The sequence below is a fragment of the Podarcis muralis genome, chromosome 11, assembly GCF_964188315.1.
Source record: "Podarcis muralis chromosome 11, rPodMur119.hap1.1, whole genome shotgun sequence".
NCBI lineage: Eukaryota > Metazoa > Chordata > Lepidosauria > Squamata > Lacertidae > Podarcis > Podarcis muralis.
The window spans coordinates 5,316,336-5,388,424 of NC_135665.1; positions in this window are offsets into that span (position 1 = coordinate 5,316,336).

Below are 72,089 nucleotides of genomic sequence, written 5' to 3' on the forward strand. Positions count from 1 at the left end.
TGTGTGTGATTCAGAAGTTGAATTAAAGATTGAATTGTTACTAGTGCAGTTCAAAATTCCACTCCCTCTTTGTAATTTTTATAATAAAAAGCGTTGAAATGACATCCTTATAGAGAAGTTTTTAATGTTGGAAGTTTTATTCTGTTTTTAATGTTCTGTTGAAAGCCACCCAGAGTGGCTGGGGAAACCCAGCCAGATGGGCGGGGTAGAAATAGAAATAAATAATAACAACAATAACAATTATTATTATTATTCCTTTTAACATGTCTTCACATGAAAGGTTTGGCTTGTTTCCTCCTTTGAATACAGGGTGTTTCTATGTGAGAAACATTGGGCACATCAACACTACAGAGTTAAACACAGCGAGCTCCTGTGGTAGATTGTACAGTAGGAAACTGAAAACATTTTATTGACTGTAGATCAGGGGTCAGCAAACTTTTTCAGCAGAGGGCCAGTCCACTGTCCCTCAGACCTTGTGGGGGGTCGGACTATATTTTGAAGGGAAATGTAAAGATAAAGAGGGTACCTTTTATCATATGTGGTAGACTTGCCCCAAGGTGAAAGACTTCTGGGAAAAGATTTATAATGAATTGAAAAAAATGTTGAAATATACATTTATTAAGAAACCAGAGGCCTTTCTTCTTGGAATAACAGGTTTGGAATTGCCCAAGAAAGATGTTAAATTATTTTTGTATGCCACAACTGCTGCTCAAATCTTATTAGCTAAGAATTGGAAAACACAAGAAGTCCCAACAGTGGAGGAATGGCAGATGAAGATGATGGATTTTTTGGAGCTAGCCGACCTGACCGGAAGAGTCCGCCACCAGGAGGAGGAGGATTACCAGGAAGAATGGACGAAATTTAAAGACTATTTAGTTAAATATGTTAAGTTAAATTAATTAGAGATGCTTGCAAATAACAGATAAGCGTAGGATTTAAATAGGTAATGTGATGAATTAATATGTTTAATGCTGAATTGGAAAGAAAGAAAGATGTTAAGTGATTAAGTCAATTTTATAAGATTATTGGTTTTGGAAAACCATTAAAATGATATACACTGAAATTCAACCCATGAGATACAAGGAAGTCACTTAACAATGCTACTAAGTTTCGTTTTAATACGGTTGAGATTTATGTTTGTTTGTTTGTTTGTTTAATTTTTTTTGGAAAATCAATAAAAATGGGGGGGGGTACCCCAGCCACCATTCCTGTACCTGTCATACTGCAAAGTGCACCTGGCCTGAGAAGACGCAAAGCCTGCTGCCTGCCAGTCAGCTGTGCACGTGGCAGGAAGTGCAGCAGAGGCCCACGATTGGCTGGAAATGGCTCCCCTTTCCTCCCCGAACCCCAAACAGCTGGAGGTGGCTCCGGAGCAAAGATGGTGCCACAGCAAGCTTATCATCAATTTATCTTTGGTGAATTCTCTCCCCCTCCCCGAAAAGCTCCAAAACTCCTCCCCAATCCCTCCAAAAAGTGCTCAACAGGTTTGGTCTTTGGGTGCCAACCCTATCATATGGAGAGAGACAATCTTTGTGATAATTAGGTCCTGAACTAATTAAGGCTTTTAAGGCCAAAACCAGTACTTTGAATTGAACCCAGAAACTGCTTGATAGGCCAGATTTCTTTACCACATATTATTATGTGATATCATGTCCTTTAGCACACTGACCTTTCCAGAGGAAATAAATGGGGCTGGGTCACCAAGTTATGACACTGCTCCTGCCACAGAAGGGTTCCAATGGCATCCAGAAAGAAGTAACTGTCGTGGGGGCCATTGTAGTGCAGCGATTAATCTGTGAGGTTTAGCTGTGACTCTCTCAAAGACAAATCCAGACTGACACATAAAGCTAATTATGAGGCCTTGGACAAGTGTGACCTACCCCAAAGGGCTGCTCTGAAGATTATGAGATAAGAATGCAAAGCACTTTGTATAGTGAAAGGTGCATTGGAAAAGTTAAGTCATAAATGGAGAGAAATTATCAAATGAAAATCTGATTTCTCCAAAGCCTTTTTAAAACTGTATATGATTAAAGATTCATAACAGAAAGTAAATTACAGTGTGTCTCCTCACAGCTGTATTTATATCTTGGGCCCAACTGATTTCTGATCTGTTGCTCTCTGTTAACATTTGTAATTTTCACATTGTTAAAGGGTGTTGAAAGTAAATCTGCCCACATTCTCCACCAGAAAAAGGCTCATCTTTGTCTTTGGCATTTTGGCATCTTGCTCACTTGCCATGTCTAACCTGAGGCAATCACTCCAGGTTGTCACAACAGATGGAATCAGGTAGGGAGGCATTTTGAGAGTGGGAGGAGAGTTTTGTATTATGATAACACCATTATGGGGAGAGAGAAACAAATTAGAAAGAAAACATCAAAATAAACAATGCTTCCAAATATGATTTTTACATTCAGTAGTACAGCATAATCTCTTTTAAATATCACTATCTGGATTCTACAGTGCTCGAATCAAATTATTTTCAGGTGACTTTTGCTATCCCTCTTTCTGGCACTCTAATTAAGCCTTTCATACAGTCAGTAGATATATTTTTATATCTAGAAGAAAAACATCATTACAACATCTCTAGTTCCCACTAACTCACCTGCATTTCACCATAATTAAAATGATGCTCCATCAAGGTTTCCAATGAGAAAAAAATTCCAATCCTTTACACCAATTAAAGGCTCTAAACTCCTAACTAGAACATATCTTTGGCAAAGAGACATTGGGTGCAATATCAGTGAAGAATTGTTCCTCTCTCATTTCATTGGAACCTGTGTTGCATAAGGAGTCAGGGCTTATTCAGTGTAAATTTGCCACATTGAAATATACTATATCTGCCTATGTATTTCCATGATTATATAGGCAGATGGCAGAAAGGTCTTTTGGGTGGTGACATTCTTAGGAATACTTTCAGAGGTATAATTAGCACTTTTTGTGTCCTGGGAAAACCTCTATTGCCCCAAATTGGAGGTGGGGCTTTTATGGCACACAGGGCAAGAGTTTGTATGGCCCTTTTCTGGTCATAAGCACTGTGCTGCAACAAAACCAGGCTAATAACTGATTTTTTATGGCTTACGTCTGTGACCCAAATAACAACATCAGGCATGTGCCTAAATGCATGATGGCCACATCACAAAAATGTAAACTTTCAGCATGATGTGAGCACAGCCATCTGCCAATCCACCTGCATGTGATTATTTGGGGTGCTAAGGAGTGTGCTAAATAGAGCTTGTTTTGCTGGTGCTTAAGCAGTCATGTGGCTACTTCAATCTATGCCTATTTGTATAGATGCGTTTTAGTGCTGCCGCTCCAAAGTTTCCAAATCACTGGTCATACCATGAAAAATATGGGATTAAGTGGGGGGGAGAGAATGCAGAAAGGTCAACTAGTAAATACTCAAGCCACATTTCATCAACTCAGCCTTGCTGTTTGAGGCCCAGGATATACAGTGTGCTTGCATTCCTGTGGAAAGTGCCCCTCCACCCTTCCCAGCCATAACATTAGGACAATCAAGTGGTGAGTGTCCCCCACCCCACCCCATTCATACTTTGTGGCGCAGTTGCCAGCTTACCTTGGAGATGGGGGGGCTTAATGTCATGGCACATGACACCACACATGTGGCGTTATGACATGTGGCATGATGTTGTGTGTGACGTCATGGCGTCATGTTGTCAGGGTGCTGTCAGCGGCGCCCGGCTGGTTGCCCAGGAAAGTATAAAGACAAGGACATGTTTCTTGCAATCCTTTTTTATTTCAATCTTTACAGAGAGCAGCTATAGAACCCAGCCTCTTGGATAACGGCGTTGTCCCGAGTGAACTCAATCCCCCTTCTCTCCCACTTCCTCATTTGTCGTCGTTATCATCTCCTCTACGGAGGCCGCTAAGTGCCCTCTTTCTTCGAGCTCTTTGCTCTCCTACTTTTAAGGCTCGCCGGGTTCTGGGAGATGGTGGGTCTGGGGTGCTTTCCAGTGACAATGTGTCCGCCAGCTGCTGCTCCGGCTCTGCCTGGTCCTCCTCTCCCAATATTTCCCAATATTCTCCTCATCTGCCTCTGAGCTGTGACCTCCCACAAACCACTGTTGTAAATCTATACTGTCTTCCTCTTCCTCCTCCCTGGAAGGTTCAGGATGGGGAGGCGGTCTCCACGACTCTTCCTCTGCCCAGCCCCTGACACGTGCATGTGCATGCAGTAGCGTTGCGTGTTGGGAGGAGCTAGGGGCTGTGAATGAACGGAGTTCATCTTGCCTGGGCAGGCCTTGACACGAGAACTGAGCATCTCGCTCTATGTGGGCTGATCAGCCTGGTCTTCAGGGGGTCACAGAAGGGCGGCCGTGGGACCAATCCTTACCCGACTGACTCCCCTCCGAAGCCCCAGCACAGAGTACTGAGAGCAGCAATGGGGAGGGAGGGAACAGGCCAGGGAACAACTGACAACTGTGAGCAGAGCCAGAGAGCACACCTCCTTCCCAGCTGAATTGTCTCATACCCCGCCCTCACATGGCTGTCTCGCCAAAGTTCACCATGCTGAACTGGGCTCCTTCAGCCTTGCAGGCTTGTACCAGGCCCAGCAGCACCCTGGCCTCAGGGCTCCGTGCCCTTGAGTGGCCCTTGGGGCTGTCATTAAACATGTACACTGCCCACAGCAGGCACTGCCAAAACACTGGCTCATTGCGCTCTGCGGAACTGGCGGTGCTGGTGCCAGATGTCTCAAAGCCCATTGGCCCAGAACGTGCCTTGGTGCCACTGAACTGCTCTGAGTCTCTCCCACTCATGCCTTTAATTTTTTTAAATTTTATTTTGCATTTTCTATTTTACATATAATGGCGCGGGTGGTGCTGTGGTCTAAACCACAGAGCCTCTTGGGCTTGCTGATCAGAAGGTCGGTGGTTCGAATCCCTGCAATGCCCACAGAGCTCTGATAGGGAGCGAGGCATCTGCGAGCAAGTGTCTGATGGCATGGCAGTGTTCTGTGTGGGCGGGCAGCGGCCTTACCAAATCCAATATATGCCCGTCAATGAAGGGGGTGGTCAGCCCTCTAAATGTATTGGTGGGGGGCGGAAGGCCCCCCTGTTCTGTGGCTGGAGGAGGGAAAGACAATCCACTATCTCTTGGTTCAGTTCCATACAATTTGTGATACTTGGCATTATTACTAGGGATAGGGGATTGGAAAAGCTAGATGCCATGGTGAACTTAATACAGACTGTGCCCGAACCAGCTAACATGGCTGGGTTTCCCTGTTCAAATGTGATGCCAAGTTCACATTATCCTTCTCATAGCTGAAGACCTGATGGAAAGGTCCTTCTCTGCATCCTGATATTTGTGGGTTCTAGATTACTCAGGGATGTTGGGAAAGATGGAGAGCACAAGGAGAAGGGGACGACAGAGGACGACATGGTTGGACGGTGTTCTTGAGGCTACCAGCATAAGTTTGACCAAGCTGCAGGTGGTGGAGGAGGACAGGGGTGCCTGGTGTGCTCTGGTCCATGGGGTCACGAAGAATCGGACACGACTAAACGACAACAAGGTTACTCAGGATACATGAGGGAGCCTTTTCTCTATCTGCCTCATCATGGAGAAGTTTGATCCAGTTTGCATTTAAAGGTGAATCTACCTAATTTGAACTTTCTGAAACAAATATGTGAACCCAGGGATCCTTCAAAACTCAGTTTTTTGAATTTTGTAATGCAGTTCTCCAGCCACGTATACAACGATGCATATATTGGTGAAAATAACACACAAATGTGCATATTAGGTAAATAGTAGGGAAAATATGTCTTACAAAAATTGTGTTAGTCAAAAGTGAATACAAAAATGTGTATATTAAAAATGCACACAAAAATGCTTATGAATTTTCATGTGAACTTTTTTTTAAAAAAATTGCAAACTGATGTGGAATTGTGGGGAACTGAACTTAAAACTGGAAAAATGAGAAATGGTAAAAAACAAAAACTGAAAAATTCACCGATTTCCCCTATGGGAGATGCATTTGGTCCCCCCTCTCTTTTTGCTTCCATCACCATTTGAATATAATTTTGTCCCGGTATACTTTCCATTAATTAAGGTGTTTTAAGCTGTGGCTAAGGGATGCGGGTGGCACTGTGGTCTAAACCACAGAGCCTAGGGCTTGCCAATCAGAAGGTCGGTGGTTCGAATCCCCGCGACGGGGTGAGCTCCCGTCGTTTGGTCTCAGCTCCTGCCAACCTAGCAGTTCGAAAGTACATCAAAGTGCAAGTAGATAAATAGGTACCACTCTAGCAGGAAGGTAAATGGCGTTTCCGTGTGCTGCTCTGGTTCACCAGAAGCAGCTTAGTCATGCTGGCCACATGACCTGGAAGCTGTCTGCGGCAAACGCCGGCTCCCTCAGCCAATAAAGCGAGATGGGCGCCGCAACCCCAGAGTCTTCCGCGATTGGACTTAACAGTCAGAGGTCGCTTTACTTTACCTTTAAGCTGTGGTTGTCATGATGCGCCTGGGTTTGGGGTGGGGGTGGCTTTTGTTTTAATTGTTGAATAGTTGATCGGTTTACTCTGTTTTGAACTCTGTTAGCTGCCATGAACACTATTTTGGTAAGTGAAAGGGCAGGATCTAAATTTTTCAATTAAATAAGTATTTAGGTTAATTTCATAGTTCAGTCGTCTGCTCCTGATCTGCAGCAATCACTCAAATATTGGTGGCAAGATGGATAGATCCATCCAAAGTAACAAACATTCTGTATTGCTTAATATCCAAAGAATGGGTGAGTTCCATTCTAGAAATTCCCAGACATAGGTTAGCACACACCACATTATGAATGAAATACGTATTTACAGCCTGCCAGTGGGAAATAAACACCAGCTATAAATCTTTTTATTTCTTTGACTGTATTAATTATTTCAGCTAGCTCTAACAAAAATATTAGTTACTCTGCAGACATAACCCTCTGGTATGGTGTATCTATAATATGTTATGATGGGCAGTTTAATGGATTTTTATTTTCATTCACTAAGGCTGCCTGCACACAATCCATTAGCAGCGTGGCTCTGCTTTGCCACTCATGAGTTATGCAGTCATTCCTTACTCATGGAAAAAGTATGCCACCCTTTCCAGCCATCACAAGTTTATATTTATGAAAGGGTGCAATGCAGAATATATTAATGTGTATATAGTATTTATTTGCTTGTCTGTCGGCTTGCATGTGCATCTGCATATATACATGTAAAACTGTACTGCTTGTGTATGTATATATTCATGTGTATATCTTAAAGCCTATATAAATAAAATAGAGGTGTTGCTTGGTAAAAGGATGACGAATTGTGAAGAAACAAGTCATTTTAATTGGCCACATCAAGAAAGCTGTTTTTGTCAACAGATATTCAGTAATATATGAACAAAAGAAAACCACTTTGGTGTTTGTTTTTAAAACAACAACAACCAGGAAAACAAAATAAAAATTTGAATTTTGCACAAGCAAAACCAAAAAAGATCATTTAGATAAAAACCAGAACATGATTATGCATGGCAGATGCTAATTTTGAATGCTATGAACATTCACAAAATCTGGGGAAGAAGGGCTAAGAAAAGACACCGCTAGGAAAGTGAAAAGCCCTTAGCCATTTTGTAATGGTCCCAAATGGTATATGTGTGGAATGGTGGTGGTGGAATCCATTCCTAGTATCTACTTGGAAAACAATAATCTCTCACTAAAAAAAAAATCAGATTAAGAACATAATGAGAAAACACAAAATGCCTGAACCTAAGCTTGTGAGAGGGCTGCTTACCTGAAATTCCTCCTCTCCTCTCCCCAGCAGACATCTCTCAGAGCTCAAAAGATTAGCTTTGCTTTTCCTCTACAATGGGTAGCGTGTGAACATGGAGGTAGGAACTTGGGTTCATATTCTTGCTGAGCTATGCAGCTCATTGCCTAGGCCAGTGTTTCCCAACCTTGGGCCTCCAGCTGTTTTTGGACTACAACTCCCATCATCCCTAGCTAGCAAGACCAGTGGTCAGGGATGATGGGAATTGTAGTTCAAAAACAGCTGGAGGCCCAAGGTTGGGAAACACTGGCCTAGGCCATGCCACCGTCTCTTGGCCTAACCTAACTCAGAGGATTGCTGTGAGATGAACAAGCTGCTCCTTGGAGGAAGAATGAAATATAAACCTAGCAAATGCACCCTCAGCATGACTAGAGCCATTCAATAAGTAGGTTGGTGGAGAAGGGGTGGCAGCTTAAATTATAGTTTTGTTTTTGAGATGGTGACGTCATCATGGTGTTTGCCTCCAGCCTGCTCCACATGGATGTGGCAAAATAATCTGGAGATGAGACAATAATTTCTTACATGCCCTAGAAAACATTCAAAAATTGGGTTGCACAATAAACTGGTATGTTACACTCGTGCAAGCAAGGCTGCTCAACATGCTAAAGTTGTGTGAAAAGGTTGACTTGTGATGGTTTTGTCACAACCAATAAGCCATTTGCTCACTCGTATGATGTAGCTACCCTCAGTTAGCTTTTACCCTACCCAATAATACCATGATTTTGAAACAGAAGGTGTGCTTTTTATGAGAAGAGCTGCAATGATAGACATGGGTATTGCCAAGGGGGAGCAGGGAGGGTAAAACAATAAGAATACTTAACTACCTGACCAATCATGTCAGTTCTTCCCCCCATACAAAGTCCTGCACCCCCAAACAAAATCCTGGCTACGCCCGTGATGGTAGGCAACATTCCCTCAAATAAAGCTTGACCAGTCTTTACTAATCTTCTTCCTCAATGTACAATCAAAGGAGAATGTTTAGTGCAGGAGTGTGGAACCTTTTTAAATGCAACTAACTAATAGGCAACCTTCTAGAGCCCACATGCTGGAGGGATGGGAGGCCCCAGAAACAACACATGTGGGTCTTACCTTACTACAGAGGACTACATTCCAGTGATGCAAAGGTCAGAGCTTTCCACCCAGGCCAATAAGATGATGATGATGGTGATGATGATGATGATGATGATGATGATGATAATAATAATAATAATAATAATAATAATACTATATTATTTATACCCCACCCATCTGGCTGGGTTTCCCAGCCACCACTCTGGGCAGCTTCCAACAGAATATTAAAGTACAATAGTCTATTAAACATTAAAAGCTTCCCCAAACAGGGCTGCCTTCAAATGTCTTCTAAAAGAGGCATTATTCCAGCTGAAGGACACATTCCAGCTGTAAGTGGGGTGGGAGGTGGGGTGGAGAGGTGTGCAGAAGGGCTGATGAGGAGTGTGGTCTGAGAAGAGTTCCCAGGGCCTGAGGTTCTGCACTCCTGGTTTAGTGCATTTGAGGAAATACTCTTTTGCCAGTGCGAAGCAATGAGACGGCCCAATGGGTTTGACCCATGGCTCAGATAAACGAAGGGTGCGCTCTCCGACAGACCACAGAATCCTCTGCAAGGCACAGGAGTTCCTCGGAAGACAAGTTGACTGTGGAAGGGTTCCCTCAGGGCAGGAAGTTTGAAAGCCCCTGCATTAATGGATTGCTATTTTCTTGTGAACATAATCACCATTTGAAGGCTGAAGGGTCAATTTAGTAAAAAGGCTCTTTGCTAGAATGTATGGCTGAAGGGCAGGAGAGGCATGTAGATAGTTGGGGTGAAAGCAGTCACATTGCGCCTGTGATTCCCTCCCCCATCCCACCCCCCGCCAAGACCGTGAATTGTGAAGAGTGCACGTCATGCTCCTTCACATTAATTAAGAGGTGCATTGTGTTCATGACTGCCAGTATCTTGTTTGGGGGTTGATGAGGAAGGAGCCAATCACTATGGGGAAGTTATATAGCAAAGCAATAGCAAAGGAAGGCCTGTAAAAGGCTTCCTGGATTACCGGTATTTAGTAATCATACATATAAAAAGCTGCCCATTTAGCTCATAAAAAGCTGCCCATTTAGTCCAGTACTGTCTAGTCTGACTAGCAGTAACTCGCCAGTCTCTGTCAGAGGTCTGTCATACCACCTGTTATGTAACCATTTTTAAAGCAGATATGCCAGAGGTATTGGGATACTACATATGAGGCAGATGGTGCGGTGCTGTTACATATATTAGTGAACTGGAAGAAGCAAAGATCACCAGTGTTGAAGCAATGATTCTTCAACATCAACTTCATTGGACTGGTCATGTTGTGCGGATGCTTGATGATCGTCTTCCAAAGCAACTACTCTATTCCGAGCTTAAAAATGGAAAGCATAATGCTAGTGGTCAACAAAAGAGGTTTAAAGACTGTCTCAAGGCAAATATTTAAAAATGTAGTATAAACACTGACAATTGGGAATCACTGGCCTGCGAGCGCTCCAGTTGGAGAACAGCCTTGACCAAAGGTGTCATGGACTTTGAAGACACACAAACTCAGAACGCAAGGGGAGAAACGTGCTAGGATGAAGGCACGCTTGGCAAATCCACACCATGATCAACTCCCACCCGGAAACCAATGTCCCCACTGTGGAAGGATGTGTGGATCCAGAATTGGCCTCCACAGTCACTTACGGACTCATTGTTAAAACCGTGTTAACGGAAGACAATCTTACTCGGCTACGAGTGATCGCCAAAGAAGAAAGAAGAAGAAGAAGAAGAAGAAGAAGCTGTTACATATGTTAGAAAGGGAGACACACAGGGGGGTGCCAGATTATCTGGTGGTTTATACAGGCCTGATTTGGCCTACAGAATAGTAGTTGCTAACCATCACAACAGGTGGTATATAATTATTTTTAACTTTGGAATTATTTGGACCTCAAGGGAAAATCAGGGCTGAAATTTCATATACTGTATTAACATGGGATGGTCAGGTGAAAAGGACTCTGGAGAAGATCCTGTGTCTGTAGCACAGTAGGGAAGGTGAATGAATAGGTGTGTTGCTGTCTGCCTCCTACCAAACATCATATTTATATGCTGCCTTTCCATAATTAAAAACATGCTCAAGATGGCTTACAATGGGGAAAACCTTACATTATTACAAATATAACAATAAACAATGAATAAAACAACCTCAAAAAGCACACAACCAAATTAACAATTTGCACAATAAATCATAATGAGATCGAAAAATAAAGATACAAAAATTTATATCAATAGGAGCAACAGTGCTCCTCCCCCCCCCAATAATGCCCCAACCCCAAGAGTCTGTTCAGCAGCCTCAGCTTTTGCAGCTGCAAGGCAAGGAGCGTGTCTTCTGGGACTCACAGCCAAGATGGTCTCTACCCTCTTTTGGCATGGGAAATAAGATCTGCTTGGGTGAGAATAGACGGAGTGGATGAGAAAAACACAATGCCTTCACAGTGGTGGAAAGCTACAGAATTGTGAGAGGAGAGATTCCAGGCAGGGAAGTTAGCAAAGAACTACAGGGGGCTGGGACAAGGCTGCCCACAGACAGCCCCAAAGAAAATGATAGGGAGTTTGTGTTAGATGAGGAAATGGATGGGACAGCTAAGGCACGGATTTAAGGACAGGGGTTGCCTGATCTGAACGGCAAAGGCTGCATAGTATCCCATTCTTTTTCTTTTCCACTCTCACCGCTGACTGTAATCACCAATTCCAGTTTATTTGGATGCTGTATTTACAGGGTATCCCCATCCAGTTATTGAATCACTGACCAAGAAAGGCTCTGCTACAAGATGGATTCCTTCCAATGTCGGTGCTATTATATTAATGGGTTTAATTTAAACAGGACCAGCCTTACTAGCCAAATTACTGCCGTTTAAATCAATTGACTTTGGGGGAAATACCACCTGACCGCAGCGATTAGTCTTTAATTTATTACTATATTGGATTCTGAGTGAATCAAGTTGCAAGCATCTGTCCCCCCCCTCCTCCCCCTACAAAAGTCCTTTTTAGCTCAGGATATAACAAACAGTAATAATAAACTTCAGTTGACTGGGGAAGGAGGGGAGGATGTCTTTCATTAAAAACAGGAAACATCATCTTAATTTAAAATCAATCTTTCATGAGCAAAGATGAGGTATCTCACAAAAAATATACTCTATAGTAACCAGCCTTTGTCTTTGATGTCACCTCATTATATTGAGATTCAAATGATCTAACAGATGTATCAGTTTAAAAAAAAAAAGACTTTCCGCTTTTTTTAATTATATGTAAAGAAAGATGTGATGTATTTTATTTTATTTTTAAAAAAGGAACTGAAAAACACATTTCAACTTGATTCAAATAGAAAAGCAAAAGGCAAGAAAATGCTTTAGATGTGCTCGTTTGATTTTTTTTTCCAATCCCAGCTGAATAAAATGGAATGGGAGATCAAGAACACTCAATTAATTTCAACACTGGGTGTCACAAGAGGGAAATGTGGTTGAGAGTGGGGGGTTGGGAAAAAGCATTATAGATGCACAGCATTTAACAAATGCATAGATTCAAAGGAGGAGGAATGATGTGGAGGGGGGTGGAGAGAGAGAGAGATAAAAAAGCATGTCTGTATTTTATTGCACTCGGTAAGCTTTTCGCTTGTATTTATAGCCGCAATTATATCTCAATGAGGTTTGTCTACAGCGTTGGCTTCACGCTAATTTTCCCCCTCACTGCATTCTTGGAATAGGTTCGGACTGTTTATGAACCAGACATATTGACCTCATTTACAGCTAGCAGTTTAAATCCATAATTTTTCCACCCACAATCCCTCTTTGACATTCCGGCGGTGCGGCCGGCTCAGTGAGACTGAACTAAAAGTCTCACACTTCATTGAACACCATTATGCGGCTTTATGCTTATAAGCCTGTTTCCCTCGGCTGCCTTTCAGCTTTGCTGGAGATCCGTTTGGCCACAGGCCGGCAGTGATTAACTGGAAGAATCCAATAAATCAGCCTGTCAGCCAGCAGGCTCTCCTCACTATGTCTACAAATCGACATTTGGATTTGCACTCATTCCCCCCCTCCCTCCTTCTCTTTCTCCTTCTGCCTCTTTGCATCTCACCCCACCCCATTATGCTCTGGGGCTAACAGACTCCTCTGGTTTCGCACAAGGTGAACTTGAACAAAGCCTGTTGTGACTAGGAGCACCCACTGGTGATGCAATTTCCTTGGGGTTTGTGAGATTCGCCTGCCTTCTTCCTTGGGGTGAATATGTGTACCATTTTTCTACCACCCTGGAGCAGTGTGGGAAACAAGGACAATGTAGGGGAAATAGATAGATGATAGATAGATAGATAGATAGATAGATAGATAGATAGATAGATAGATAGATAGACAGATGATAGATAGATAGATAGATAGATAGATAGATAGATGATAGATAGATAGATAGATGATAGATAGATGATAGATAGATAGATGATAGATAGATTAGATAGATAGATAGATAGATGATAGATAGATAGATAGATAGATAGATAGATAGATAGATAGATAGATGATAGATAGATGATGATAGATGATAGATAGATAGATAGATGATAGATAGATGATAGATAGATAGATGATAGATAGATTAGATAGATAGATAGATAGATGATAGATAGATAGATAGATAGATGATAGATAGATAGATGATGATAGATGATAGATAGATAGATAGATAGATAGATAGATGATAGATAGATAGATATTGATATTGCTGGCAAATCTCTGACTTCAATTAGATACTGACAGAGTGCCATGTCTTGAAATTCAGGGCACCCTAGAACTATAAAAGGGCCTTCGCCATGATGTGCCCCAGACTATGGAATTCCCTCCCTGTGGAGCCCTGATGTCTTTTTTCTGGGCAAGTGAAACCTCTTTAAAAACGCTTTTGAGGGCAGAGGCCGAACCTGAGAGCAAATGGAGTATTTTAAGGGCCATTGCTGATTGGAATTCATTTGATTTAATTAATTAACTTGTGGTGATGATGGTGATGTGTTTTCCCCTTTTTTAGTGGTGGTTTATATTGTCATTTTCCTTGTGTGCAAACAGTACCTCAGTCTTTGATCTGAAAGCCCGAAGGGCAGTTTCACATATAAAGGAATAAATATTTTTCCCTTGGGAGAGTTCACCAGAGTGATGATCTTTCACAATATGCATTAATTAATGAATTGGCTAACTAACTAGGCTGTCTTAAACTGATACAGAAACAGGAACAGGTGCTTCAGGAGAGGAGGTTAAATACTGGCTAGGTATTAAACAGTTCAGTTTTATTTTAAACGCCGCCCCCCCCCCCCATGTTTCAGTGAATGGTTTCTAGCTCAAAGTCTTCCACCTAGGGCAGGTTATAGGTTTAAATAAATAAATGGCACCTGTGATGCCTGTTGGTAAAATTAAATAAAGGAGGAGCAAGAGATGTTTGGCCCATATCTGTTACCCCTTGGCAACAACCCTGTGCAGCAGAGTGGAAGGGAACAGTATGGGAGTTTTGTACCTTCTCCTGCTAAATTAACACTGCCAAAATGAGATCAGCACAAGTCAGAGAAAATACTGAAATGTGAGCTGTAATTCCCAAGGCACTGTCTGATCTGATCTGAACTGATTTTTATATATGAAAAAGCCCTATAATTAGATTAGCTTGCGTCTATCTCCTTTCAACCATTAGTTTTAGTTTTCTGCTAAGTATTCCTGCCATTAAATTAGTCTACTTGAAATGGCCTGCAAAGGGACAGATCACAGTCAGAGACTAATTTGAGCCTCAGTCTCTTTTTCAAGGTTGGGGACTGAGACTCGGAAAAAGAAGACACCCCCGTAGGCATGAAACCTTACAGAGTAAAATGAGTTACCACAACCAAGCCTGCACATGTTGGATTTCAAGGGATCTGGAACAGAAGTTGTTCCAGGAAAGTTTGGGAGCCACTGCCTCTCATTTTATAAACTAAGTGCCCATGAAACCAACACTCAGTTCAGCCACAAAGAAAGAACTCATCAGCTTTGATCATTCTGCTTGCACAATATCTCCGCTGATGCATTTCGATTTTAAACAATCTACTTTATTTTGTTTTATTAATTAATATCCCCAGTTGCCCTCCTCCTCCTTCCTGCCCCTGCATTCTTTAGCAGAACCACCATCTCCTTTTGTCTGGGAGTATGTCTGCTTGGTGAGTGCAAGCATTTGTTTGGTGTCCAAACATCAAACCAATTGTGCATGCGTTAGGAGTAACAGCCAGCCAATGGAACGAGGCCCTTGCCTTTGAACGCTCCCAGTGGCAGCAGTCACAAAAGACAGGCACAGTGCTGGAGGCACAGTGACAGGATGGAGGGAAAGGGGACAAGCCAGTCAGAGGAGATTACTGGCCTCTCCCTTTTGGTAGCCACGCAGCCAAGACGACAACAGAGTGCCCTAGCCAGCAGCCGTGTGTACAATCATGTCAGCTGTCAACAGCCTCTGCTTTATGAAAAGAAACAGATACACAGTTTTGGAATGATTACTTGTCCTTAGTTAATTGAGTGCAGAATAGCTATTGGACATGGCGAGCAGATGGAAGAGGCATCTTTCCCCAAAATTAGGTAGGCTCTACAAATTCCCTTCAAAGTATGACCAAATTGTAATGGGTTTGATTGCCGGAGCCTAGCTTTCTAGAGCTGGTTCCCTCCCTCCCTCCCATATTACACTGAATTAGCACATTAGGTTTGGGTCCTCAGAGATGCAGAACACTACCTATTTTGTTGTAGCTGCCGTATTTGAACAAGTGTGAGTATAGTGCTGGTGGAGACTCTTGAGAGTCCCATGGACTGCAAGAAGATCAAGCCTCTCCATTCTTAAGGAAATCAGCCCTGAGTGCTCACTGGAAGGACAGATCCTGAAGCTGAGGCTCCAATGCTTTGGCCACCTCCTGAGAAGAGAAGACTCCCTGGAAAAGACCCTGATGTTGGGAAAGATGGAGGGCACAAGGAGAAGGGGAAGACGGAGGATGAGATGGTGGGACAGTGTTCTCGAAGCTACCAGCATGAGTTTGACCAAACTGTGGGAGGCAGTGGAAGACAGGAGTGCCTGGCGTACTCTGGTCCATGGGGTCACGAAGAGTTGGACATGACTAAACGACTAAACAACAACAGCAGAGTATGTAGTAGAGGTGAACAGAATTTTTGAGAGAAACCTCTCTTTCTTATACGCACCCATCATTCAAATTCATCACATTTCATCCAAGCGTTACAAATCTAAATATAAAATCACCTTTGAGTCTGTAAACTTTACAATCCTGTGTTAGTGCTTCTCTGCCAACTGAGTCCTCTGCCCACCCATGTTGACTGCAAGCCTCAAAACACCATTTTCATTACCCCAAATTAGACTCATCTTAACATGCTCCTAATTACTGACCGACAACATATCTCCATGTGTGTTTACTCAGAAGTAAGTCCTAGAAGCATTCAAAGGATTTCAGCCCACATTATTATTAACTTATAATATCGCTCCTGAGTGAAATGGGTCTGTGGTAAATGAACAGTATGAGACTTCACCTCTGGCCGATGTTTCTTAAAATATTCTGTGGATCTTCTTATCTAGCAGGTGGGAAACCTGCTATTGCTACTCTTCAGGGCTTCTTGATGCTTAAACTGTACGTTAACTGCCTTCAAGTCTTTTCCTGACAATGTGTTCAAGAGCTGATTGACTAAACATGTAATTTCTGGATATTCCATGGGCTACTGGGAAGAAACCATAGGTTATCTTGTAATGCTGATACTTCTCAAATAATCCGATCTGAGCTCCTGGGAGGTCTTGCTAGAGTCATGGAGGGAACTTTCTTCTTAATTACTGGAGTGACTCACTTTCCATTGAAAGCAAAGAGGTTCCTGTTGGTGACATTAGAAAGCAGTAATGTGCCTTTGCTGTAACAGCTTAATTATAAGTCAGGGAATAATCACGCAATATGCTATTATGCTGCAGGTTCCTCACACTCCTCCCTGGGGAATAATGCTGCTCTTCACACTAGGTGGGGGCGGGGCAGCAGGCTCTGATCATTTCTGCTATGGAACTGGAGTTCAGGGGTCCCCTTTAGGGATCACAGGCAAAAGTTTTGGTCTGCATTATAAAGTAAACTGACCTAATTCGTTAGTCATAGAATTAGATGTGCATCAGAGCACATCAGTGGTGTAGCATGGGTTGCTGGCTCCTGGGGCAGGGCAAGTGTTGTGCCACTTGGTTGACTGGGCAGCTGGGGTGGAGGCCCTGCTCTTTCCTCTCTTCCCACCTTGTCCCACCCCGAGGCGCCTCATAGCCATTGAATGGTGCTGACACCTGGACAGCTGGAGCCCCTTGCAGGAGAGTGAGGAACCAATCAGGGAGGGAAGCACGAGTTACCGGGTCCCTCACCATTCCAACACTACAGTTCTATGATTCTATCATTTTCTTGGGAAATACAGGAACAATCCTTCATTTTAAAAAGCCTAGCATTTTTAAAACACTTTGTACAATATGGATGTCTTGGAAACCCAATCTGATTTCTAAAGAAAGAAAATTTTCGAGCTTCTGCACATTTCACTTTTTCTTCTGTTATTCTGCATGCTGCCACATAGTGCTCACTAATGGTACCCTGTCATCCTGGGGGAAAGTGGCACGTGGGATGCCGCAGGGTTCTGTCCTGGGCTTGTTGTAGTAGCCCTGCTGTATTCTGCCTTGGTCAGACCAGGGGCGGATTTAGAGAGTGCAACTAGTTCACCCCCACAACTATACAGTTCTATGAGTCTATGATTATTTGGCTACTCTTTCAGAATAATGTACTAAAAAAACTCATCTTTTTCTTTGACTGCAATAAATCAGATATCTGTGAAAGATCTAGTAGGGATTCTCAATATTTTTGTGTGTGTCATGTGTACAAGTGTCAACCTGATTTCTGTGCGGAGGGTGGGGGATGGGCTGATAGGTGTGTTTTTTCTGGTGTTTGTTTCATGCCACTTCCTTCTGACCTCGTGCCAACTGTCAGTTTGTTAGCTAATTAGTTTGAGTTATGGCAGATAGAAAAAGGAGTTGAGGGATGAGTCTCGGCATTCGTGCACTTTCATAGACCTTTCAGGAAGGAAGTTCTAGAGGTAAGTTGGTGTCAGTAGTTTCCTAAGCGTGCAGTGACATTTCTTTGATTAAAAAAAAATTAAATATAGTATCCTGGAATTACAATATAGGCAAGAAGTTTGTAATCTCAGCAATAGCCTCCTGTGAGGGCTTCTGTGATTAAAAGGAAACTTGCCCTTTTTTCTTTCTCCAACCCGCCCCCCCCAAAAAAAATCCCCTCATGACAATGTTCGCTGACATTCTGTAAGAGTGTCTGTGGTTAAAAGACAGGCTTTAACTTCTTCTTTCTACCCACCCCCTGAACTAATCCCTTCGTGACAATATCTAAGGAGAAAATGGCAGATAGCAATGTGAGTATCAGGATGAGCCATAGTTCAGACAGACAAACACCGCTCCTCTCGTCTAACTTCTTCTAATCTCCTATAGTCCCACAAGTTTAAAATCCTGGAATACTAAGCAGTATATTTTTTTTATAAAAAAAACTTGTGAAAGGACTGTGGACATTTGCTGGCTGGAGGAACATGAGGGTAAGAATGGAGTGTGACTACAGCCACATAACTTTTCTCTGTTTAGGAAAAACATCATTGGTGTGTAATTACAGCACTCATGCTATAATAACAGTGACATGCGACCAAAGATGCAAATAAAAGTAAAGGTACCCCTGCCCGTACGGGCCAGTCGTGTCCGACTCTAGCGTTGTGCGCTCATCTCACTTAAGAGGCCGGGAGCCAGCGCTGTCCGGAGACACTTCCGGGTCACGTGGCCAGCGTGACGAGCCAGCGTGGCGAGCCAGCACCAGCGCAGCACACGGAAACGCCGTTTACCTTCCCGCCGGAGTGGTACCTATTTATCTACTTGCACTTAAGGGTGCTTTCGAACTGCTAGGTGGGCAGGAGCAGGGACCGAGCAACGGGAGCTCACCCCACCGCGGGGATTCGAACCGCCGACCATACGATCGGCAAGTCCTAGGCACTGAGGTTTTACCCACAGCGCCACCCGTGTCCCCAAAAAAGATGCAAATAATCAGCTCCAAATTCACTCTTATAAATGTTGGCTCACAAAACAACAATACCACTAAAATGGCAAGTGCAGAAAGGCCCCTAATCTCATTAGGTGGCTTTTTAATGGAAACTGCTAGCTTAGCCCTTGTTCCTTGGTTGCAAGGTGGGACTAATAACACTGACCTTCCTCACAAGTTTTGAATATACTATAGCATTTTATAAATACTAATGGTGATAGTATGCTAGATCTGTAAGAGGGATGGGAAACTTGTTGCTCTTCAGATCTTGTTGGGCTACAATGTCCATTGTCCCTGATCACTGGCTACACTGGCTGGGTCTGAGTGGAGTGGGAGTTCCACAACAGCTGGACAGGAGTGGTTCACCTGGTGCCTTCTAGCGCCAACATCAGTGCCACTAACAAGGAGGGGAGGGGAGGGGAGGCAGTAGCAGGGTTGGGGTTGTATGGGAGTAGTTGGTCAATGTGACTCCAACCTGGCCAACTCATCCCTTCCAGTAAATGGCAGTGATGTAGCTTCACCCCATGGGGCAAGGTGTTCTTACAGCTGGAGGACCATGGGTTCTCCTATCCCCAGTCTAGAAAAAACATCCAGAAATGTAGTTTGGTGCTCCACCTAGTGATAGTGACAAATATCAATGGCAGTACCTCACAATGGAGCTCTTCTGTACCGGCTTCTGCCTCGTTACTGAAGGAAGGAAAAGAAGAAAGTGTCATGATACCCCTTGTCCCAGCTAGAATTTATAGTCCAAGTCTCATGGTGAGCATCTAAGGGTGCTATGTCTAATAGAGGTCAATGTTCCAAACATTTTCCGGTGCTTTTTAATAAATGGGTGGATTTGTTCTCTTTGCAGTTTCAGCCTGTAGAGAGCTTGATCTGAATCAAAGACCACCTGAAGAAATCCAGAAGGTGATATTGGCTGTCCTCTGGAGCTCACCTTGAATGAGACATTCTGCATGAGTGGCTTTGGCCACATGTATAAGAATCTTAATGATCTGTGCCATCCTATATATGTATTTACTGCAGAATGTACACAAATTGAGGGGAAATAATTAGTAATCTCTGCACTACAGTGATGATGAGACACCTGCAGGGTAATCATCCAAATCAAATATTTGTCTCTGCTTCTTCAGATGATATATCTCTTCCTGCAACTGTGGAATGGCAGCCGAGTGGAGCGTGTGTTGAAAGGTAAGAGCAGCAGATGGAATGAGGAGGGATTCCTCCCTGACTGTACAGAGCTCTTGTAAAGTCACTTCCAGCTATATGTATACCCTTTGCCACCAAACATTACCTTTTTCAGGGCATGGTGGCACAAAAGGCCTCTGAGGCGAAGCACATGAAGAAAGCCCGAAAGAACTGGGTTTGTTTAGTCTGTGGAAAAGAACATAAAGCAATGTATATGCATGCATATTGAGCATTCTCAAAAATTTGAAAGGACATTTCAAACAAGATGGAGGACTCCCTGTATTCCCCTCTGTTCTTTGATGTCTCACCACTCAGCAAAATCCACCGTGTGATGACATTATGGGGCCTTCTCTGAACTGGCACCCCATTTCTGGAAGTCACTTCCCTCAGAGGTGTGGTGTGCCATCGCTGTTTAACATTTTGCACCATCTGAAGACATAACTATTTCCCTGGGCAGCTGATACAACAAGGCCAGCAATAAATTGATAATTGTCTGTTGTACTGTAAAGGTTTTTTTGTTTCAATTATGGTTGTCAATTTTTACTTGAATCTTTCAGTGTATGAATATTGTATTGTAAACTGCCCTGGGTTCCTAAATGATGAGCAATGGCTTAAAAATTGTATAAATAAATAAACTCATCAACATTTTAATTCAGAATAGGACATGATCCACCACCATCCAAAATAATCTCATTAGTTTTGGGTGCTATGCACGTTGCAGAGGGCATTTGCCTGCAGACGGCATCCGCTGTTCTGCGTCAGGCAACAAACTGTCTTGAACCAGCCCTGAAACTACCTCCGCATAAAGGTAAAGGTAAAGTTACCCCTGCCCGTACGGGCCAGTCGTGTCCGACTCTAGGGTTGTGCGCCCATCTCACTTAAGAGGCCGGGGGCCAGTGCTGTCCGGAGACACTTCCAGGTCACGTGGCCAGCATGACGAAGCTGCTCTGGCGAGCCAGCACCAGTGCAGCACACAGAAATGCCGTTTACCTTCCCGCTATAAAGCGGTACCTATTTATCTACTTGCACTTAGGGGTGCTTTGAACTGCTAGGTGGGCAGGAGCTGGGACCGAAAGACGGGAGCTCACCCCGCCGCGGGGATTCGAACCGCCGACCGTGCGATTGGCAAGCCCTAGGTGCTGAGGTTTTACCCACAGTGCCACCCGCGTCCCTTACCTCCACATAGTCAGAACCAAATAAATGTGTAAAAGTAGCAGTTTAAAGCCACAGTAATCTTATTAGTCAAATGCAGTCCAAGAAACCTCACTTGTTCACCTCCACAACTATTGAACTCTCCACTGCAGCTGAACAACAAGGACAGATCTACAATAGGCTTTTAAAAATACCATTGATTTGAGTGATGTCAAACCAAGCACATTCTTAACAATGCAATCCTTCATCCATGCATTCTCAGAGCCAAGTCACATTGAACCCAATGGGTCTTAGTCTCAGATAACTGGGTGAAAGATACAGTGTAAGGGCAGTATTCAACCAAATTCTTGTGCTAATGCAAGGATGAGCACTAGTGCAATGACATTCACCCCCCCCTGCACAGTGCCCTCCCCAGAACTGCTTCAGAGGGTTGTGGTGGAATTGTTCACATTAGTGCTACAGTGACTATAACCCTAAGTCTCCCTAAGTCAAAGGGACTTTGGGCTGCATCAGGCCCATTACTCATAAAAAGTGATTCCTATCAGAATTTGTTGTGGTATTATAAAATACCTTCATTTAGAGTTTGCTCAGTTGTTTCCTAATTGGCGGTTCTGCTAAAAACATGAACAATTCTAGTATATTATATGCATTATTATATGTATAATATTATATAAATACACACATATGCATTCCACTTTTCCTAAAATAACCACTCTAAACAATAATACATATAAATGTATAAAAATATGTATGCATTAATAAATAAAATTATGCTGCAGAAATATAGTATAGCATGGGCCTTGGCTCTTTTATGCATATTATACATGCAATATACATATTTTGTGCAGAATTTCCTTGTGCTTGCATATGATTAGGTGGGCTCTCTTTCTTTTATTGTTAAAGACCAACAGCAACAGTGCACAAGCAACTTGATGTAAGTGGGCCCTTGATACAAGAGGCGCTTCAACGCAAACAAAGCTCAGTTGGGTTGGAACCTGCAAACCCCATGTATAAAGCCAATTAAAATAGATTCTTCCTTCACCACTACATAGCAGTGCATTCCAGGGCATGTTTCTAAGCCAAGGGTAGCCAATACGGTGCCGCTCCTTTACTGCTTGCTTCCCTGCCCTAAGCAGCGTCTGAGCAACAGTGACATGAGCAAGGAGAAGCTTTAACCTCTCCCTCTGGGCAGCCACATGGCTTAGGTTCAGAGAATGAGCAGCATCAGAAGTTACTAGGAGAGGCTATTGAAGACATGTTGTCCTAGGCTCCCTGAAAAATAAACCCCTCAAGCTGGTTGTCCGGACACTTCATAACACTTGCTAATCAAAGGGCCAGTTGTTTTCTATCCCTGGTGCTGGTGTCTTTGCAGCTGTTTCCAGCTCCTAGTTAGACCAGAGGTTCAGCATGACCGATTCTGCAGTTCTAAGCATCTTTGCTTAGGGACCAGGTGTGAGCACAGGGAGGTGTAATTATTTATCCAGGTGTGATAGAAAACAATTTGTTTTGTTTTGAAGTAACAAAGTCTTCAGTGTCTTCACACTCTTATTTTCTGATGGTAGGATTTGGGAACTCTACAATCATGCACACAATTATCCTCATCAACATTTGAGTTATTCCAGGCTCCTATATTTAAGTTATAGGCAATGTCTGACCATGCTTAGCCTGCAAGATGTAGCAAGATCAGAATCCTGTCAATATATCTGCAAGTCACAGTCAGGTTTACTTTGCTTGGAGATTCTGCACCTCTGATTTTACTCCAACCATATGAAAGAAAAGACAGATGGATTCTCTTTAACTTTCGTTGCAAGAGAAGATGAAATGGATTTTGCTGAGAACATGGATGCTTCCACTTTGACAATATATCTTACTCACATGTCATGTCCATGAAAAATATGAACATAAGATTTAGAAGAAAATATTTTACTATACAAGTTCATTTTTTAGGAAATTTAAATACTAGATATTGGGACTAATTAAAATTCCTGAATTGTATCCAATGGTAAACCCACTTAAATCAATGAATATGGCTGATTAAGATTAATGAATATCAGTGGGGTCTACTTTGAGCAGAAATTAGTTGGACAAAACCCTTTGTTAGAATCAAGTAAAATGTCACAAAGTTATCAAGTTTTTAAAAACTCTTCATCAGGCTTAATGTAAAGGATAACAATGAAAAGGAATTATGAAGAAAACATGGGGCATGTTGTTGAAGAAGCCCCCAAGCCTGCAGTTTGCAATAGGCTTAAGATGGAGGCAAGTGCAGGAATCCTTATGAAGTTAAGTGCTGTCTCTTACATTTTGAAAAACTACATTTTAGACCAAACGGACAGAATTACTCTAACTAGGAGCAATGATGAAATACAAACCTAACAGCATTTTAATCACTTGAAGCTGTATTCCCCCCCCCCCACCTGAAACAGGTGCAGGAATGCAGACATCTTAACTTAATGATGCTGTATCAAACTGATTTCTTCACTGCAAGCACAAATGAATTTGTTATCTTGAACAGGTGTTTGAATATCGTCCAATAGACAGGAACACATAAAGCATGTCTGCCTTAAGGGCATTAAATATTTTACGATTCTGTCATGGGTGTTGGAGAGGTCAGAATGAGAAAGAACCTTACGTTCTCCTCAATTTTCAGAACCCCCATCCATGGGGTGCATATTGGTTGAGGGGCTCATCAGCTGAAAGGACATCAGACCAGCTGTTTTGCATTGGCTGGAGAAGTTCCATGGGGTGTGACATAAGGCACTTATAAATGCCATCTCCAACTCCTCGAAAGATTCCATCAACAGTGTATTCAAAAAAATTTACACATCACTTGGGAAGACAGGCAAACTAATGTCAGTATACTGACAGAAAAAAAGATCACCAGTGTCAAAGCAATGATTCTTCAATATCAACTTTGTTGGACTGGCCATGTTGTTTGGATGCCTGATTATCATCTTCCAAAGCAACTACTCTAATCCCAATTTAAGAACGGAAAGCATAATGCTGGTGGTCAAGAAAAGAGGTTTAAAGACGCTGTCAAGGCAAACCTTAAAAGAATGCAGTATAAGCACTGACAACTGAGAAATACTTGCCTGCCAGCAGTGCTGGATTTACATATAAGCTAAACAAGCTATAGCTTAGGGCCCCACTCTCTTGGGGGCCCCCAAAAAAATTTAAAGGAAAAAAAGCTGGATGTACATTTCCAAAATATAAAAAACAAATAAAATAAAACCTACATACAGCAGTAGTGTTTTGTGTTGTGTAGGCTCCTATGATGTAAGTAATGGGCCTGGCCTGCTAGCCTGCTCCCTAAAATATCACTGGTTTGCTCATTTCTATATATAGGGTGCCTTCATTCTGCATGTGCAAATGGCTTTAGACACCTATTACGGTAGGTCCATAAATTACCATATAGCATATATACAACACAAAAAAACAGCAAGGATTTGTTGTTGACAAAGACAGCTGGATATACAAAGGGCCCCATTACCTTCAGTAGCTTAGGGCCTCATCAAACCTAAATCCAGCCCTGCCTGCGAGTGCTCCAATTGGAGAACAGCCTTTACCAAAGGTGTCATGGACTTTGAAGAAGCACATACTCCAGGTGAAAAGGAGAAACAAGCTAAGAGGAAGGTACATTTGGCAAACCCTCATCGTGATCAGCTCCCTCCTGGAAACCTATGTCCCCACTGTGGAAGGACGTATGGATCCAGAACTGGCCTCCACAGTCACTTACGGACTTACTGTTAAGACTGTGTTCATGGAAGACAATCTTACTTGGCTACAAGTGAAGAAGAAGAAGAAGAAGAAGAAGAAGAAGAAGAAGAAGAAGAAGAAGAAGAAGAAGAAGAAGAAGAAGAAGAAGAAGAAAGGCCTTAAGGGTATTTGCAAGGATGTGATGAAGGTAAAGTAGATGAGGTTACGCCCCCCCCCCCCAAAAAAAAAGATGTTTTAATATGGTTTGGGCAGTTTCAGAATTGAAACTGATCACATTCTATCTACCCTTTTATAATTTGTGTACATACTGCCTCTGACATTGCCTTTAGTTAAACTGATTAATGTGTCTTGTCCCCCCTCCCATTTTTCCAACTGCACACAATCAGTTTTCCAACTGCATAATTTTTACTCCAACTGCGAATCTTGTGTCCGACTGCACACTAAAAAAACAAAAACCACCACCTGGATATGGAGCAGGTACATTTTTAATATGGTAATAAAATTGGTCACACACTTTACAAATTAATTGGAGGGGTGGCGGCATTTGCCTTGCTGGAAGTCTTTAAGCAGTGGCTGGTTAGCCATCTGTGTGGGGAATGTTTTAGAATTCCTGCACCAGATTTGAATTAGATGACCTACAAGGCTCACTCCAAATCCAGGAGTTGGGGAAGGACTGTAGCAAACCGCTAGAACATCTGTCTGGCATGCAAAGTGCCCAGCTCCAGTCCCCATCATGCCCAGGTAAGTCTGGAAAACCCTGGAGAGATACTACCAGTCAGGGTAGATAACACACTGTGTGCCTATGGCCAGATTTTGCATAAGACAGCTTTGTGTGTCCCAATGGAAAATATACGTATGCAGATAGAACTATGAAAATTAAGTTTGAATAAAATCTGGAAATTAAATTAGTGCTTAATATTTTTCTTTAAATTGAAAAAAAAAATACCTATGCTTAGTTTTCGTTTGAATTTTGGATGGAATTTTCCTGTCTATGTATGTAAAGCAAAACTCAATAAAAGTTATTTTTTAAAAAATACCTAGAAATGGAAATAAACCAGAATCCTGATCCAACAGAACTTTTTAATTCTAGATTCCTTTTGTTGTATGCGTGCATGTTTTTAGGAGACAAATTCAGTTGCTGCTACTTAGCACCCTGTTCCGTGTTACTGCTGTTCTTGACCTCCACAACTGTACATCAAACGGTTCACTTATTTTCCCTTGGTCAAATGTATTTGAACTCTTCAGACGTATTTTGCAGACAATAAATGAAGGCCTACCAATGTTGACGCTGCTGAACCTTCTGACAAGAAGCCCTGAATTAGAAATGTGACTACATATGAGATGCTCCAGTGAGATGAGAAGGCAGAATGCCATTTTTGCCTAATTGTAGGCACTGTTGCAATAACCAATACATTCAGCATAGCTACTCCACAGCCCTAAAGATGCAATCATAATTTGATGAAGGTGTTGACTGAAGACACAGCAGATGGAGATGCTGACTGAAATATTAGTGCAATCGTATATAGGTCTCCTCAGAAGTCCCATAGAGCTAACTTGCAGTCTAAAGTGATATTTGAAGTTAATTTGAAACCTTTTAAAAGAAAATTAAAAGGCAAAAGCTTTCTCCTTCAGTGATTTGAGGACTTTGGGTAGGCAGTGCCAAAAATGGTTTCTTTCCAAAGGGTTCCACACATTACCATTTGAGTTTTACCTAAAGCAAAATGTGAAGCAAACTGAAGGGTTTCTCTGTGTGAGGGTGATCCAACATGTGGCCTGAGGGCTACATGTGGCCCTGGATGCCTTTTTTGGCAGCCCTTGACAAAATTTGACGCACACCCTCAAACTCACTCTGCCTTCCCAAAGCCAAGTAAGCAAGGAGCTGGTCTGTGGAAAAGTGACATGAGGGCTTTGACAGGGTGCAAGAGTCCTCCCTCCTAAAGACCTGTTAGCACCTTACCAGTTTGGGGAAGGATGTGAGAGGGCTCTAGGACCCCGCCAGAGCCTTCCCAAAGCCTGGTGCCTTGCTTAACCGCCAAGTTACTCCTGCAACCCATTTGATAGGAAAAGTTGGACTGTCCTGCCTCAGACAGAATAGCTAGTGAATTTCAAGGGAAATCATATGTGGAAAGACAGGTCAATTTACCAGGGTTGGGGAGAGTTTCTGCAATGAGCCACCATTTATGAGCATTTCTAGGAACATAACAGAATTATTTGGCAGATTTAGGCTGCAATCGTATGCAGCGTTACCTAGGAGCAAGTCATGCCAAAGTCCATGGAACTAACCTATGGGTAAAAATACACAGGATTGTGCTGTTAGGCTACATATCAGTACACACCTTCCTGAGAATTAATCCCATTCAACCAAGTATAGAGCTGCTCTGTGAAAGCTGCATAACTTTTCACTGCAAATGTTTACTTGAGTGGCCAGATGCAAGAGAATGGTACCCCAACATCTCTCATGCTACAGACACAGTACATCTGCTGAAATTCTCTTTTCTACACAGCTATTAAGGTACAGGAGCCTTGCCATGTTTTGTACCTGACTGCTCCAGCATTCATTTAGAACCATAGAATTGTAGAGTTGGAAGGGATCCCAAGGGTCATCTAGTCCACCTCCCTGCATGGCTGTCAACGTTTCCCTTTTTAAAAGGGAAATTCCCTTATTCTGAATAGGATTCCTCACAAGAAAAGGGAAAAGTTGACAGCTATGCCTCCCTGCAATACAGGAATCTCAGTTAACACATGCATGACAGGTGGCCATTCAACCTCTGCTTAAAAACCTCCAGTGAAGGAGAATCCACTACCCCCCAAGGGAATCTGTTCCACTGTCGAACAACTCTTACCATCAGAAAGTTCTTCCGCAAGTTTAGTCAGACTCTCCTTTCTTGCAACTTGAAGCCATTGGTTTGAGTCCTACCCTCCAGAGCAGGAGAAAACAAGTTTTCTCCACCTTCCACGTGACAGCCCTTGAGGTATTTGAAGATGGCTATCATATCGCCTGTTTCCCAGGCTAAACATACCCTGCTCCTTCAACAATTCCTCATATGGCTTGGTTTCCAGACCCTTGATCATCTTGGTTGCCCTCCTTCATATGTTCCAGCTTGTCAACATCCTTCTTAAATTGTGGTGCCCAGAATTGGACACAGTATTCCAGGTGTGGTCTGACCAAAGCAGAATAGAGCAGTACTATTACTTCCCTTGACCTGGGCACTATACATCTGTTGATGCAGCACAGAATAGCATTAGCTCTTTTTTGCTGCTGCATCCCACTGTTGACTCATCTTAAGCTTGTAGTCCACAAAGACCCTTAGATTTCTTTTCACATGTACTGATATTAAGCCAGGTGTCCCCCATCTTATATCTGTGCAGCTAGTTCTTCCTGCCTAAGCGCAGAACCTTACATTTGTCCCTACTGAAATTCATTTGGCTAAGCTAGGTGTGGGAACCTTGGACCTTCAGATGTTGCTGAACTACAGTTCTCATCAGTTCCAGAAAGCAGAGCCAATGGAAATTGTAGTTCAGAAGTATCTGCAGAGCCAAAGGTTCCCCAAACCTGGGGTAAACCTTCATAAATCTGATCCAGTTTTATCCACCTAATTTGCTTATATAGCCTTCAAAAACATAAAACACTTTAACTTTGTTCCACTGTGCTATAGAAAAAAAGGTTTGCTTCAAGAGTCACTTTAATATTACTTTTCAAACTTTTATAGTTGGCAGTGGGTAAGTTATAGTGAGAGGAAGGACAAGTATAACACACACACACAGAGAGAGAGAGAGAGAGAGAGAGAGAGAGAGAGAGAGAGAGAATATTGCTGGTACAAATGTGTAGAGTCTTTGTGCCTAAAGGAAGTAGCATTAATAACATTCATGATCAGCATAAGAGAATGAGTGTTTGTTCCCGCCTTCACAGCTCTTCGCCAGAAACAAAAAGAGGGAAAAGGGGGGAAATTGTAACATTGAATGAATTTGCCGAAACCAAAATCTTTATTCAAGAGAAACGAGACGGGTGGCCTGGAGTTACAGCGCTTGTAAAGCTCTGTCAGGGAGGCTATCGAGGAGCCTGCAGCAGCACAAATGCTCAAACAGTTCTTCAACATTCAACTTGACAGGAAGAGGGAAACAATGCATAGGTGGCCTGCAGTGACCCATTCTTGTGAAACATTTGCCATGAACCTAAGACTCATGATCGCTTAGTGCTCGGAGCATTCAAGGAAGGGGAGGAGGGTGCTGAGGAGAATAAATGGCCTCCCTCTGAAATCACAGGAAGTTGTGAACACAGCAAATCCTACATGCCTCATGAGGCGTGGGAATATGGCTGGTGACTGCAGAGGACTGCAGGAAAAGTCCATTTTGACTCAAGAAAACCACCATTTTATAGTTCAAATCGGAGGAAATAAATGCAGTAAATGGACAAAAGTACAAAGATTCATAAAATGTTTAGGGTTATGCATACCCCTGCATACCCCCAGAAAAGAAAGCACTGCTCAAACCCATTTCAGTGGTTTGTTTATCTAAAACATTTCTAGGCTACCTTTTAGGGCAAAACCCTGCTAAACCAGCTTACATTTTTAAAAAAGAAAACTTCTAACTTCAAAAATCACATTCGAATAAAATACAGATATAGATTTAAAAAACAAAGAAACACACATTTCACAGGCCAGCAACACTATGGATCATGAAAGCCAAATGCTTTTCCCTTAGGGAGGGATTTCCACAACATGGTGCCATAACCAAAAAGGCCCTGCTCTCCAGTTCCTGCCAAGGCAAACCTCATTTTTAAAGGGGGTGTGTTCTTGTCAATTAATCATTAAACACTACAAGCCTGCAGTCCACTGAAAGCAACCAACCATGTCCTGGGGGCCCTGACTTCTCTTAATGCCAATGAAAACTCATAAATGAATAGAGAGAAAACCCACCCACGTGATGTGGACACAAAAACCTCACACATACACTATGTAAAAGAATGATGTCTTCCCCATCTCTCTTCTCCCCCAACCTTATACTGTAAGCATTAATGTCTCACATTGAATATAACTGATTTGTAAAAAGACTTTATGCTCTGAAAATAGAGATGATAGCAGTGTTTGAAACCACCATTGTTCTAGGTGCATTTTGCGACAGGGAATTTCATTAGCGCAAGCAGTTTCTGAGCTCTGTGCGTAGTACTGCGCTGAAGATTTCAGATCAAAACTGCAGAGTGGAAGGAAAGAAGGACCTTTTTCTGCCTCCGCACTTCCAGCTATTCCCTGAAGACTGGAGAAGTGACCAGTGGACAGACTACACCATGTGAAAAATGAACATAATGTTTTAGCTGCAGTTCATTTTCAGCTTAGTATTCTTGTTATAAAAAAAGCGCACCTAGACATTCCGTTGTTGCACCCATAACCTCGGTTTAAGGTGCCATTTAGCTCCTAGATTTCAAATCTCAGTTTCTAACACTGGGCGATATATGTACTTTTGTAACCCAATAAAATCTTTTATACAAACAATTTTTTAAAAAGTAATTGGCACCATTGTGGAAGAACATATCTTCAAAAGACACTTCCATGTTCATAGGTTTTGTTTTTCTTTTCTTTTTTGTTTTCCCATTATTCTTTCATAATTAGGCAAGAGCTTAGCATTTTTTATTTTTTTATTTTTATTGGTCTATGCAATACTCACAAACACAAAATGAAACACAAAATGAACTTATTATACATACAACTCCTTAATTCCTAGAAAAGAAAACAATTAAACATACATTAACCAAAAGAAGTATCAACTTAAATTACAAAAGAAACTAAACATAAAAACATAAATCTTGACTTCCCTCCACACATGACTTTCTTTATTTCTTTTCTTCTTTTTGCTGTGTTATCAATATTATTTTTAACTATCTCGTTTATACCCATTTCTTCTTAGTCTTTTACTCTATAAATTTCATTCATTTTTATGTATATTTATTTTTTTAATATACAGTATATACAGGGATATTTTCAGCGGAACTCACGGCCCCTCTCAGGTGGGCACCATTGCCATTATGAGAGAACAAGTGATTCAGGGTGTGTTCCAGCACCTCTTTTTCTAGATAAATAGCACTGTATATATGTTGCTTTTTCATGTTTTGGTTATTACCACTTTGGAAACATTTGTAAGGAAGCATGTTATAAATCCTTAAATAAAATAAATATCTTTTGTAAACTTTTTTCCTCTTGTTAGTCTGGCTGAGGAATGTCCACATTTGCCACTTTGGTAGACTGAACAGATCCTGCGTAAAAGACATTGTTAAGATGAACACATTTTTGCATTGCTTCCTTCCAGGTCCGACAACAAATGTTGCATTGTCAAAAGGGCATTTTTTAAATGGGAAAATCCAAACCCAGCCACCCACAAAAATAAAAAAATGGGAAGAACCTTGTTTCCTTCACACAGATCCTCAAGACTGCCTAAGTTTTGATCATATGAGATGCAGCAGGTCCTCCAACATTTATAAATCTCTATATAGTTTACTCTTGTTTTTGAGCCACTTTCCTGCTGTAAGAATTCCCAGTCTTACGGAGTACAACTGCTTCTTGTATGCCTTTTGTTCTGGGATCACACATGCCCTCTTGCTCCCCTATCGCGCATTCAGTTTCTTTTCCTCAAGGCTGTTCTTTTATTCAGCACTTCCGATAACAAATATTCATGGATAAAATACATTTACTCCAACTCCACTGAAAGTCTCTCTCTCTCTGTGTGTGTGTGTGTGGAATACTTAAAGATGCACCTCTTCATTTGCTTTAGCCTTCTAAAAGTCTTGCTTTATACAGAGAAAGCATAAAAAACTTCTTTGTTGCGGGGGTGGGGTGGGGTGCATGTGTTTTAAAAAGAAAAGCATTCCAATACTATGCTGCACCCCCTTTCTTCTTTCTTATACCCTGTGCTCAGAATTCAAAGGCTTTCTTTCCCTTTTCTCCTTGACTGATCATGGGTATGTTGTAAGGAGACATGGGGAGAATGGGTGCTCTGGAAAGCCTCCCACACAGAATAGTAAACAGACCACAGGAACAATCAATGACAGACAGCAGCCGATGTTGGCAGGGCAGCATGTCTTACTCCCTGGCACTTTTCCCCACCAAAGAAGGTTAAGCTGAAGTGGGTGTTTCAGAAATTCAATCTGATCTGTCTGCTTCTGCTCTTTCCCTTTATGACGACCCACTTTTCCTTTACTGTATTTAGTGAATTTCCTTATTGTATTCATTGTGAGAGATAGATAGATGATGATAGATAGTAGATAGATGATAGATATGGATATATATGAGAGAAATATGGCATAATGTTGTTTAGTGGATTTTTTTCTCTTTCTTCCTCCTGTTTCCTATGCAATTTACAAACAATATTTTTTGAAACAACACATTCCTTACTTTTCACAGTGCTCACTGCACCACTCAGGGTCAAACTATGTGAGGCATCCTTCATGAAATATTAATAACTGGATCCATTCATATTATTAATTGTGCAAGCAATCGTACCACACTGCAGTCCTTAACTGGGCTGGAGCCTCCTGTACTTCCTACCGTTGTGTTGTATAGTAATATATTATAAATTGATTCAGGGTGCCTTGTGGGAAGCTATTCATAAATGAAACAGATCACGGCAACAATTCCATTGGAAAAGAAACTCCCACTGGAGAAAATGAGAAACTACCCTCCAATGCGTTTAGAAGGCACAGGCTGGCTGAAATGGATTGGGACCACAATGACAGGCAGAAGGTGTTTTGTTTTTTTAAGAAACAAAACCTCCCCTTCCAAAAGCCCTGCCCTTGGAGGCCCAACTCCCGCAATTTTAAAATTCAGTTGGTTCATGTGAAGAAGCCATGTTGTCACTGGGCGGAATATTGGAGGGAAATTTGTATTTTTCTATTTGCTTAGCCATATGTCATGGTCAGGACAGTACCTGTCAGCCATGTCCTAGAGGTGGCTTGGGCTCTAGAGCACTGGTGGGGCCTTCTGTGCCTCAGTGGTTGATCCACCAGGCCATTTTGGGTTGACCTCATCCATCTTCCCCTGGTCTACACCAGGCATGGGAAAGCTCAAGCCATGGCTAAAGGAAGAAGAATTAGGAGTGTGAACTAAGTGTGCTTCCAACTCTTTCTTTATGGGCAAATACATCACTTTTTGAATTTGGTGCCTTTCTTTCTCATTCAGCTCTGAAACTTTACCTTGTGAGGGAGATTTCTTTCCATTCCCATTCTGTAACAGGGAAACTGGGGGGGTGGGGGGGGGTGAGGTGAGGGACATGCCCAACCTGCACACTAAAACTCTGGAGAAAGAAACTTAAGATTTCCACCAAGCCTTCCCAGACTAGCTTCCTTGATTAAGAATGTAAGCAGTTGTTGCTGTTTATAGGATTAGGTGTTTCTAGACACCTTAACTCAGTTGTTCAGTGTTTCCCAGCGGGGAGACTTATGGCCCCCTGGGCCCCCCCAGGATATTCACAGGGGGCCACAGGTGAAAAATGTGTAAATGGGGGGCCATAAAATCCGGATTGGCTGGCTATCCGCTTGGCCTATCACACCAGGGTCTAATGCTCCTTTTTGCCACATGCGTTTTCTTGGAGCAGTCCTGGTTTGTTTCTGGAGGGAGAGGGCGACTGCTGAGCCTCCCACTTTGACCAGTAGAGTCCACGGTCCAGAACCCCCAGGTCAGGTAAGGGCAGTGGTGGGGTGGCAATGGGTAGGGCTGGGAGAGCCAGAGCTGCTTGTTGCCAGTGCTGGACCTGGTGGCAGCCTGGGCCTGACTCCTCAAGGTGCAGGGTGCAATCCACCCCAGCACCTAGTGGATCAGGGCCTTCAGATGCTGTTGAGGGGTGCAAGGGCCAGCATTGGCCTGGCTCTTCAAGGCACAGGGTGAAATCCACCCCAGCACCTAGCCAAGCAGGGTCGTCTGGTGCTGCTGCTGACTTGCACCTAGTAAATAACTGTCTACTCAGAAGAAAGCCGCAGTGAGTTCAGTGGGCCTTACTCCCAGGTAAGGGTGTGTGGGACTATAGTCTTTTATCTAGGCAGCCAGGGCTCCTCCAAATGACAAGATCTTTTTGCACCAGGTCAGTGAGGACCACTTGGTTTTAAAAATTCTCCCATATATACAGACTCCCTGTGCGCCTTTTGGACTATATGTGTAGGTTTCCCACTCTGCGTCAAATAACTGGGGTCAAATAAGTGTTGTTTACTTTTTATAATACATGGAAGATGGATCTCCCTCAGGAGGTTCTGGTCTCTCCTTCCTTGGTGGTTTCTAAGCAGAGCTTGGATGGTCGTCTGTCATGGATGCTTTAGCTGAGTTTCCTACATTGCAGGGGGTTGCACTAGAAAGACGGCCCTCGGGTCCCTTCCAGATCCATGATTCTGTGTTTTTCAGCTTCAACAATATTCCATTATGTTCCTATCACTTTATGTAATTGTATTTTGTAACTAAGCCTTCTCTGCGACATACTTCTCATGGTGTGGGGTTTATTCTTTTTTCATGTGAGCAGACTGAAATGATGCAGCTCAGAAACAAATGCATCACTTCTGTAAGAACTAGGCTCAGGTTTGACTATATTTATGAGACTGTAATGTCAGAAATACTCTCCCCTCTCCCCCAACTATAAACTGCAGCTGAAATCCAATTCTCCCTGTACCCTCCAAGAAGATCATGGCTAGAGTGGCCATTTATGCATCTCCAAAAAAGAGGAAATGGAGCAGCATAAAACAGGCTTGCTAAAAATTTGCATGTGCTTATTTATATGCACAAATGCAAATTAGAAATAAACACGTGGAGAAGAGTGTGACCTTTGTGCTTGCTGAGTCCACTTTCTGTGTGCTAACTGTTGATAGGCAACATTAAGGTCCTCACTTTCCGTTGTTATGTTTCTTTATCTTTAAACTGGACTTGGACAGGACAGCTTTTCAAACATAAAGTGCCTTCGTCTAGAGGACAGCACTTTAAATAGGCAACTGCCCTCTGCAAAGTAGGACACATACATTTAGACAGAAAACACCTACAATGAATAGCACAACTTCAGCATTATGTTGGGTGGTGCTTTTTTAATCATTACTGACTTGGGTTTTATTTACACAAACGATAACTGTTTGTGTTCACATAATATAAATCACCTGTGCTGTTCGTTCCATAGTGCCCACAGTTCGGTCCCCATTCATCAAACTGTGAGGTGCATTACATTTGGTCAATGATCTTCACCCTGACCTGGGGGATCCTCCCTTTCTGCTGATCAAGAGCTGAATGAGTCTTTCCCAAGCCCTGCAAGGCCTTCCTGTTTTTTTTGTCCTAAAGATGATCCATTGTTCTCATATAAAAGGGAGATGTGGAAGGAATTCCAGCAGCTTCCTGATCATCATAACAAATAGAGAAGATAAATATAACAGAGCAAGGAGCAAAAGAGCAAGACATAAATTATAGCTACTTCAGAAATATTTTATTTTTTTAAAGGATGACACTCAGATGAGCCCTTGAAAAGATTAGTATAGTAAATAGTGCATAATTCAGCATGGATTGCACCTTGCATTTATTTTGCTGTGTTTTCTTTTACTTCATACCTCCTTGAGAATAGCCCTTTGTTAGAAGACATTACTGCGAATGTTTGTGGTGTTTTAGTAATATGTGTGTTTGCTAATGTTAAGAAGGTAGGAAGCAAATAGGCAGCAACTCTTGTCCTAAAGCAGAACTAATCCCAGTAAGAAATAACAGCTGCAATTCAGTTGCCTCCTAAATTATTTCTTGCCAGCCAGCTTCAAATTCAAATTATACAGTTTCGTGCCTATCCTGCAAGTAAATATCCCATTAAGACATCTTTCAGAAAGGTTTAGTGCCATCCTCTCTGCAGGTCTACTCAGAAGTAAGGCCCAGTGAGTTCTATGGAACTTATTTCCAGGTAAGTATAGGCATAAAGACCACAATTAGTTTGATCGGCTAAGGTGAAAGGGCCAATTATGGAATGCTGTCCCCAGCAAGCCTCACCTTTGATATTCCTTTGGTGCCAAAAATATATTTTTATTTCCGCAGGCTTTTAAAGCTTGCTTTGTCTTTCAAATCAATTTCAGCTCTCTGGTTATCATATCAAACGAGTTATGTGAATCTACCTTTGGTAAATAATCTAGTGAGTACTTACATGGACCTTTATGCTTTCAAATTCTTAGGCCTGTGTGCACCTTGGATTTTTCTTTTGCTAGTGATGGTTGCTCTTTGGCCAAATAATATTTAAAATAATAATAGTGTATTTTTTTCAAACAACAACATTCAGACTAAGTCAACAATGTGGTATAGTAGCAAAATAAGCTAATGCTATTCTAGGCTGCATCAACAGAAGTATAGTGTCCAGATCAAGGGAAACAATAGTATCAATCTGCCTTGGTCAAACCACACCTGGAGTGCTATGCCCCATTCTGGGCACCACAATTTAAGGATGTTGACAAGCTGGAATGTGTGCAGGGGAGGGCAACCAAGATGATAAAGGGTCTGGAAACCAAGCCTTATGTGGAACGGTTGAGGGAAATGGGTATGTTAAGCCTGAACAAGAGGAGACTGAGAGAAGAAATGTTAGTCATCTTCAAATATTTAAAGGGCTGCCACATGGAAGATAGAGCAGGCTTGTTTTTTTCCTGCTCTGGAGGGTAGGACCCGAACCAATGGATTCAAGTTACAAGAAAGGAGATTCCAACTAAACTTGCGGAAGAACTTTCTGATGGTAAGAGCTGTTCAACAGTGGAACAAACTCCCTTAGGAGGTAGTGGACTCTCCTTCATTTGAGGTTTCTAAGCAGAAGTTAGATGGCCATCTGTCATGGATGCTTTAGTTGTGATTCCCTTCCAACTCTACAATTTACAATTTTATGAAGTCATACTTCGAATAGCCCCTTGATATCAGTGCAATCAATGAAATCAATGCAACTTATATAAGTAAATGGGCCTTCTCTATGTATGGCTAAATCTGTATCCAACCCAATAATTATATTTATACTCTATCCTTCATCCAAGAAGCTCAGGGTAGCATATGGTGTAGTGGTTAAGAGCGGTAGTCTCGTAATCTGGGGAACCGGGTTCGCGTCTCCGCTCCTCCACATGCAGCTGCTGGGTGACCTTGGGCCAGTCACACTTCTTTGAAGTCTCTCAGCCCCACTCACCCCGCAGAGTGTTTGTTGTGGGGGAGGAAGGGAAAGGAGAATGTTAGCCGCTTTGAGACTCCTTAAAGGGAGTGAAAGGCGGGATATCAAATCCAAACTCTTCTTCTTCTTCCATCCCTCTTTTAATTTCACAACAGTCCTGTGGAGGTAGGTTAGGCAGACAGATCAAGACTGGCCTATGGTCACTCCTTGAGCTTCATGGCTGAATAGCAATTTGAACCCAGCTCTCTCAGGCTCAGTACTCTAACCACTATATCATGCTGGCTTTCAGATCATGCTTACAATTGAAAGAGGCTAGTCACATGCATTAGCCCTGGTTCATACGTTAAAGCCAGTTCATATATTCATCAGGGTCAAGTGATGAAGCTTCCTGGACACTGGGACTTCATATTGTAAGTGGTGGTAAGGACATTTGACTGCTCATTTAAACAAACCTCCCTGCACAAAGAATGTCAAGGAGGAGGCTACACTGAACCATGCTCCTTGGCACGCTAATTTTATGCACAGAGAATTTTCATATAAGAAACGTTGTATTAGGTGATTCTGTGGAATGTATAAAAGTTGGCCTGTTATTGCCAACTTTTGTCCTGCTCCTGTTTCCGCCCTAACGGAAATTATTTGGGTTATTCTGCCTCCAGCTTCACCTCCATGTCAAGAAAATTCTGGCCTCCTTAACACAGAGCAGCTGTGTTGCTCTGTGCTGAGCTGCTGCTAAAGCCATAAGAGCAGATTAGTAAAAAGTGTTTATTTTATTAATAGTGAGTAGCAATGAGAACCAACAATGTATGGACAGAAGTGCAGTTTCATCTGTAATCTGATTTTTCTGTTTCTGTAACTCCAAATCTGGGCCCATGACTTAGTAGTACTGGTGTATCTTTTGTGTTCAGAATCCTTGGTCCATCAGTCCAATCCTATGACAGGATTTTTTAAAATGTTTTATTATGTTTTGGCATATGCTGGAAGCTGTCCAGAGTGGCTGGGGCAACTCAGTCAGATGGGCTGGGAATAATAATAATAATAACAATAATAGGAATAGTGCACCCCTCTTTTCATTGAAGAAATGTTGGAGAGTATGCAAATGTTATCAGAAACTGCTCAATGGGCAAGGAAAATACATTTCATTTTGATTCTTGCCTTCCCACTGAAAGCAAACACAGAAGGGCAATTACGGAAATGAGCATGCATTGCCAAATAAATTAAAGACACAACTAAGCAATTATTGTCATCAGTTAATTTGATTTGCTCAATTTCAGGCAGAACAATCTCGTGACGCAGAGAAAATGTTGTTAATTGCACTACATATGAAAGGGTGGGAAAGGATGACAGGCCCAGCTTTCTAGAGTTACGTTGCAGTTCTCAGATTCCGTTATATATATTAGGAAGGCGACAGGATCAGTTCAGGGGATTGCAGTATGTCATCCTCAGGCATGCCAGCCAGGCCCGCTCAAACCTTGCATTGCCAAGAAGGACTAAAAGGAGCTTCTAATCTAAATGCATTCAGTGAAACACAATTTCCTGCTCACTGTGGAAAAGCCAAGGGTGTGGCAGGTCGGTGGGGATGTTGGAGGCATGACTGTCATGCATGCCCTCAAGTCTCCCACTCGTGTTACATTTCCCTGTTCAGGAATAACCCTGGGAACAGCATGGCTAATTTATCTGAAGGCAGCCCTGTTTAGGGAAGCTTTTAATGTTTAATGTATCACAGTATTTTAATATTTTTTTGGAAGCTGCCCAGAGTGGCTGGGGAAGCCCAGCCAGATGGGCGGGGTATAAATAATATATTATTATTATTATTATTATTATTATTATTATTATTATTATTATTATCGTTATTATTTGCAGAAGCAGCTTACCTGGTGAGGTAGAGTCGTGATACCAGCTTCTTGGTAGCAGCAGTATTCTTGCTTACTTCGAAAGAGGTGGGTGGCGATCCAGCAGCAAAGTCAATTCTGTATGAATACACTGCCAGGACCACTGGATGGACTCTAAAGATAGAATCATAGAATCATAGAGTTGGAATAGACCACAAGGGCCATCGAGTCCAACCCCCTGCCAAGCAGGAAACACCATCAGAGCACTCCTGACATATGGTTGTCAAGCCTCTGCTTAAAGACCTCCAAAGAAGGAGACTCCACCACACTCCTTGGCAGCAAATTCCACTGTCAAACAGCTCTTACTGTCAGGAAGTTCTTCCTAATGTTTAGGTGGAATCTTCTTTCTTGTAGTTTGGATCCATTGCTCCGTGTCCGCTTCTCTGGAGCAGCAGAAAACAACCTTTCTCCCTCCTCTATATGACATCCTTTTATATATTTGAACATGGCTATCATATCACCCCTTAACCTCCTCTTCTCCAGGCTAAACATGCCCAGCTCCCTTAGCCGTTCCTCATAAGGCATCGTTTCCAGGCCTTTGACCATTTTGGTTGCCCTCCTCTGGACGTACATCCTCTACATAGATGTGTCTACATAGATGTGTCTATGTAGTCCTGAACTCACCACAGCCTCACTCCTCTCCCTCCCAGTCGACACTATTGCTCAGAAGCTGGAATTGTGGGTCCACCCCACGAGGCTTGCTGCTTCTGCTTCTTTAGTTAGACTAGAATAGGGATTTTGTTGGTGTGGCAGCCACATGTCTGTCCAAGGTACTTTCTGCCTCCATTCATTCAGCTGGATACACCTTGGAGCTGGTGTTTTATGCTATATGAAAAGGTGATATAGATGTGAAGGGAATTAACATAATTCAGATTGCTAGTCCATAATATTTAGACTTACTTGGATCCTTAACCACCTCAGCAATGGGAGAAGTCTCATCAAGTGGTCTGCTCCAGAATACTACTGGATCAAAATGGGCTTCTGGTAGCTTTCGGGGATTTTCCTATCACTTCTGTGGGTGGTTTTGTCACAACCTTAACAAATCTCTGTCATGGAGAAACAGCTGCTGCAGGTGGCACAATTGCTCTTAAATCCACTCCCTGGTCATAAAACTAAGTTGCTTTTCTGGTGGTCCAAGGAGCTTCAGATGTTCAGACATGGGTGTGGGGGCAGAGAAGCTAAAGTCAGTGCAGCAGAAGTGTTTGTCAAATCCAGCTAAACACATGGTACATTGTACAGTGGTGCCTCGCAAGACGAAATTAATTCGTTCCGCGAGTTTTTTCGTCTTGCGATTTTTTTTTGTCTTGCGAAGCACAGTTTCGGAAAAGTTTTGGAAAAGCTTCAAAAATCACCAAAGTCTTCAAAAACCTCAAAAAAGGCTACCACACCGCGTGCTATGAGTTGCTCCTTGAAGTCAAGTCACAACTGTATTAACGGTGTTAAGAAAAAGGAAACAAACTTGCAAGACGTTTACGTCTTGCGAAGCAAGCCCATAGGGAAAATCGTCTTGCGAAGCAACTCAAAAAACCAAAAACCCTTTCGTCTTGTGAGTTTTTTGTCTTGCGAGGCATTCGTCTTGCAAGGTACCACTGTAATTCATTTTAAAGCCTAGTCCATGGCAATGGTGGGGGAAAGAAGCATTAATTTTCTGCCACTATTGCTTCAGGCTGGTGTTGGGATAGATGCAACTTTGGTCACTCTGATAGATGACTGAAGCCAGAAATTGGACGGTGGGGTGGGGCTGGGGGGTGTTGATTAACCTCTTGGTGACATTAACCATGGTACCCTGGCTTGGCTGGCACATGGAGGCACTGTTTTACAGTGATTCAGTTCTTTCCTGGAGGAGTAATTCCCAAAGGTAGTGCTGGAGGATTTCTGCTCATCTCCGTGGCTGGGGACCTTCTGGGTCACCACTTCCAGACTTTGGAACTCCCACCTAGGGAGCCTCATTTTACCCCATCCTTTTTGGCTTCCTGCCCAAGTGTTAAGACTTTCATACTGAGTATGGGCACAAGATTTAGGACATAATATAAATATGGAGGATTGGGAAAAATTATGGAAAACGAATTTAAAATTTACTGATTGTATAATTTTGAAAGAGAACTATATGAAAATGATGTATGGAAGGTATATTATTCCTGTAAAAATGGCCAAAATGTATGGAACAAGCTCCAATAAGTGTTGGAAGTGTAAAGAGAAAGAAGGCACATTTTAACAATCAAAAATTATTGGGAAATGATTTATAATGAAATGTAAACAATGTTTAAGATAAATTTTGTTAAAAGACCAGAAGCCTTTTGCTAGGTATTATAGGTCAAGACTTACCAAAAGAGTGGAAAAAAACTATTTATGTATGCCACAACAATGGCTAGTAATGGATGTTACTAGCCCAAAGATGGAAAAATGACAAGATACCAACGAAAGAAGAATGGCAAGAAAAACTGATGGAATATGCAGAAATAGCAAAGCTTACTGGAAGACAAGGACAATAGAGACTTTAAAATGGACTGGGAACCCTTTATGTTGTATCTACAGAAATATTGTAAAGAAGTGGACTCACTAGCAGGGTTTGAGTAAACACAATTAAGAAAACAAGCATAAAAGTTAAGATGTAAAAATGGGGAAATAACAAAGGGTAAGATGTCATTTCGAAAAATATGCTATAAAAAGATAAGAATACAAAAATATTTAAATATAAGATTACAAAATTAAGGTAGAATTAGACAGGCAGGAGAAGCAAATATTTAAAGAACTAGAAGAGGAAGTTGAGGGAAGTCATGGGAGGGGGGCGAGGGGGGGACTCATTCTTCTTTTTGTGATAATAATGATTGTGTTGAATATAAAACTGTAAAACCTAATAAAAATCAGTTAAAAAAGGACTTTCATACTGAGGCAGACTTTTGACTTTTAGAAGTTGGATTTATTGTTTGGCTGCCATAATAATATGCAAGCCTTTGGGCCTTTGTTGTGGGGGTTTTCCACTGCTGTTGCTTTTACAAAAATTGTCACTGACTTTGTTGTTCTTTTTACGTATTGCTGTTTTTATAAGTAGATAGGAAAGTTGGGGTATAAACATATTTTTTAAATGTACTGCTACGTGACCACTGAACAGTACAAAAGTTGCATTTTGTATCATTCTCTGCAAGCAACATACTATGATATATGTGTGTCTTTAGAAGCACACTATTGACATCATATAATACTCTTATTTATATGTGGGTTCAGGGATTCCTATGATTCATGACTCTGAGGACAGAATTTATGGGACCTGAATGAGTACGTATGCCCCTGAACCCACATATAGATAAGAGTAATATATGGTGTCCATAGTGGACTTCTTAAAGACACACTTACATATATCATAGTATGATGTTGCAGAGAATGATACAAAAGGCAACTTCTGGCTTTCTTAGAAGGAATGCTCCTTAGGACCTTCTAAGGGTCTGGAAGCAAAGCTAATAGTGACCAGAAATGCATCCAAATTTGGAAGAGCAGACCCAGCTCCATCCTTTGCTGTACCAAAGGCAATGGCTTCAGTGATTTCCCCACAAGAAAGTGTGGGGTAGGTGGGAAAAGATCTCTCCTCTCCCATCTCCTCAACATAATCACAAGCAACACTGCTGTTGTATCTAGTCTAGTCTATCATATTTTATTTTATTTTATTTTATTTATATCCCACTGTTCTCTGAGTACAGAACCCAGCATGAATTAAAACAAACAAAGCTAAAAACACAAAATCAAAACATAATTATATTTTCAAAAAACCAATTAAAGAAGTAACCATATTAAAAACAGCACTGAAAACACTTAGAAGTGCCATGGTCAGATCACTTCCTGGTGCAACTGGACTTCTCCGTGACCCTTCCCCTCTGCAGGGAGGTGGGACCAATTCGGATGGTCCGCACCTGCTACTTAATGGATCCAATTGGCTTCCAGAGAGTGGTAGGGGATGTTTTATCCGAAGTCGATGGCCTTTCAGCTGATTCCCTGGTGGCCCGCTGGAATGCGGAGTTAACCAGGGCTATTGACTGGCTCCGAAGCGCCCTCTCCGATTGCATGGAGCCTGGACAGCCCCATGGTTTTCCCCAGAGCTGAGGGCGATGAAACAATCGTTGAGACAGCTAGAGCACCGGTGGTGGAAAATTCATTCTGAATCAGACCGGACACAGGCTAGAGCTCAACATCGTGCCTACCAAGTGGCAATGGCGACAGTAAAGAGGGCCTTCTTTGCCACCTCTATTGCATCTGCAGAAAACAGCAGCAGGAGACTTTTTCAGGTGGTTCGCAATCTATTGGAACCACCTGCATCACCGGGGCCTGGTAGGGACCCCAAGATCTCCTGCAATGCTTTTGCAAAGTTTTTTTGCAGATAAAGTCGCTCAGATTCAGAAGGAGGTAGACTCCACTGTGGGAGCAGGGCCAGGGCAGGAGAGTGCTAGAGTTCTGTCTAGTCCTGTTACATGGGATCAATTCCAATCTGTTACCTCCGAGGATGTGGACAGGCTCCTTGGACAAGTGAAACCGACCACCTGGGACAAAGGTGAGAGCTGTTTCCTAGTTCTGCTGGATCTCTCAGCGGCTTTTGACACCATCGACCATCCTTTTGGACCATCTAGAGGGGCTGGAAGCTGGGGGCACTGTTATACGGTGGTTCCGCTCCTTCCTCCTAGGCCGTGTTCAGAAAGTGGCGTTGGGGGATGAGTGTTCAGACCCCTGGGATCTCACTTGTGGGATACCTCAGGGTTCCGTCCTCTCCCCCATGCTTTTTAATATCTATATGAAGCCGCTGGGAGAGATCATCAGGGGGTTTGGGCTGGGTGTTCATCAGTATGCAGATGATACCCAGCTCTACCTCTCCTTTAAATCAGAACCAGTGAAGGCGGTGAAGGTCCTGTGTGAGTGCCCGGAGGCAGTTGGAGGATGGAGGGCGGCTAACAGATTGAGTGAAACAGGTTTAGTAATAACAAAAAAGGTGAAGTACCTGGGTGTGAACTTGACTTCTAAAAATGTGAATTTATTTAAAGACAATTATGACAAATGTTGGACAGAAGTGAAGAAAGATCTAGAAACATGGTCAAGGTTGAAACTTTCCTTGTTAGGCCGAATTGCTGTCATTAAGATGAATGTATTGCCTAGAATGTTGTTTTTATTCCAGACACTCCAGATCTTGGACAAGATGGACTGTTTCAAGAGGTGGCAAAAAGATATATCCAAGTTTGTCTGGCAGGGCAAAAAGCCCAGAATAAACTTTAAGATTTTAACTGATGCAAAAGATAGAGGGGGGTTTGCCCTGCCGGACCTGAGACTTTATTATGAATCGGCAGCGTTCTGCTGGTTGAAACAATGGCTGCTTCTTGAGAACACAGACATTTTGGATCTGGAAGGGTATGACAATAGATTTGGTTGGCATGCATATATATGGTATGACAAGGTAAAAATACATAAAGGTTTCAAAAACCATATTGTCAGGAAAGCACTATACAATGTTTGGATAAGATACAAAGATCTACTGGAAGGTAAAACTCCCAGGTGGCTATCACCAATGGAAGCTAAAGAGACAAAAAAACTTAATATGGAGTCCAAATGGCCAAAATACTGTGAAATCTTAGAGCAGGATGGTGAAAGGGTTAAATTACAGAGTTATGACAAATTGAAGTCTAAAGTACGAGATTGGTTGCATTACCTTCAGATAAACGAGGTATTTAAACAGGACAGGAAAATAGGTTTTCAGATGGAGAGGTCGAAATTAGAAACAGAATTGTTAGAACCCAATACTAAGAACTTGTCAAGAATGTATAATTTGCTGCTGAAATGGAATACACAAGATGAAACAGTAAAATCAGCTATGATCAAATGGGCACAAGACATAGGTCATGACATTATGTTTGATGACTGGGAAAGGTTATGGAACACTGGTGTTAAGTTTACGGCTTGTAATGCCTTGAGAGAAAACATAATGAAAATGATCTATAGGTGGTATATGACCCCAGTCAAACTTGCAAAAATTTACCATTTGCCCAATAATAAATGTTGGAAATGTAATGAGACTGAAGGTACTTTCTATCACCTTTGGTGGACCTGCCCGAAGATTAAAGCCTACTGGGAAATGATCTATAATGAAATTAAAAAGGTCCTTAAATGGACATTTTCTAAAAAACCAGAGGCTTTTCTCCTGGGCATGGTGGGCCAATTGGTGCCAAGGAAGGACAGAATTTTTTTTCATGTATGCTACCACAGCAGCAAGAATTCTTCTAGCAAAGTATTGGAAGACGCAGCAGCTACCCACTCTGGAAGAATGGCAAGCGAAGGTGATTGACTACATGGGAATGGCAGAGATGACCGGCAGAATCCGTGATCAGGGGAGTGAGACAGTGGAAGAAGATTGGAAGAAATTTAAAATATATCTTAAAAACTGTTGTAATATTGAGGAGTGCTGAGATGTTATGGTGTTAAGATACAGAGAATTGCAGCTGTAAATCATAAATTTAAGGAAATTATAATGAAGATGAGTTAATTAATTAAATGGAGGGTTGCTGTGAAAAGGTAAAAATAAGGATGCAGAAAAAGGGAGGTATGGGGAAGTCCGGGAAGTAAGGTGAAGGAAAATAAGTTTATGAAATTATACATGTTTATTTGTTTGTATGTTTTGTTCTGTTTTATTGTTTGTTTTTAATACATGTTTGGAAAATTAATAAAAATTATTTTTTTTTAAAAAAAAAGACAGAAGTACTGTTTTGGGGGGCGGGGGCGTGTGGGGGATTCCCTGGTCCTGAATGGGGTAACTGTGCCAGCCTAGCCTCTCATGAAAGGGAGTTCCACAATCTGGGAGCAGCCATTGAGAAGGCCCTGTCTCATGTTCTCACCAAACCTGCCTGGGGAGGTGGCAGGATTAAGAGAAAGGCCTACCCAGCAGATGTTAATGCCTGGGCAGATTCATATAGGGACCCTTCACATAGCCTGGACCCAAGTCATATAAGGCTTTGTTGGTTATAACCAGTACTTTGTGCACAAAAATGGACCAGTTGTCAGCAAAGCTGTTGTAACAAGGGGTTTCTGTTCTCCCTGTAACCCAAGGGGGGGTGATGGGGGAAGGCTAACTATTTTCTCTGCTTGAGGAATGGAGGTCAGGAAAGGATTGGACCCCACTTTCCTTCTATTCTGCACATCAAGCTGAACAGGTCTTTAGCTAGTACAAAATGCAACAGGAGTGAATTGAATTCACTCTTAATTCTATTACAGATCTGTCTTCTGCTTAACAGTTTACATGCCTGGCATAGTCAACGTGGTGTCTTCCAAACATTGTGGACTGCAGCAGGTGGTGCTGTGGTCTAAACCACTGAGCCTCTTGGGCTTGCCGATCAGAAGGTTGGTGGTTCGAAACCCCGTGACGGGGTGAGCTCCTGTTACTCTGTCCCAGCTCCTGCCAACCTAGCTGTTCGAAAGCACGTCAAAGTGCAAGTAGATAAATAGGTACCTCTCTGGCGGGAAGGTAAACGGCATTTCCGTGCGCTCTGGATTCTGCCATGGTGTCCCAGAAGTGGTTGCACCAGAAGTGGTTTAGTCATGCTGGCCACATGAGCTGGAAAGCTCTCTGTGGACAAATGCTGGCTTCCTCCACCTAAAAATGAGATGAGCGCCGCAACCCCATAGTCACCTTTGACTGGGCTTAACCGTTCAGGTGGGACGCGGGTGGCGCTGTGGGTAAAAGCCTCAGCGCCTAGGGCTTGCCGATCGAAAGGTCGGTGGTTCGAATCCCCGCGGCGGGGTGCGCTCCCGGTGCTTGGTCCCAGCGCCTGCCAACCTAGCAGTTCGAAAGCACCTCCGGGTGCAAGTAGATAAATAGGGACCGCTTACTGGCGGGAAGGTTAACGGCGTTTCCGTGTGCTGCGCTGGCTCGCCAGATGCAGCTTTGTCACGCTGGCCACGTGACCCGGAAGTGTCTCCGGACAGCACTGGCCCCCGGCCTCTTGAGTGAGATGGGCGCACAACCCCAGAGTCTGTCAAGACTGGCCCGTACGGGCAGGGGTACCTTTACCTTTTTAACCGTTCAGGTGTCCATTACCTTTTTTTACCTTTTACCTCATCACCCTGGGTATTAGACAACATAGAGGCTTGGACTGATAGGAGTTGTAGACCTCAACATCAGAAGAGTATCATATTGAATACTATTCTCCAATGCTGTAGAATCTATGGGCTGTATTCCAGTAAAATTCTATGAAATTATTGAAAAACTGCTTAGCCAAACTCTTGACATTACTTTTGACCTATCCAATTTGTTCTTGAAACAGAGGAACAAGCAAGCATGAAAACAAGTATATGTCATTCATAGGTTTGAGAAATATGGCCTGTGAACGTGCTGAATCATTCCAAACTGGAGCCATTGTTTCTGCAAAGCCTCTTGTTGTTCATTAGCACAAAAACTGTGTAATAAATATAATGAGAGATTGCTCGATTTACTCTGTCTTTGTCATCTCAAACTGCCTCATGAATAACTAGAGAGATTTGTGTCTCAGAATGACTTATTTGCTTCCTGACCAATAAGAGATGTGCAATTTGTGTAATATATGGTTTCATTGTTATGTTTAGCAGCTGAGTGAGGGAAACAAAAGAACAATTTGGGGTATAAAAATATACTTGATCATTTTAGTATTGCCCAGTATGTATTCAGCTTAACTGCTGGGAAATCTGTGTGTGAATGAAAGGCAGATTCCATTCTGTGGCTAGCCTTGTGGTCTTCTTTTCTGGCTCTCTCCTGTGCTTGTGACAGCATCCTGGCACTCTAAGATGTGGTTGGTGAAGCTTTTCATGTCTTGGAGATAAGTTATGGGAACCTACTTGTTTTGTGTATCAGATTGCTGTTCAGGGCACAGGCTGGGATTGAAAAGTGATCCTGTGGTAGCCCAGGGGGCTAGTTGCTTCAAGTAGTTCTGAGAAACCTGTTTCCTCTTTGCATTCTTGAGATACCTCAGTATATATTTCCTGGGGTTAGTCTCACTGATTAATTTGGCCTTGGAGTGGTTCCATTTACACCCAGGTTGCGGCATAACACACCTGTTTATTGTATATTATTTATATCCAGCATTTCCTCCAAGGCATACACATGTGGCGGTTTCTCCCCACCAACCTATTTTGGCTTTATAACGCCTGTGAAGTAGGCTTTACCCACTAGTCAACAAGAGTCAACCAACAGTCAAAGTGTCTAACCACTACAACATACCTTCCTAAGGCATTTCAGGACATGTTGGGACAGTGTGTTCACTTAGGTTTGCTCAGAAATATGGGTATGAGAAATAGACCTGAGATGATGGGAATAGAAAGTTTATATCTTCTGTGTGTGTGCGCGCACACACTCAGAGTAGCCCCATTGAAATTAATTAATGTAAGTTAGTCATGCTATTTATTTCATTGTGTCTAGTCTGTGTGGCTGGAATGCAGACACACACATAGACACCTTTGGATAATGTATAATGGATGCTCCATAGTTATTCTTGTTCTTCAAGAATGACGCATGCATGTGCACACTCTCATGCACCCACACACATATGGAAAGTTTTCTTGTTGTGACCCTTCGCTATTGCGGCCACTGGAATTTTGGGTGGAGGCTTGGAAGTGCTCTCAAGATTTAGTTGACAACTGCAGTTAAACATTTTAGCGACCTTTTAGCTCCTACACAATCTTTCTCAAAACTGACAGAACATTCCCTGTCACTAGGAGATAAAAGGAAAGGCAAGCTAATGAGAAATTAACATGTGCATAATAAAATGGGCAAGGCTGAGATCCAGGCCATCCTTAGTGCAATTTCAAGCCATCACAGGGTACCAAACTTGCCATAAAGGCAGTTAGTATAATTGCCTGAAATTCCAACCACAAGGGGCAGATTCTCACGAAGATTCTTGGTCTGCAGTGTATCTACCGGTAGCTAGTGAATTTCTGTCATCTAAATTTGCCAGGCAAGTGGAGTCTTTGCATTGGTTCAGAGAGATAACTTCTAATTACATCCCCGATTAATAGTTCCCCAGCCTCCTCCCCTTTCCTTATGCTCATTTAAAAAATTGTTCTGGGAATCCTTTCATAATAACCTAAAAATCAACTTGCAATTATAAGTAGTTGTTTCAGGCAAGTGACAAGCACATAGTGCATTGAAATGCTTGCCCTAAGGCTGTAACAAGCTTACTAAAGCAGGAAAATGCAGCGTTGGGTTGCTCCATTTGTCCTTAACTCACCCCACTGGATTTACCAGCAAGCCCTGTGTTGTCTGAGCCAGAGGCACAATGAGGTTAATTCTAAAAATAATAATATTAATAAATAACACAAATTCACAAAATCTCTCTCTCTCTCTCTCTCTCTCTCTCTCTCTCTCTCTCTCTCTCTCTATTGCCACATTTGCTCTCCTGCATTTTTGACTGACCAAGGTTTAGTATTCTGCTTTCCTGTGCACAAATGTTACAAAGTTCAAAATTGGCAGTGTATGTTATGGATTTCCAGAAGCACCTCTGTGCCTTTTTTCCTGAGGATCAATGCCATCATTATCCCTAGCTATTCTGTTTCCCCAGCTGTCTCTACTCATTCCATTCATCTTCCATGGAGATTAATTATTTTAGGGCATGTGTTGCTTGGTTAACAGATGAGGAAAGGTTAAACAAATTATCCATTTGCTTTCTTGCCACTGCATGAAATCATTATTAATTTTAACAAGGGATCCTTGCCCAATGTCAAGTAAAATTGTCAGGGCTGGATTCTACAAATTTGTGTTACTATGTTTATAAGTGACAAGACTATCAATATAAGGTTTGATCTAGCTCTGTATCAGCTTTGTAACTGACCTACACCAAGTGAATTTGCTTAGCTCTGTTTTATTAAATATTTGCAGGCCCCTCCCTATTCTTTATTATATTTATAAGTTTTATATGTCACCTTTTAGTGGTGGTTTATGAATATAACAGAATCAGAAAACTATATCTGTAGATCATTATTTTTGCCCCTGAATGAAATGGAAATGACCATGTTTGGGTCATTTCTCCACAAATTGCAGCAGATGTTTTTCACAAGGTTAAAATTTTCTGAATTGTTCCTTCACATCATAGGTCATACTCGTATATTATTCCACTGTTCCTGCCTGTATATAGTACCGACCTAGGAAATATATTGGAAAAACTTCTCTCAGTATGTACTTTCATTCTAGCCTGTTAAAAGAAGGAAAACCTGAATTTCCCTAAGGAAAGAATTATAACTGTATAATTCTTACCTCTTTCCATTGTGGGAGTCAGACAGCAATCAGGGGAAGTTCCTCTGATTGGAAGAGATCTCTCTCCCAAATCTATGGACCTCCTTTGTGTTAATTACCCGAATTATTTTCCCAAAAACACTACACTGAGGGGTGGCTACTGGGCATCCCATTGTTTTATCAAATGCTAATGTTTTGTGTAAACTGTGTCTGGAACTATGCAAAATTTTCTAATCCTCAGGAATGTCACACCTCAACCTGCCTGAGCCATGGTAACCCCACTTTAAGGGAGATGTATTTTCTGACCTTTGTAAAGGGCCAAAATGCAAACCTTTAAAAATGGATTTTTTTTCTTTGCTCTTTAGCTCTCCTACCTCCTTGCAAGGAGGAAAGAGAACAACAGAAAAATAAAGACCTGCCTTGCTTTCTTTGAATCCTGCCTCCATCCATCCATCTCTGACCGATCATGGGCTTAGGGGACTCAGTCCCTTGAGGAGTTGAGCTGAAAAAGCCAAACCCCAATTTTTCTACATCGCTGAAGCTGAATGTGGCTGGAATCTCCCTGCAGACCTTTACCTGAAGTTTGGAAGAGGAGTGCAGATGGCCAGACTGCAATGGGATGTTGGTGGTGCGATGGCACAGTCTGGACCTTCAGTTGTTGTTGTTGTTATTGTTTAGCCCAAGTAGGGCTAAAGCGATGCTGTAATCTGTCAGTAAAGGCAGTGGGGTTTGCCCCTCATGAGACAGGCTTGGGGGGAGTGGAAGAGAGAGAGAATACCACATTTAAAGAGCTATTTTCCAGATGGTAAGTTCCCCCTCCCTCTCATTCACCACAGGTCATGTTTTATATCTGTCACAGTACATGAATTAATCAATTAGGAAAATTGTATCTTTTAATTATCATGATAAAGTTAAACATAATGCAGCGGTCACTGAGTGCCAGAAGAGAGTGAAGTGTTTCTTCCTCGCTAGTATGGGAGAGACAATTGTGAATTCAGGGAGTGAAGCCTCCCCCCCCCCTTCTCCATTCTACTGGAGGGGCTGTGCATCGTTTATCAAGCTGACTGGGTTGTCATATCAGTGGAAGGACCCTGGAGAGCCCTGACCATGAGATTGAAGGTTGGTACCAATTTACTGCAACACAAATGCATTGAACAGGAAAGAGAGAGCTCCTAATCTCTTCAATTTTCTTACATTACCCTGAAGGCCAGGGAATTAAATGAAACAGTAGCTGGTGACAACTTTAGAGGGTCCTGAATGCATGACAGGAAAAGTATTAAAATAGCTCAATAGTTTTTATTTTATATATGTGAGTTAATCTTGCCCCTGCATAAAGAACAAGGTTAGAAAGGACTGCCTCCTAGATAGAAGGCTCTTGGAGGAAGAGAAGGAGAGCGAAAGAGGGAGAGAGTGAGATTCAGTGTAGTGCATTCCTCATCAAAATCTAAGCACGGTAAAACATTTCAGCATTGAAACAGCGAAGGCAAGACTATTATAATTTAAAGGGGAAAATATATTGTTGTTGGAATGACAATGTCTGTTTGAACAGTTATTTTAACTATGGCAATAGCTGCAAGAGGAAAACCATATATCCTTGCACCTATCTGTACTTCAGTTGTGCAAACTGGATGTATAAGACTACCTTGGCCCTTCTTCATCCAGTAGATGGTTTGGGTCTGCAGCAAAGTTTCTCCTTCAACCTGGGTCATGGCGATGATGGCAGAGGCTGACGGGAGATGTAGCCTAAAATGGCTGGAGGACACCACACTTGTGAAAAATGGTTCAAGACTGAATAAATTTGTCAGCATTTAATACTATGCAGGACTCTTTGTTTCAGCTAAAGACAGTGGACTAGGAAGCTACAGAATCAGGTGTGCTCCACCTGTGTGGATATGTAGAAAGAAATCGCCAGAGCTTGGTGTTGTCAGAAAGACTGACTTTACCTAGTGACATGGAAAGGATGGGGAACAAATGAGAGTATCGCTATAGATGAAGTCTTGCCAGCCTTTGGCAACCTACAAGAGCAGCTGGGTTGCGTGTGGGCAGGGGCGCCAGGTATAGGGGGTGCAAGGGACTTCAGCCCCCTCAATATTTTGAAGCAGGGGGCCCAGTAACCCCAATATTGAGGGGGCCAACATTCCCCCCAGGCTCTCTGCGTGCCCCAGCCCCACTCAGGAGCCCAGGAGCTGGGATGGGCCTTGGACGAGCGATGACAAGCTTCGCAATCACTCATCCCAGCCTCCACCCAGGAGCCCAGGAGCCAGGATGGGGCTGGGATTGAGCAAGGGCGAAGATTGCCCCCACACATCCTGCCCACACATACAAGAGAAGGAGGCCAAGCACAAAGCCCAGCTCCGCATTCCCCATTCCCCACCCAGTGTGTGAGCGCCCCCTTTCTCCCTCAGATTGGCTGTGGTGGGTCAAGAGAACCCCCAGAACAGCATGTGCAGGAGGAGGAGTGGGGATCCTTCTGTCTGGCAAACCAAAATGCTTATAATGACCGAAGGATCACCTTAGCCCGACAGTGCATACTCTTTTAATGCAAATGATACAACTTTCTCAACAGTCAGACTAGATTTCATCAGTCAGAACTCTGTCTTTTGTGGAACAGACCAGTGGTTCTTTCAAAAAAAGAGTATGCATTACAGACAAGGAATGTGGAACATGACAATTCCTCCCTAGTCCTTTCACCGCAGATATAAATTCTTAAATTAAGGCTGCAATCCTGTACCCACTTACCTGGGAGTAAGCCTCACAAAACTCATTGGCACTTGCTTCCGCATGATACATACAGGACTGCACTGCAAAAGGACCTTCTCTGTTTCGTTCAAAGAAAAGCTGAGGTGGGCATTTGATGAAACCCAACAACTGAAATAATGCCTTTGAAAATGTGTGTGCCTTCCTGTTATTTATTTGCTATGTATTTGAAAATTTATAAAACAAGACATCTATAAAACTTAATTTAAAATTAAACTTTTAAAGGTTAAATTAAATTAAAAATTAACCTTTAAACTGGCTGGTTTAAAGATAAAAAATCATATTGTGAAGGCCTCGCTAAACAAATTCACCATAACATTCCTAGAACAGTAGTATAATATTGTTAGTGTGGCTACTTACAATTCACTGCTGAACATGTGGACATGCATATAAATTTCAAAGTTTAAAGGGAATTCCTAGTAGATCTGTGTTCAGGTTTTCGGCTTTACTGACTTTTCCTTTCCTGTACTAATTTAATATGTGTTCAAAATTCCCAGCACCCTCTCTCAAAAGACTTCCAGATAGGATCATATGCGTTGTAATAGATGACAGCAAGATATAAATAATACAATGTGGTTATATCTAACAGGGAATGAACATTCAGCATCCAGATCCCTTCAATTTAAAAGTCTGCTAAAGGCCATAATTTCTCTTTCTGTGCCTGGGTGGAAAAAGGAGAGTGAAAAATAAAAGGACAGTTATTATAGGATTACTATTTGCAATCCTATAGTTAAAGGTTAGGCTAGTTTTTCAACTGTAATATTTTCTGGGATTTATAGCTCTCCGTGTGTGTGTGTGTGTGTGTGTGTGTGTGTGTGTGTGTATACATACACTCTCTCTCTCTCTCTCACACACACACAGAGAGAGAGAGAGAGAGAGAGAGAATGAGAATATCTCACTCTCACACACAGAATCTAAGAATAGCATTTATTGATTGGGGATGATATTATTTAGGTGAATTAAAGAAACATTTTAATGCACTAGAGAATCATGAACAGATTATAACAAAACATGCGACAGTCACTTCACCATTCATCTTTGCTCAGGTCCTCTGCAAGATGAGTCAGAGTTCTGTGTTGTATGTTATTCATAGCAGTCTTTGTCTGTTGCTTTCAAAAACAACCAGTATTTCCTGTAAATCTGAAGACTGGCAGCAATTGTCTATATCTTTCCCTGCCTAGTACATGGATAAGTTGAAACCCCTAAAAGAAACACATTGTGCCCCCTGATCCACCATATCTTTTGTCCCCAACTATCCCAGCACCTGAACTGGGGCTGAGGCATATCAGGGAGGGGATGCCTAGATGAAGCCCTGCTCATATTCCACCTACCAGCTTTAAGCATCTATATTACAATCATATGCACGTTTACCCAGAAGGAGGCTCTGCTGCATTCAGTGAGGGTCACACTTTAGTAATCATCCTTAGGCTTGCAGCCCTGCGCATCTTTATGGGTAGCAGTGATCAAGTTGAATAGTCTCACTCACACACATGCTATTTTTCTTCTAAACGGGGGATCTCTGTCATCAGTAGCTGCCTGGCTCTCCAATATCTGTCCTTGGTCATCCATGCATGGACTGATTGCTCTCAGAAATACAAATTCCCCCAGATTTTAAACTTTATTTTGGGGGCAAGTGCTTCCTATAACCGGTTTGTCAGAAGATGGCAAACTAGTTTGCGGAAACTAATCCCTAAAAAATAAAAAGCACACATGCACACACACGGAGAAATTTGTTTTCCAAAAGCCTCAGTTGAATTTGAGTGCGATTCTGAGGTCCTCTTCTGCTCTGCCCTTTCAAGTAGGAAATATCATGACATTTGATCCACTGTCATAGAAGCATCTGCGAGACCTAATTCGAAGACTTGGGGGGGGGTGTGCGGAGTGGAGGCTGAAATAACCTCTTTTCCTATGGGGAAAATTTAATTGCCATCTACAAAAGAGGAAATCAAGACAGATGGAGTCATTAGCCTCTGGGCATTTTTATGGGGGGGCAGAGAAGAAGCAAAGACATGGCTAGATTTTTCAGCAGGCACTGTATGATACACAGCCTCACTTGTGGGTTGCTGGAAAGAAGGAAAGGGAAAGATTTCCTAGATCCAAGGTGGGTTGGTCCTGGTATTTGTACAAGCTTGTTTTTATTTTCTTTTAAAAAAGCATGGAAACCAATTTTCCCTTCTCTTGCATTTCCTTTTATTTTCACAAGAAACATGGGGCACGGGGTTGGGAATTGTCTTTTTAGGCACTGGAAGAGAAACCTGGAGTGCGAATTGGTTAGAAATAAAAGCTTTATTTAAAGTTACATGTGTTTTTTCAGTTGTGTATTTTATTCATTTTGAATGTGTCCTAACACATTTTGAAATTAATTTATACTGAGCAAAAGGGTGGTAGGGTGTGCTAAATTTCAAATAATTATCACCACATCAGTGTTTTGAAGATTCAGAATTCAGTAAACAATGGGCAACCACAACATCTGCTACCAATATGGGAAACTAGTAGATTCCTGGCACCTAGTATTACATGTTGGTTTTAATCCATCTTTTCTGGATTTGGTAGCAACCTGGGGCTAGTTCTAGTCTATACTGTTCTGGTCTGTACTTGGAAGTACACCTAAAGTGTGAGCCATAATATACTTGAATATGACCTGCGGCAATGCCTCTGATAGCGGCTGAGAAATATGCCCCAGCGACCCCAGATGCTACTGGCTAAGTTCCATGATCCATTATTATTCAGTGCGCACATTACTCTTATACATCCAACTGTGTATCCATGAATTGTAAATTCCCATGGCAAATCACATCCTCAAAGTGTTTGGATGCTTGGAATGAAGATCTGAAAGGCTGTAGCTGAATGGTAGAGAATCTGTTTGCACGAAGAAGCTCCCAGGTTCAGTTCCTGACATCTCCAGGCAGTGCTAGGTGAAACCCCTGTCTGAAACCCTGGAGAGCCACTGCCAGTCAGGGCAGACAATACTGAGCTAGATGGACCAATGGTCTGGTGCAGTGTAAGACAGTTTCCTGCTTTCCTGTGGGTTGTTATTGCTTATTTGCTGCTTATATAGCCACATGCACTTGGGAGAGGAAAGCGAATGTCCTGGCCTCAGGGGCAGCTAGTCCTATGCAATATGTCCAAAAGGGGATGCACAACTTCATCCACATCTGATTTAGATGTTAAATACCATGGGAGGAAGGATATACCGTATTTTTTGCACCATAACACTCACTTTTTTCCTCCTAGAAAGTAAGGGGAAATGTCTGTGCGTGTTATGAAGCGAATGCCTGCGGGTGGCGGGGGGATCTGCTGCAGTCGTGAGCAGAGGATCCATGGTTCCCCTTCCTTCCCTCCTCCGTGGTTACAAAGCATGGATCCACATGGATCCTCAGGATTTTTGCATTGGGCTACTCCAAACTCACTGTCAGATCACATGTCTGTGGCCACAGCATGAACCACAAAAATCATATATCCACTATTTCGTTTAGAATATTTTTTTTCTTGTTTTCCTCCTCTAAAAACTATGTGCGTGTTATGGTCTGGTGCATGTTATAGAGCGAAAAATACGGTAATTGTTTGAGCCACCCATAATATAAAATACCATGAAATGTGGTGGAAATCTCCCAACACTTTCTGGAATCATTTAACTAAGCCTACTTGTTGCCTCTAATTTCCAGCACAGGCAAGTCAGTCCAGACGGATGGCATGGTCCATGCACATTACATCTTTCCCTCTCCCAGTATAGGTTCTCCTTGAACCCAGGTTGGAAGCTGATCACCTTTTTGGAATGGAGGTGGAGTGAGAAAGATGCAACTAGTTTTGAGTGGGCAGCAGAAAGGTGAACAGGCACTTGAACATCACTAAATACAAGTTTATCAGCATCAGGCTGGAGAACCTAGCTTTGTAGAGCTAGGTAAAACCTCCTAATGCTCCAATATCCCATAATCACGGAGTCAGCACACTGCAGTTCCTACTTCCATCCAGCTGGGCTGGTGGTGCTCAAGTCCAACAGAAAGCACTCTAGTGGTTCCTTCTCCCTATAACATGCCACAAGTGGCAGCAAGCTTCCCTGTTTTGAGACCCCAAGCAGCTCACGTAGAGCAAGATGACGTGTTTTCCCCCCAGATGTGGCATGTATAGATTGGATGGAAAAACAGAGCACTGCTGCTATTCTGTACAGACTTGTTATATCGTGTGAGCAGAGCTCAAACAGAGACCTGGTGAGGTGTGGCAGGTTAATTGTTTCGTAAGTACTACTTCTGCCAGTAATGTGGACTTGCTCTTTTTAAAAAGCAGTGGAAGGAACAACATGCACTCTTCATATTACGCAGAACTGGTCTGTTTAATTAGGTGAATTTCAAATTTGTCGTCAAATGTCCCCTGTAGCACTGCAAAAACACTGATGTCAAGCTTGCCAAATTGGTGAAATTGGAGGGTTAAGAGAATGGCTTAACAGTTTAAAGCATACTGTGCATTATGCTTTGAGGGGGGGTGGGAGAGAAAGAAAGAAAACAATTACATTGCTTGAGTCAAATTAATCCATAGCTATATAATTTAACAAAATAAAAGCAACGAAAAAAACAGGCTTGATAATGCCAGAGAGACTTCTGTGCACTGAGGATCCCAGCACTGTGGCTTAACTCTGAAGCTTGATAATTTTCAAAAATATGACAGCTGAAACCCACCGGCACATGCTGCAAAGAAGGATGTGATAAAATAACGCTACTCATCTTCAAGGCTGTCAGTTCAGCAATCAGTACTCCTATTCATCTCCGCGGCCTGCTAACTCAGTGCTACCATGCGATAGATAAACCCTAATCCAAGTGACAGCGTTCAAATCAGAACTGATTTGATTGTTCACATATGATACCACGAGACACCGAAAGCCTAAAGAGTTGATAAAAAAAAAAAAAATGCCCTGGATGTCTCTTGTAGGCATACTTCCCCTTCAGAATCTCTTGCCGAGTAGGCTATACCAGCTCTTAAACCTGAGGTAATTTCTAGGTCATGAAAATGCTTTAGTGGCACAGTCAGCTCTTGTCACAATCTAACTCAGAGATATCACTAGCTGGAGCCTTGAATGTTCAAAAATAAAATGCAGTCCAGACCTTGTAAAAACCCACACACTTTTGCTTTCATGTCTCAGTTACAGGAGGTGAATTTCTTCTCCTTTCTCCACACAGACAGGAATTGTTCTTAAAGAGATCAAACGGGAACAGATTAGTTTCTGTGCATACCGCGCAAGGCAGAGCAGAAATGGTTATTATGGCACATATTACAATATCACAAAGCCATCATTGACTCCCACAATGTAGCAGATATACTTTCGACAATAGACTCAACAGGATTGTATTTAAATCTGATCCTGTAATTGGAATTCTGCAGGTTGACAGTGAGAGAATTACTTTCAGCTTCTGACACAGAGTCCTCAGCTCGGCTACAATAACATTCTTGCTCCATAGAGATGTCTTTTTTTTTTAATGCTGTTCAGTTTGCTTCTTCATTGGAGTCTCTTGAGCTTTGAGAGCACAGCTTCTGAGGCTGACAGAATAATAACAATAATGATTATTTATTACACTTATATTGCACCTATTTCTGGAATACTCTAGATAGCTTCATCAGAATAGGCGTCCTAGATGGCATGGTTTTTTCACGCAGTACAGCCTCTTCTCTCTGTATTCTTACCTTTGCACACCATTTTCTCTCTTCACGTCCCCTTTCTCCCCTCCTCAGTTTTCCATGAGGTCCAGCAGCTCTTCTTTCACAATGCCAAACTTCCTGAAAAAAATGCTTACCAAATGACATACAGGTAACTGCCTTTTTATCACCTCAGACCATTGGTCCATCCTGCATTACCTATAGATACTGGTGGTGGTTCCCAGTACTATCAGGAATTGAACCAGAGTCCTTCTGCATGCCAGTGAGCTGTGACCATGGGCATAGCCAAGGGGGAGGCAACTGCCCCTTAAATCAGTAAAAATCAATACAAATCATTACAAATCTGAGGTTCTGCCCCCCCCCCCCAACAAAAATCCTGGCTACACCCATGGCTGTGACCCTTCTTTATCTGTTGCACACTGGGAGAAAAGCTTTCAAGCATCCTACATTTGGAACAGAATAAAGGATTCATAGTTAATAGCATCTTTGCAGAATAGTTTCAGTTTACTAGTTGCAAAAGCTGGTATTTGTGGTGAGTGTGGGGAACATCAACCGTATTTTTTATTTTTCTGACTCCTATTTGCCATTTTGTTTTCACTTTTGAATTAGGTCAAGTGTGGTTATTCTAGATTGCTTTTATTATCTTTGACTCTGTATAAGGTAACAATCTTATATATTTAATTGCTCTGACAGGATGTCTGCTTCTTAGCTACATTTCAGATAATCACTACAAAGCTACCTCTTTTGGTTGCATAATGAAGAGCTTACGTGCTATCTCTCATGTAGATGCCTCAAATTACTCCTTGTTCCAAACTTCATTTGCTTTCTTTTGTTTCATAGGTAAGGTAAAGTTAAGGGACCCCTGGACGGTTAAGTCCAGTCAAAGGTGACTATGGGGTGCAGCACTCATCTCACTTCAGGCCGAGGGAGCTGGCGTTTGTCCGCAGACAGCTTTCTGGGTCATGTGGCCAGCAAGACTAAACTGCTTCCAGTGCAACAGAACACTGTGACGAGTGCCAGAGCGCATAGAAACACCATTAACCTTCCTGCCGCAACGATACTATTTACTTGCACTGGTGTGCTTTCAAACTGCTAGGTTGGCAGAAGCTGGGACAGAGCAACGGGAGCTCACAGTGTCACGCGGATTTGACAGGGATTCTTTTCTTTCATAGTAGAAGGTTAAAAGTATTCCCGGTCCAAAATACTACAGGTCTATTTTTACACCGAGCTATCTTTATACATTTCTATCTTAAAGTAGTTTTAAATTACATTTACACCTACTGTAATGTAATTTTTACACTACTAACGCATGTGATAGGTTTAAGTATAAATAAGAATTAAACCCTCCCTTCTCATATTAGAATTGCATCTTCAATTCTAGAAGTTACTGTATATTGTGATTTACAATGTACTCTGAAGCGTTATTCAGTCATTGATGACAGTAGCTGATTTATATTAAATGCAGAAAACACTTCATCACATTTGAATGGTGTCACAGCACGGACATCTATTGTGCACAGAACACCTTACTCCATTATATGCAAGAGCAGTTTTGTGATTGTCTCCCCATGATGGAAAGTTGTACTGTCTCAATTATTCTCTTATTCTGGCTCCACTTAATATTTGTGAGAAGTGACAAGAACTGGTGGGAGCTGTAACCCTCTAGAAGTTGTAGACTCCCATCAACCTCAGCCAGTGTGACCCATGGTCGGGGTGATGGGAGTTGTAGTTTAGGAACACCTGGCAGATCACAGGTTGCCCAGTAGATTCTAGGCAAAATGCTGAGATTCCCAATTTCATGGCTCCCTAGTATGGAGACAGGGCAGGTGGCAGGGAATGCTTAATCCTTCCTTGGCCGTCAGTTATCACCTCCAAATGCTTTCTAGGCTGGTTAAAATCATGTTTCCCAAGTCATGTTCCAAAACTGGTAGTAACAACAACAAGAGGAAACCTTGTTACATCAGACAAACTTCACTTTTCCTTCATGATAAGAAATGCAGTTTATGTTGGAAGTGCTGAAATGCAACTCACCTTGTATTGAAGACTGGTGGTGTGCATAGAAGAAAATAGGTAGAGAATGGAACCTCCGGACTTCCTAGATTCCTTTAACCTGTGCTAGTCTGATACGGATGGCTGCTTTTGTTATTTTCTTCTTCCTCCTCACATTCTTCCTGAGAACAGGCATGGCTCTTCGTATCTCCACTTGAGTCAAACCTAGGATATTTCCTATCAAGTATGTATTTCCTTTAATAAACTTAGCTTTATTGTTTCCTTAAACTCATCATCTCAGTGTAATTATAACCAAGGGCAAGAGTGTGTTCCCTCCGCAGATTCAGTGCTCATTTCCACTTCCATGCTGTGTGTTAACCTAGCACCCATCTTCCAAGAGTTAACTGACCTCAATCTGGAGTAAGTCAATCACACTTAACTTAAAATCAATGGAATATGTTAGTCACAACTAATACATATTTATGTTGAAATTCTAGCCATGCCTGCTCAGGTCCTATCTAATAAGTCCTATCAAATTCTACAAGGCTTACTCCCAGGTAAGCATGGATTGAACTGGAACTTAGCTTTCTTCGGTCAGGGTGATTGACATCTTGCACTACCAGAAAGAAAGGAAGGAAGGAAAGAGTAGGCTTACCATACATCAGGGAAATTCCTGACATGTCCTGGTTTTTGGGTGTCGGGGGAATTTTGCAGATTTGGCAAACTGTCAGGGGGAAACCCAGGTTTATGGCAATGCGATAGAGAAAGCAGTGGAAACAGCTCCAAAAGCTTAAAATCACTATTTTAAAATCAACAGTGTTGGTGGGTTTCTTTAAAAAGGCTGAACAATCTTGGTGGTTTCCTAAATAAAAAGGAAAAAAAACAACAACAATTTTGCGGGTTGGCAACCCTAAAGGAGGGAAGAGAAAAAGAGGAATCCAAGTTACTAAAACACAACTGTGATCTCTATGCCATTGTCGAAGATGTATGGCTTTTACAAGACGATCTTGTGAACCAGTGATCCTGGGGCTTATAAAGCCAAAGAAAATAGTCATTAAGTAAAGTCTGGTTTCTTTATTCGCTATTGGCTAAATCCCACTTGTTTGCATTATTAGTTGCCTCATAATCAAGTTTAGAAATGTATGTATCTTTATATTCCTTTTACTGTTTTTGTTTGATGGTAAGAAGAGATATAACCTTGCTGAGAGAGTGACAAATTCAGTTACAGTCAAGCAATACTTGACAGGTTCTATCAGAAAACCAAACAAGAGGGGAGCATTTGTGCCTGTGACCAGCTGCCACAGTATTGAACGATGGATGTTTGATGAACTCGACCTGCAAATACACACAGCCCTCTGAAAGTCAGCTTTAAGTAATGACTGGGATGACAAAATTAACAAAAAAAGGTCTTGGTGGATATATGTATTTTAGTTATTTATTTAAGCCTCGGTTAAAAGAACCACAATAGAAAGAAAGAATGTATGAACTGTATCTACAATTATCAGTCAATTTGGTATACAGGGAACTAAAACATCAGTTTCATTATGTGGGTGGGCAGATCACTGGAAGTCTGTGCAGCTGGATTCATTTACAGATGTGCTTTATTAGAAGCACATCACATCGCTGAATATTAATTTTTTAAAATGGCCTCACCAAAGCTATCTGATATAGGCCTAATACACTCTTGCCTTCCTGTAGCCTGACTTTGTCCCAACTGGCGCTGGCTGATGTATGGAAGAACACTGAGTGGAACGCTAGAGGAGTGAATCATAATTGCCCAATTGTAGCAAATACTAGGTAAGACACTTGTCGATTTTGATTCTGGAAATTGTGTTCAGCAGATGTCACTCAGCATCTTGATAAGGGAAGTGCTCAGTGTGTTCATTATGTCCTTTCAAGTCAGAATGACAAGCAGAGCTGTAGCCAAAGGCTCCCCCCTCATTGTGCTAATAATATGTCATTTCCCCTCAAATGCTGAGTGACAGTGGCTCCTATTTTTCATCTACCTCAATGCGGCTTAACAGTGCACTAAGTTCCTTGTAGATTACATTTATATTTACTTAGTTTGATCCAAAGTGCAGGGAAGTCATAGAAAGTGTTGAAAATGGTCAACTTTGCAAAGTCTGCAAACAACATGATATCTTTGAAGGGGTTATCAAGTTTAGCTGGGTGGCCAGTCTGTATTTTTCAGGAGCACATCAAAGATCTACATCATATGACCAAAAGAAGTGCAAGGAGAGATCATGAAATTAATTGAAAACAACTTTGTGTTTCAGAGCCAGTTTTGAACTTATGTCTCCCAGATGAACATTTTGTCTGTTGAATGATGGTTGATTCTCTCAGTGGTGTGGACAGAAAGATCTCTCACACATGCGCCTCTTGATGGTAGGAGTAATTCAATAATCTAATTAGCATAAAGTTTAGGGGTGGGGAATGTGGAAGTACTTCTTCACAAAACATATAATGATGTGATTCATTGCCTCAAAATGTGGTCAAGGCCATTAATGTAGGGTCAGCCAAGTTATATGAGGATTCCACAAAAACCAGCCTCCCTGTAGTTAGTGCTTAAACTTAGAACTGCATAGCATTTCTAAGTCTCCACTATATAATCCTGGAAAAATCCTGTTGAAAACAAGGAAACTCTCAATATGAGGATAGCCAGTCCATGTAATAAGCAGTACTAAATGTAGTAGCTGGGAGGGAATGCTTAAAGATACAGATATTTGTGGGGAATATTGGTTGTGGACATTTGGGAGTGTGAGGATTATCTCAAACTGAACTGTACAGTTATTTCAACACGACCCTTTCAGGGCAAAAGCAGCAATTGCTTTATATTAGCTTCATTCATGATCAGCACTGTTTCTGCTTAGCTGCAGTTTTGTTTCCACTAAATACTAAGCTACTTGTCTTGCTGTCTGCTATTTTACACAATTGACATAATTATTGACATAATTTATGCAATTTACATATTTAACATAATTAATGATGTAATTATTTTCATACCATTCATGTCAGTGAAAAGGCCACTCATATCAATGCAAAAAAACACAATTTAAATGGGGGGTTTGTCATCTATTATGTGTTGTTTTCAGACTGAAAACAGTATAACAATGGTGAATACAATTGGTATTCACTAGAATGGTTTCTGTTCCAAACATGAGATGAATAAGCAAACATTGGCAATTTTTCTTCTGTTTCCATTTTCTTCTGAATTTTCTGACACCCTTAGTTAACAGCTACAATGAGACTGAATAGCTATGGGGAAATAAAAAGATATTTTCCTGGAACCAATAGGACACTATGTAAATGCCAGGTGGACCTTGAATTTTACTGAATTCTAGACTTGAGCCTAGATTTCGGTGAAAAAGGAAAAGCATTTCTCCCCACTAGTTTTCATACAGAATGATTTTCAGTTATTATCATTGTAGCAGTGAAATGCTGGGGAATTGAGCATATCTATTCTTCCTAGAGCATGAGTGAGGAAGAATTTGTGCCACCAGTAGTACTCAATACACAATCACGAACTGATTTCCCATAGAGTTGCATGAAGAAAGCCGATCCCAAGCTGTGAAGCATCATCATATTAGTTTATGTGGTGTTGATGAATTTTATGATTGCAATGTTAAGCTTTGAAGGCCTTGATCATGCTGGCTGCGGGTGGTAGAGAAGGTGAGCAAACTGGCCTTCTGCCTTGCTTGTTTTATGCTCTGCCAGTTCAAAGTTGGTAGCTGTGCCTGATTTAAAATCAATGCCCTCCTCCCCTTCACTGGTTTGACATTTAAATACAAATGTGTCAGTAGAAATCCAGAAAGGAGAAATGAAATGATTTTCTCTTTAGGTGCAATTACTCTGAGCTATACTCCAAATGAACTGATATGCTCATTATCCAACTTCACAGTAATCCAACACCACACTCTTGTGTAGTCAGAATTATATCTTTGGCTGCAGTAACCAAAGCTACCTTTGCAATAATTCATGTACACATAGTGTATGCTTCTGATATTTGTGGCAACTTCATCATATGAGTTAAAAGAATTCCAAATTCATTTGTACTGGCCTCCTAGTGGGGGAAATGGAACTCGAATGACAAATTGTTCATTACTTTGTCTGATAAGCTCTAGGTTTTAGTGACCTCAGCAAATAAAATATGGGGAATATCCCTTCCCAGTCTATACTCTTTTGTACTAAACGTGGTGGGGGTTGCATATTTGAATGCTTCTCTCTGCAAGAAAATTACAAGGATGCTGTAGTTTTATTAAAGTTGGCTGCCCTCACAGTTTACATAGGAGCAGCCATTGCCCTCTCCACCCCAGAAATGACTCAACACCCAGCTCAGCCTGGCATCCTTTCCCACCCTTTCAGGACTCAACACATACCCTCCAACCGCCATTATTTGGTCTGGATAATCACAGCTGTTGGTCAAGACCAGCCTGGGCCAAAACTCTTCTAAGTGGACTGTTGCCACACAGTACTTTAACCCTCAACATCCCAAAACTGACCATCTATACTGTTACAGGTGAAGAGACCAGAAGCCTGTTTGTAAGTAGCTATAATAGGATATAGGGGACGTGGGGGCGCTGTGGTCTAAACCACAGAGCCTAGGGCTTGCCAATCGGAAGGTCAGCGGTTCGAATCCCCATGACGGGGTGAGCTCCCGTTGCTCGGTCCCTGCTCCTGCCCACCTAGCAGTTCGAAAGCATGTCAAAGTTGAAGTAGATAAATAGGTACTGCTCCGGCAGGAAGGTAGACGGCATTTCCGTGCACTGCTCTGGTTTCGCCAGAAGCAGCTTAGTCATGCTAGCCACATGACCTGGAAAAAGTGTCTGCGGACAAACGTCTTCTCCCTCGGCCAGTAAAGCGAGATGAGTGCTGCAACCCCAGAGTCGTTCGCGACTGGACTTAACTATCATAATAGGATATTTAGGGTTGAACTAAAATGTTCATTTTGCTATTATCTCGAAGCAACATTCTGCCACTTTTATATTTCCTCTTCCTTTTTTTTCTTTTAAAAAAGGTCTTAATAAACTTCATAAAATTTGGCTGTTGGGTCTTGTGTGCATTTGTACCAAACCTCTCAGGGTTTTCCAACCTTTCATATGCCTAGTCATTTTTGCTCATGCTATATGAGCAGGGATTGACTGAGGCTGTATGAGTAGGGATGGGCGGAGAATAGCCGCGTAGCCTGGTCTCCAGAGAGGGACAAGTCAATTGGATGCTATCTCTGCATCCAGTTTTGAATGCCCAGAAAGCAGTCTGGGCCAGAGGGAACATAAGTGGGTGGGGTGGTGGCCTGCTTGATAGCCCCTGGCATGACTGGCCTACCCAGACTGGCAGGCATGGAAGGAAGGGAGCAAGAGGTTCTTTACCTGCCCACCACCTGTTACGCCCAGGTCAAGGGCCTCTCCAGCAAGTAGGCAGCTTAGGCCCTAGCCAAGCTTTGGCCAGCTCTTTTCTGACCTTGGCCCATACTCTGTCTTGTGGTCTTAAAAAGGCTACCACAGGTGGGATCACCAACAACAGTGCCTCCAAAGCAGGGGCTTGTGCTGTGGTGCAGCCTTCCCCACTATCCAATCAGTGGAGGAGCACCTTCTGTCCAACTCTGCCCCTGCTAGCAGCAAGGATCAGGTATTAGAATTCCTACTTTGTTTAGGTATTTACATCTTAAAGTCAAAAAGTCTTCACAAAGTGGCTTACACTGTTGCCTTAAGGCCTTACAGGACACAGTCTACAGCAGCTCACAAGGCTAATCTAGTTCAGTGGTATTCTTATTTATTCCCAGGCCGCATGGGTTTACCTCAGGACAGGAGAGACATTCAATTCAGTTTGCATTTAACTGCAAATATGCCCAATTTTCACATTCCATAAACCAAAACACAGCTATCCTTCAAAATTCATGCTCCCCTTTACAAATCTCAGGTTTTGCCACATGGGGCGGCTGCTTCCCTTTGTACTGAGCCGCCCTGTTCGTTTCTCATAGGCTCTTGCATTTCTTATCCTGTCTTAGCAGAAGGAGCTGGTCGCTTACCATTGAAAGGGTCCTTTTAAAATGAATGAATGAATAACCTCGGCCAACCTCCGGTGCAGCAATGTGCACTGCAGATTCTGATGGACAGGCCCCTTTCATTCCTTTGGAGAGTACAGACTAGTTGCCCATTAGCCCCACACTTCATTACAAGTCTTAATATGCCCAGTTAAGAGTGAATGTTAATAATAATAAAAAAAGCTGAAAATGAGACAAGTCAGCTAATGGGAAAATTAAATGGTGCCAAGCACTGGAGCCAATTGAGCTGGAAAGGTAATACACACTATCATCTTGTTTTAATTATGATGTGTTTTTATTTGTTTCTGTTTGTTTAGCGAACCAGAGGGAAGGAGAGAGAGAGAGAGAGAGTTTAGTACCAAAACACTGAGAAAAGCACTTACTTCAAAACAAAACAGTCACAGAGGTTGGCAGCACAAGGCTGAGCTTGGCAAAAACACTGTTTAAAGGTCATGCTGGCTGAAATTTAAAAGGCTTAAAAAAACAAAAAAAAAGCACCAGTGGTTGGGTTTTGTACACATCCAGTTCCTAAACATCAGAGGAAAGCATAACCTTAACTCCCACCATGCAATTTTGCATATAAAAACAGAACACATTTCTTTACTGACAGATGGATTATTATCTGTCAGTAAAGTGTCTCTCATCTTGCTGAGATATGATTTAATGGTGTGCGTTTGTACGTGTTCCAGAAGGGGGTGGGTCTGCTGCAGGAAAGTCTAAGCAGGAAAATGAACTGGAAACAATCGTACGCAAATAGCACTTGCTGCAGGAGATACCCAGGGAGAGGAGTAAATAGCAGGCAGCTGGTTTTAAAAGGGAATTAGACAAACTTATTGTGCACGGTAAGACTAGAGTCATGGTGCTTATATGCTACCTCCAGTATCAAAGGCAACCTGCCTTTCCGAACACTGAGGAAAAACAGTGGGAGAAGACCATTGCTCTCACGTCTTGCTTGTGGGTTTGCTAGAGTCATCTGGCTGTCCACTGTGAGAAATGGGAAGCTGGACTAGATAGGCCTCTGGTCTAGTGGCGGATTTATGGTCTGCACAAGCCCTTTTCAAAGTCTCCATGTGACTATGTCAAAATTTGGGGTGTATGAGGAGATGATAACAATACTTCTGCCTTTTGCACTGTGCTCCCTTCTGCCCAAACATCTTGGGAACAGCCCCTGCTGGGGGCCAGGCAAGAGTAAAAGTAAATAATAAGGAATTCTCTGAAATGCGTGTCCACCTCCCCCCCCCCCCAAAAAAAAAAGCTTTGGAACAATCAGGAGAAATGGGATAATAATGATGGCGGTGATACTGCCTCTGCGCTGCCCCGCCTCCAAATAACTTGGGAACAATCCAGGAAAAGCTCATAATGATTATGCCTCTGCACTGGGACCCCACCTCACAACAGAAGCTTATGTATGTTAGGTTTATATTTTTTAAAAGCCCATTAATTTTATAAAAACACCAAAATGACCTGAATGTGGCTAATTGTATATTTCTTTCCTGATACTTCCTCATCTTAGCAATGATTGGATGCGAAAGCCCCACCCACATGGATTTGGGGTGTACAAATAGAATGCAATAATAATACTTGCACTGTGGAGAATGACTCCCATGGTAGAAGACGTCTGTGCGGAACTGTCCTGTGTCAAATGGCCCCAGGATGCCAGAAGACTAAAGTATAGAGGACTGGATTCCAAGTAGCTCTGCCATTCACAGAAGAGGGGAGCAACTTCTACCAATTTCTGTCTCCAACCACAGGTTGCCAACTCACACCTAGGAACATACCTTTTTGGGTGGGGAAGGGGAGGCAGCTTCTGGGGGAAAGTCTCATTTATAATATACAGTATATATATTAAAGTGTGGCCTGACAACAAAGACTTTATATTTTATTTTTGTGTGGTGCGGCTATTTTCCTCCAGACGGTACTTGTTGCCACAGCAATGTTGATCCATTGTGTTCCAGTTTGGATAAAGATGTCTCTAGACGGACATTGCTAGTTCTTTACCACCATCAATTCCCCAAACCATCGGAACATCTTTTTTGCCAGCTAGACCATACCAAACTGCTAAAGGGAACTTGTAAAGAACACAGCAAGATGGCCCCATATCTTGCAAAGGATGCTTATAGTTGCCTTTATTTACAACCAAGAAGAGCTGCAATACTGAGCAGTCAAGCTTCTGTATGTTCCCCACTTGGGAAGAGATGCTGCACACAACTGTTATGTTATGAAGACAAACTGTCAGTACCTGCTGTATTTACATTGCACATTAGATGTTTTAGCAGCCATTGGGAATTCCAAAATCCTGTCTTTACTGAGCTGTTACTTTCCGTGGATGTGGTAGATATGTGTGGATCAATGTGTTGATCAGCCACTTGGGACCAGCAGGAGTAAAACAAACCATCCTTCACCTTTCGTAGAAAAAGAAAAAGCTGCAGTGCATCATAAGCTGATCTCATATATCTATTTTGGCTTACAGCAGAGGTTTCCAGCCTTTCTGAGTCCACAGCTCCCTCAACCAACTACATTGTTTCTGCAGTACCCCCGTGGGGCTCAGGAGCCCAGATATGTCACCCTTTGCCTGCTGAGCTGGCAGCCTCTCACCCTTTTTCAAACACCTTCCTTTGTGGGGTGTTCCCTCAGCCTCTTCTCCTCTCCCTTCTCCTTGGGAGTCCTCCAGGCAGCTGCTGCAGCCACCCCTGGTCTCTAAGCCACCTCAGCTCCTGACAACCAGCACCCCCAGCCAGCCCCAGAGGCACCATTTGCCTGTGGAGCTTGTAGCCAGGGCTGCTGCAACGAACAGCTATGCAAGCCTTTGGGAGGCAGAGATGCGAGAGGGCATCAGGAGAGGGAGTGCCTGTGGCACCCCTGACCATCATTCAAGGCATGCCTGGGTGCCACGGCACACTGGTTGAAAACCACTGTCTTACAGTATGCTCTAATTTCACAGTTTTGTACCATGAAGTAAAAAAGGTGATTTGCATAAGTAGCTAAACTTGCCCTGCATAAGTAGTTCTTTCAACCATCTCATTGTACACAACATTCCTGTGGTTTAGATCTTTCCAAAATAGCATGGAAAAATGATCTCTAGAGCTGCTTTAGTGGCTAAATATCTAGTGTGACCACAATGGAAGCATAAGGAATTGCAAGGTATAATGTAGAACTTAAGAATAAAAGAGAAAGGGGCATACAACTAGCCTAAAACCCTAAAGAAACATGATTAAGGGGTGGGAAAAAGCTGAATATATGCAATTGTTATTTATAAAAAATAATAGTCTCACTCCTTGGGTAGAGCATATTTGTTATGGGAATGCCACTGCAAATAGTATCCCTATTGTGAGAGCTGGACCATCACTGCACCATAATGTTTGCAAGTACTTTTGGGGGCACCACTACCTGCACAAACTCTTCCCTCTGTGATGGAACAAATGAACTAGAATCTCTGTGGGTTGGGCAGAATAAGCAACCTTATACACTGTCTTTTCCAACAGTGTGCACAACCCAAATTAGTGACTAGTGTATATATGTCCTAGTTTGGTTGCTTTTTTGAGGCATTAACTACCACTGAATAATAGAATCATGGAGGGGGTTTTGTGTTGGCCATTAACAAAACTTTGCCCTCTTCGATATGACAGCCCTGCGAGTATTTGAGTCTTCTGTTCTCCAGGCTAACAATTCACTGGCTTTGCAAGATACATTTCTCTACCCCCTTGTGAATGTAGCTGTTCTAACCTCTGGCAAAAAATAAAGCATATGAACAAAGTGAACCTATAATAATGGGGAAGTAGAGTTCTAGCATGGTGACAGATACGGCACCAGGCCTTTGTGGATCAAAATGTTTGTGAAACTGTGAGGATGAAAGAATATTATTTGCAATATCTATTGTTAGAATGTGGTTTGAGGTGTCAATAGGAACCAGTAATGAATTTGCTGATACAATCATGATTCAGAGGTTATCATTCAAGGGTTGTTGTGTACAGAAAATAAAATTCCAGGTTATTTCAGCCCCACTTCCCTGCTCCCTTCAGTAATTCACAAGTCACCCACAGTTTTTCTACACAACAGTGAACTCTGTCCAACAATAGCAAGGAAAACAACTGCTGCTGTCCACATGATCATTCATCATGGAGCTATTGTGAAAGAGAGGCACGTCAAGAAAGTACAAGTGATATTTCTAGGTTGTGAACTCTCATCTTACTTCAGCCTTTTATTTGCCTCTCCAATGAATTTGTAAAAAAGACCACGGTTGAAATGAACTCAGGGGTTTTAATGCTAAGATGGTCATACAAGCGGACCCTGAATCTTCCTTTCATTGGAGTCAATTGACATACTCAGCAGACAGGAATCAACTGCAGAAAATCAAGTGACAGTGAAGCATGTCTGAATGGTGCTGCATTTTCTCATCTCCTGGTTGCTGTGCACTTGACTGACAGCTGAATGTGTGAACTGACTTCACTTAAAGGTATTGCATATGAGACAATGAGGCCATGTACAAAATTCTATCTGCAATGGCCATCACCTGATGTTGTAGATGAGAAACATGAAGGTGTGAATCAGTCAAGATGCTTCCCTCACAAGAAGCACAGCAGCGGCATACTGTCCACAGATGTTGTGTGTTCAGACCCAGAGACCTCCCCACTATATAAAAACATATTTGACTCAAATTTTAGTTTTGGTTTTTGGCAGAATTTAGGCCACAACTTTATTGATTACAGAAAAGTGAGTGGTTGCATAGGCTCTGGTTCGACTAGCTCCCTACACTGTTGCAGGTAGCGCTGACCCAGAGCCCTATCATAGGTCAGCCAAGGGTGAATACCTGAGGTAGGTGGAAAGCCCAGGAACAGACTCTGTTTACTCCCCTGGGCTCAGGCACGGGCACAACCCCCTCTCGGGGGTTGACCAAACCAAGTTGAGTCCCTGGATTCCTTTAATGGAATACCCTTCACATAGGGATGGCGAGACCGTTCCCCCATCCCTATCACTTGAACCAGAGCTGCAACCTTACAAGTTGTGACAATTTGCTACGCAGCAGGCGAAACCCAAATGGCAACAGCCAAGCGGGGAAAATTCCTGCCGTGCCCCTGTCCCAATGACAGACAACGGCATAGCAAGGTCTATTGCAAAATGCCCTAAATATAGGGAGAGGTGGGCAAGTGTTCCGTTTGCACGAGCCAAAAGAGAATCTGCGGGTCACGTGCAAGGGATTAAATAGGTCCCTTGAATCATTTAGGCTGCACCCCATTGGTCAGATTACACCCAGCAACGAGGGACCTATCAATTCAGGTGTTGTGGCTATCCCATAGACACACCCACAACCAGGAGGTCAGTCTCCAGGTCTCACTGCAACACGTGCCCTCTTTTAGGGAGGACAGGCTTAATCAGATGACTAATTGGATTCACAGTTGCAATAGTGGGTAAAAGTATCTCTGTTTGTCT